Source organism: Rhinichthys klamathensis, unplaced genomic scaffold, assembly GCF_029890125.1.
Source record: "Rhinichthys klamathensis goyatoka isolate OS25496 unplaced genomic scaffold, OSU_Roscu_1.1 h1tg000254l_1, whole genome shotgun sequence".
Lineage (NCBI taxonomy): Eukaryota > Metazoa > Chordata > Actinopteri > Cypriniformes > Leuciscidae > Rhinichthys > Rhinichthys klamathensis.
Genome location: NW_026606776.1, coordinates 877,157 through 949,245, shown reverse-complemented (window position 1 = coordinate 949,245; position 72,089 = coordinate 877,157). Strand labels below are relative to the sequence as shown.

Below are 72,089 nucleotides of genomic sequence, written 5' to 3'. Positions count from 1 at the left end.
AATTAGGACCACAAAGAAAGCATTAGTGTGTAGATGACTCACTAAAGGGCTGGCTCCTGCAGTGCCTCACCGCCCGGACTGTGTTTGCAATCAGCCGCTGAGGAGAGAAAAATGTATAAATATAAATATGTTCTAGCTGGTCAGATAGTGGTGCAGATATGTCACAGATCCAGTGTTGTTGTTGAAAAAGCTGAAATAAAATAAAATATAAATATTAGCTGGAAAAAAATAATAAATTAACATGAAACTTTTTGCATTGCTAACTAACTGAAATAAAACAAGGCAGGGTTAGGGTTGCTAAGTACTAAAATGACCAAGATAAATAGAACTATAAAAAAAAAAAGAAGAAAAACGTGTGCAAAATTTAAATGAAACCTGAATAATAAAAGATGAAACTCTAATTCAAAATACAATAGTATAATATTACAATAACACTGCATATATACCAGAAACATACTCACCATCTTCTCAAAGTTCACCAGTCCATCAATAAAAGTCTTATTCCCCTCATGAGTGAATGTCATGTCTGATAAGAGAAAAAAACATTTCATGCTGTAGACTAGAACTATGAGACAACCAGTAAATATTATTAAGAAAATTGGGGCTAGGCCCTCCCCACACCTTTAATGAGAAGGGGCATAAAGGGAATGATTGGAGGCTCCATCTTAGCCACAGTGAGGCGGTATGCGCGGTGATTCCTGGATGGATCCTGAGTGCAACAAATAAATCAAAGTTTAATGATCAATGACTGTCTGAATCATAGAATCATTTCTATAGGGACGGTGCAGGAATTCAAAAAGTTTGAAATCGACTCACAAGCAAACTTTCAAACTCTGCGTAGAACTTCTTGAACTTACTAGGTAGTTTCTATTAAAAAAAGGGAAAAAATATGCCCATTGACACATTAATATTCATATTTGCAAAGACCTTTATGTTTGTCATATTGTCATTATGGCATATATGTTTTCAAATAGACTCATTTGTGCAATATGGCACTAACCTCCCACGTCTGGCTGAGCCTGCTCACGGCTGGGTTGCACATGCCCATGATAATGGCGAAGAAAGAGTTCAGATTCTTAAACTCTCTACAGCTGAGGGAATAAATGCACAGCACACACATGTGTTTTGAATGCATCGAATCAGATCCAAAGTTTTTCAGTATATGTGCGCTGAAGAACTCACTGGGCGGCAATCTTGATGAACTTCTTGAGCAGCTGTACCCGTTTGCTGAGCGTCCCGCACAGACAGACCTCTGTGACCACCCACAGCTGCACCTGATTAAAGCGCCTCAGAAACAGCTCCAGATTTGCAGTGGAGCGTCTGTATGCCTGCCGTCCGAACGTATGATACACCAGCTCATACTGCACACAAACACACAATCAAACTGCACGTTTTGTAAATTAAAAACGTCATTTGTGTGTATCATACTGCACACAAACACACAATCAAACTGCACGTTTTGTAAATTAAAAACGTCATTTGTGTGTAAGTGTGTATCACTATATGTGCAACTTTACCTCATGTACACAGCTGAAAAGCTCCCAGTCATACTGGGTCATCTGGAAGGCCAGATCTTTAGAGCTCATCAGCTCAAAACTGGACATAGACCCTGTGGAGGGACCCTCCTGCTCTGGAAGCGGATTCTACACACATGTACACAGTCATTACTAAACACACACAAATACAAACACTTACTTAATTTGTACACTTACTTAAAGTGCCCCTATGCTATTTAAGAGGTTCCTAATTTAGTTTCGAAGGACTCCTACAATAGATTTACATGCATTCAAGGTAAAAAAAACCAGTGATTTTCACATAATATACATTGCAGTCTCTCTAGACCCCTCCTTTCCGAGAGACTACTCTGCTCTGATTGGTCAGATGGCCCAGTCTGTTGTGATTGGTCTACCGCTTACAAAGTGTGTCGGAAATCAAACGGCAATTACCATATCTGAATTTCAGCTCAGCACTTGTATATGAACAGTAAAAATGGCGTCAGTTTTACCGGATCAATTCGAGCCCAGGTCCTCATCCTTTGGAAGTGCATGCAAAGTGGATTTACTCTCGCAGGACAGAAAACAGTGTTTTCTCAACATGTCGACAACACGAACCAAACTCATCCAAGCCTCACCTACAACTAGTGTTCGAGGGCGGGTCAAAGTAGACGTTGTTCACAGGCAGCCAATGAAGACTATAGGCTGGCATTATCCAAATTTGTTACAAACCTAACCCTGTAGGTTCATGCAAGAAGTAAGGCTGGAATTACTGACGACTCGTTTCAGGCACTTCAGAATCGTCTCTTTCTTTTGGGAGTCAATAACTCCATTTATTGTGCAGTTTGATCTTTGAAACTTTGCAGACCTTTTACATTCACAAACAGATATATTACATGAACGGTATTTTGCAAATTAGCATAACAGGGGCACTTTAAAATAAACTATATGCTCAAATGTATGTTGACACCTATTTTTAGTACAGAACTGGTTTACCGAGTCTGGTGTGGAAGAACTTTTGGACCCCGGTCTAATGCAATGGCATTTGTAAGTGTGCTTTATGTGTCCAAATCTCACCAGTGAATCGAGCTGTTCTCTGGAGCAGACAAACAATCGTCCGTTCACTCCCAGCGACTGAAACACTGATACATCATTGGGCTTTAAAATCTGCTTTTCTGTAAAAAAATAAAGCTCAGAATTAGTCAGACCACAAATCACATTGTGAACACTTTTTCAGCTGTACAAGATCAACACCTAATAAATCTTGTGATAGATTTTATGAACTTTATTTACTATCTGTAATCTTTAGACTGCAACATAAACTTCAACCTTTAATAAGATTTACACTATCGCTGGGACTTTCTGAAAGGTTTAATTTAAAACTGATCTGGAAGGGGATTATATAATATAGAAAGAGTGTGTTTCAATACAGAATGTTGCCAGAGCAACAAAAGGGCTGAATATCTGAAAAGTTGTGTGTGTATTTGTTTGTCACATCTCCAAGGGCAACTAATATTTCATCATGAATCAGTGTGTGTGTGTGTGTGTGTGTGTGTGTGTGTGTGTGTGGACCACCTCCAGATGCGCTGAGGTTTATCAAAAGCAGCTCTTCAGTCGATCCCAGTTTATCCGCTACAGCTGCGGTCACCTCTCTCCCCGTGGCCAGCACAGAAACACGAATAGTAGTGTAAGTGTGATCACTGCAGTAAACCTTCAAGAGAACTACACACACATGGAAAGACAAAGATGAAGAGAGGTCATTTGATTGATTGATTTATTGATTGACCCATAAATCCATCCATCCGTCGTACTATCGTTCCATCCATCCATCCATCTGTAGTTCTATCATCCATCCATCCATCCATCTGTCATTATATCGTTCCATTCATCCATCCATCCAACCAACCATTCATCTATAGTTCTTTTTTACATCAATGTATCCATCTATTCGTTGTTCTATCAATCATCCATTCATTTTTCCATCCATTGTTCTATTGTTCCATCCACCCATCCGTCGTTCTATCAATCCATCCATCCAACCATAGTTCTATTGTTCTATCCATACGTCCATCCATCCATTCTGTCACAGTCTGTCTTGTCTCCGCCTCTTCACTACACTTCCCAGCATCCCTCTTGTCTACACACCTGCTTGTCTTCATCGTTGTCACCTGTGGATTGTAATTATCATCATTTGTGTCACCTGTTTCTGTTCATCAGTGTGTGTATTTAGTTCCTCCTGTTCAGTCTTCCTTTGTCGGTTCTCGTTAATGTTACCCGGTTTTGTGAGTGTGTTCCTTCTGCCTGTCGTCCTTGTATTTGTATCCTGATATATTCACTCAAGTAAAGAAGTTTATATTGGATCTTCTGCCTGCCTCGTCTTCCTCCTACACCACACCGTGACACATTCATAGTTCTATCATTTGATTTATTTATTGACCCATAAATCCATCCATCCGTCGTTCTATCGTTCCATCCATCCATCCATCCATTTGTCGTTCTATCATCCATCCACCCATCCATCCGTCATTCTATCGATCCATTCATCCATCCATCTATCCAACTATTCATGCATAGTTCTTTTTCTTATCAATCCATCCATCCATCTATCCGTTGTTCTATCAATCTATCCATCCATCGTTCTATTGTTCGATCCATCCATCCATCCGTCATTCTATCAGTCCATCCATCCATTCATAGTTCTATCATTTCATCCATCCATCCATCCATCCATCCATCCATCCATCCATCCAATATTTTCCCAAAATTAAAAAGATATATTCAATAAAGTCAAGGACTACTTGTGGACATGGTATTACTTAATTATTTTTTCTAATTTATCACATTTTCCCATAAAAAAAATCCATTAAGTTTAAATTATAAAAATAAAAGTTTAAAAGAAAAATTTACATGAATATCAGCATCCATTTTTAGTCATTTTTCTGTTTTTGACAGCAGTCCTCAAGCTGACATGAAGTGCAACGGTTATGCAATACCTGGTGATTATGTTATCATGATTATGAAATAGCGATTATGAAGAAGTACAGCATCTTATGTTTCATAATCATTGCATTTAACTCTCAGAACTTTTTTGAATGGTTTTGTTTATTTTAAGGTTTAAACAAGATACTGATACTCACTGTCATCAAAGCTCCTCATTGGCTGCTTTTTTGCAAGCCTTTCCTCTCCAGAGCTGAACTGTCGCAGGAGGACTTTAAGCTAAGAAATCACAGAGAAAAAAGTTCATAAATTTAAAGCAAAACTTTAAAACAAAATGCATATGAACAGCAAAGTATTAGTAACTTTTTACCAATTGACAATGCTTTAGATCACAGATTTACAGTAGATCTATAAATAACAAACATAAAATGTGAGAAAGTAGATCTACAGTACCTTTTTTTGGGAGGTTCGTGCATCATCTGGACTGAGACAGCGAAAGGAACAAACAAATATGTGGGCATCAGTAATATTAACCATTCACATTAAAGCACTAATAGCAGTTACACCACACACTAAAAACCTACTAATGTTTGATGATCCTCTCAAGCTCAGGCAGTAGCTCCTTCAGTGGACGCAAAACTCTTGCGTCATTAGATACGAAGCCATGCAGCTCCTGCATACACACAAAACACATTCACAGCATGCTTATGTTGATAGTCAGTTATGAATTCATGCATGGAATCTGATCTCCATGCAGACTGGTGGTAAGTGATTCTATGCCAGCGCATGTGTTTGTATGATTGTAACCTCCAGAAAGCTGAGCGTGGTGTCATCCTCCAGCAGATGGTGGCCCTGCAGGGCAGCCCAGCGCAGAGCCAAGCTGAACACCCGTCTCTTGCTGGCAACAGCGTAGTCTAGACGCTCCTGCTCTGAGCCCTGAGACGCCTGAGAGTGGTAGGTACACAAACGCTAAGGAACATATGCAATCTTACAAAAACAGTGTGCTGTACTGAAATATAGATAGATAGATAGATAGATAGACAGACAGACAGACAGGTGATAGACAGATGATAGATAGATAGATGATAGATAGATAGATAGATAGATAGATAGATAGATAGATAGATAGATAGATAGATAGATAGATAGATAGATAGATAGATAGATAGACGGACAGACACAGATAGATAGATAGATAGATAGATAGATAGATAGATAGATAGATAGATAGATAGATAGATAGATAGATAGATGGACAGACATATGATAGATAGATAGACAGACAGACAGACAGACAGACAGACAGACAGACGGACAGACAGACACAGATAGATATATAGATAGATAGATAGGTATATAGACAGACGGACAGACACAGATAGATAGATAGATAGATAGATTAGATAGATAGATAGATAGATGATAGATAGATAGATAGATAGATAGATAGATAGATAGATAGATAGATAGATAGATAGATAGATAGATAGATAGATAGATAGACGGACAGACACAGATAGATAGATAGATAGATAGATAGATAGATAGATAGATAGATAGATAGATAGACGGACAGACACAGATAGATAGATAGATAGATAGATAGATAGATAGATAGATAGATAGATAGATAGATAGATAGATAGATGGACAGACAGACAGATGATAGATAGATAGATGGACAGATGATAGATAGATAGATAGATAGACAGATGATAGATAGATGATAGATAGATAGATAGATAGATAGATAGATAGATAGACGGACAGACACAGATAGATAGATAGATAGATAGATAGATAGATAGATAGATAGATAGATAGATAGATAGATGGACAGACATATGATAGATAGATAGACAGACAGACAGACAGACAGACAGATAGACAGACATATGATAGATAGATAGACAGATAGATAGATAGATAGATAGATAGATAAAGATAGATAGATAGATGATAGATAGATAGATAGATAGATAGATAGATAGATGATAGATAGATAGATAGATAGATAGATAGATAGATAGATAGATAGATAGATAGATAGATAGATAGATAGATAGATAGATAGATAGATAGATAGATCAGTTTGATTGATTGAAGGATATTGAGCCACAAGGGCAGGGCACAGCTGGCTGTTGGGCATGAAGACACAGTGCATGAGCACAAAATCATCCAGAGTCGGATCTGTGGGGGAAATGATTAGCAGAATTATTCAAATGTATTAATATAAAGTGTTGGGTGATTAATCAAATCATAACTTTTAGTTCTTTAGAGATGAATGAGAAGGTCCAGTACCTGGGTCAGAGAAATGAATGTCCAGTCGCATTGTCTCAAGCAGATGCTCTAGAATCTTCTCTGGGCTGCCTGACATCACAGTGTATCTGTCCAGCAAACACATACACAGGAAAAGTAGGTGGATTAAATAAATGCATGGATAGATTAACTTATTGTTGATGGATAAAGACATTCTCAGCAGACGGATGGACGTGATCATATACTTGAAGTGGGCTGGGATGTTTCCATGGCTGGAGGGCCGGAGACTCTTCTGTAGTACCAGAACATCCAGGTCATGCTCTTTTAGACGCACTGTGTTTGCTTCAACATCCTACACACACAAACAAGCCAAAATACATGCATCAAGAAATATGTCATTCAATTTGTCCACCATAGGGTTCAATGATTCACCAACTAGTTCAGATGAACCATTCTCCTGGTGTTTATATCTTTATAGATGTTTGTATACCCTGAGTATACGGTTGAAGTCCTCTTTGTCCACTCTCAGGAAGTGGCAGTTGTCCTCTCTCAGAACGATGGACGCAGCGCGGGGGGCGTCGTTCACCAGGGCCAGTTTCCCAAAATCATCCCCTTCATGCAGCGTACACACCACACCCTAAACACACACACACACACACACACACACACACACACACACACACACACACACACACACACACATCATCTAATAGCATCTGCCACTAGTGCCACTCAACATAAATAAGTTAACAGAATTAATGTAAGCTGACATTACCTTGCCATAGATAACAACATTTACCGATCCCTTCTGGATAATATACCAAGAAGTGCCTTCCTCCCCTTGATTAAACACTGAAATATAGAAAGCAAACATACAGAGAACACGACTAAGCTAAATACAATATTAAAGAAATGAATACTTTAATCAGCAAAGATGCAATAGTTACAGTAAAGACATTGATAATGTTATAAAAGATTTATGTTATAAAATATTCTATTCATCAAACACTGAAAAAAGTTTTTCACGGTTTCCACAAAATATTAAGCAGCACACATTTTTTCAACATTGCTCATAATTTCTTGAGCAGCAAATCAGCATATTATAATGATTTCTGAAGGATCACGAGAGACACTGAACACTGAAGTAATGATGCTAAAAATTCAGCTTTGCATCACAGGAATAAATTACATTTTACAATATATTAAAATAGAAGTCAGTTATTTTATATTGTAATATTTCATTGTATATTTTACTGTATTTTTGATCAAAAAAATCTTAGCAACCTCAAACTTTGAAATGGTAGTGAACCTATGATAATACATATCTTTCAACAGTATTAGTTAATTATTAGAGTCTAAAAAGCAGTAAAGAGGCATTGAAACTCACAGACAGTGCCTGCTTTGGCATGCGACTCAAAGATGAGGACCCCAGCGAGCTCTCTCTTCACCTGCAGGGGGCAGCACGATCACAGCTCATGTTAGTGTGTTCACACCAGGCATTACTGTGTAAATGAGGCTCAGAGGTTGTATGGAGGTCTTACAGTGTTAGATAGATGAGAGAGTGCTTTGATATGCAGCAGCTCATCGTAAATAATCTCTAGGTCTTCAGCTGTTCTTTGACCTGGCCTATAAAGGGAGCAAGGGACAAAGAAAGAAGGGAGGAGTTCGGGAAGAGTAAAAATGGACAATATCAGAATATGAGAGCAAATAGAACTAGTAACATCCAATGGGACCAACATGCCAATTTCAAATGAATAAATACTGCAGGGGGCGCTGTTGGTCACTCACGGTTTCCTGAGGATCATTCGCATGTGTGCGTCAGGGCCGATCTGAGAGACGAAGAGGAGGGTCTCCTGCAGCTCTTCCTCAGCTTCACGTTTCTCGTCTTCGCTAGGCAACACCGCATCCTCTTCCTCGTCATCAAGGAAACGATAAAAAAGGTACTTATCTTGAAAGCTGAGCTCATGGTCAACTGTCGACAGAAAAAAAGCACAGATGAAATACAGCATGTGATCTATTGAAGCTATTCAGAGGCTCTAATTAGTATTTTAAGAAGTTCATGTGGGGTTATTTTTATTTTATCAAGCTATTAATTGTTTTAACAAGCTGGTCATTCTTGTTATGCATCATAGAACTCAATGTTCAGCTGCGACAGATGAATGTGAATGGTAATAGATTTGTTTTGAGGCCTTTGTTTAAAGGCCTCAAAAACAAGATGTAAAGTCATTTTGAAATCAATTTAAAAACCTAATTGATTACTTGGTAAAATCAGTGTTGTTATCTAAAAGTATTAAGAATCGTGTTTGGTTATTACAAAAATAGCTGAAATAAAATAAAACATAAATATTATATAAAAAACATTAAATGGCAACTAACTGAAATAAGTTGAAGTACAAAAATTATTAAAACTAAAATAAAAATAAATGAAAGCTAAATAGAAATATTAGAAAAAATAAAAATGACAAAAGCACATAATGACTAAAACAAACTAATATTAAAATGAAAGATAAAAATATACAAATGAATTCTAATGCAAAATATTAATAAATAATATGATAGTATATAAACGCTACTAAAACAACACTGGTTAAAATAATATTCCAGATACAACATTTGAAATTTATATTTCAATCAGAGAAAAGAAAATGAAGAAACATTCAACATAGCAAGAATGACCCAGCTAAAGGGTAGGGTAGGCAATGTTTTTCATAAACACTCTTCACATCCTGATAGCAATCAATAATAGAAGTGTTCTATATATATATATTTTTTTTTTTTTTTTTTTGGAAGTCAAAACATTTTCATCCAATCATAGCATTCGGTCCGAACATCACATGTCATCAGCGAGTTCCGTAAGGCTATGCGGAAGTGTAGACAGTCACCGGGCACCAAACATACAGCAGCCGCCCTTTACAGTTCCTCCTGAACCAAAACAACAAGCTTATGCTGCGTTCACGCAGTTTCATAACCGGAATTATCAGATGGCAACCCGTGACGTTCCAGATTTAAGTATTTCTAAGTCAACACCATCAACACAGAAATGAATCTGCAACAGTCAGGTGGTACAACTAGAGCTCCGCAAGTTGTTTACATGTATTTTTATTGTAATGTAATGTGCTTTGAAGACATGAGGTAATTTAACACCGTCTCTCGTAACGCTTTTGTTTGCTCCCTGCTGTGTGTGTTCATGTGTTTGGGAGGAGGCGTGGCTTTGGAGACGCTCTGAAGTGAGGGTGGGATCTCATGCTTTCAAAGCTATCTTGCTATCACTAGCCTCTCCGAAATTGCCTACCCTACCTTTAACCTGGCTGTCACAGCAGCAAATGGTACAGGTGTGCGTGTTTGTTGTGTACCGTGATTCAGGACCCCTTCCTCCAGGAACACCTGCCACATTCCCACAGCGTGAGCTCGACTGTGAACACATGAGCTCTGCTGAAGCAGCCAGTCGACCAGCTCCGTGCCGACACAACACTGCCTGCAAACACACACACACACACAAAGGTCACGCAGAGCACACAGAGCAGTGTATTCTATTTATACTAGATATATACTATGGCATAAATCAAGAAATATTGCAAATTATATGTCATATAACATTTGTCATAGGCAACACACAAACACACACACACACACACACACACACACACACACACACACACACACACACACACACACACACACACACACACACACACACACACACACACACACACACACACACACACACACACACACACACACACACACACACACACACACACACACACACACACACACACACACACACACGTGCACCTGTAGGTTTTCAGATGATATTTTCTATCTCTGATCATGTGGGGAGCTCTAGCCAGTATAGCATTACGTAAGACTTTTTCAGCCCTCAAAATCTTTTCTGATGGGACCTGAAACAAAATCCGGAACAGAGAGAGAGGAAGTTGAGAGTGAGGCACAGAAAACACTCATGCACAGCCTATTTACAGCACAAAACACATTCATTGAGATCTAATAGCCTGCACTCAATTTGCAAGTGTAGATGACAAAAGATCTTTTTCAAAAGATTTTTTAATTGAATTAAAACCCTCTGGTGCTCTAAGCGTGGCAGTCAAAAACTGACAGAAATGTTTTGTTTTATGTCAACGAATTGAATATACTATATTTTAGTTTGATAATGTTTTTTATTCAATATTTTGTATTTTTAGGGGATTTTATGGTACTAAATTATATTTATGCTGTAGTTATAATCCATTTATTCACTTTTTGAGCATGGACCTGAAAATTTAATTTCCAACTTAAACTGTCATAAATCTTGAATGCTTTAGAGTACACTCTGAAGTTTGATCTCTTTTTAAAGACGACAAAAGTGTACTTAAAAAAAGTTCAAAAATGTAACGTTTATTGTTATGAAAAATGCACAATAAACACAAATACTATTTTCAATTGTAATATGAAATATATATTTTCAAAAACACGTTTTACTCTAAAACTGAAAGAAAATCAAAGCCATAAATTTAAAGTTGTGTTCCAAATTTGAGCTTGATATTTCATGATATGAAATGAGCTTTCAGAAAGATTTTGTTTGGCCGCAGTACCAAAAGTTTTCACTAGATGAAATTCATCTTCCATTCATTTCCAATTTCCAAACAATTTTTTTTCAGAACCATTTTACCTTTTCGAATCATGTCCATGATTTTTTGTGTGTTCACATAGTAAGTGCCAAGTTTTGTACCATTCCGATGAAATAAAAAATTCAAATAAAACCAAAAGGTAAAATTTTTCGTGCAACAGAGGGTTAATTATACAAAATTAGCATAAAAATGAGGTGACGAGAGTCTGCGGTCTTGAGTTATGAGGATGGAAATGAGAATTACTGGCAAATGAATCATCAAAAATGTTCACTCTCAGGGAAGAGTGGCAGATCAATTAAATAAGTTTTTTTTTTATTGATTTTTATTGTCCAAAGTACAGTGGCAGTAATAACATAGACACATAGACACAGACACATCACAATACCAGCGAATGTGAATATTAATTTTAACAGCCAACAACTAAACAAAAAATTATATAAAAACAAAACTGATTCCACATAACCTGTTAAAATGTAAAGGTGATGAATGGGAACATGGACAATCCTACCTTATTCAGGTTTTTGGACATAAAATTGAGAGGGTCGCTGTTTAGATTCTCTTTGTCTGGCATTCCTGCATCAAACAAAGACATTTCTGAGAAATCATCATTGATGTCTTGTGTGAGTGTGTATGTTTGCGTGTGATACTCACTGTCATTTGTAGCCCCACTGTCCATCACTCCGTACGGCGGAGCGAGAAGCCCTGCCATGCACTGCCTGTATTTCTGCAACATAAAGAATAACACAATGAAAATTTATTACAACCCCCCCCCCCCCCCCCCCCATTACCTCAAACTGTACTGAGTCATTTTCATACAAGTGAAATGACTGGCTTTACATCATTAAAGTGAAAAGCTCTATAGTAAGAATGCTGAGCTCCACCAATCAGATTGAAGCCTTTTGTGGCTTGGCAGCAATCACTATGAATATTCAGATATTTTCATTATTTTTCTTTCCATATCGCCATGGTGATCGATGACAAGGTGCCACATGCAGCTGAGGCAATGAATGAGACACTGACACCGGCCCAAACTCACCTAGAGTTCACACACACACACACACACACACACACACACACACACACACACACACACACACACACACACACACACACACACACACACACACACACACACACACACACACACACACACACACACACACACACACACACACACACACACACACACACATTAAACTAAATCTAAATGAAATTCACTGCTTTATGATTAAAATGAGAAAAAAAACTTAACTAGATTCAAGATATACTCTTCATTATATGTCTTTTTCAGTCGTCACCCACATTATAAAGTACGAATTTATAAAGATGAGGACACTTTCACATACATTTTAAGGAGAAATATTAGAAATAAAGGTATTAGAAATAAATATTAGATACATATTAGAAAATAAAGGTTAGGAAAATCAACTCACACACACTACCGTTTAAACATTTGGGGTAATATTATTTTATTTGATTATTTTAAGTCTCTTATGTTCTCCAAGGCTGCATTTATTTGATAAAAAATCAGTAAAAACAGGAATAATGTGAAAGGTAATTACCCTTTAAAATAACTGTTTACTATTTGAATATATTGAATGTAAAATTTTATTTACACCTTTGATGTAAAGCTGAATTTTAAGCATCATTACTCCAGTCTTCAGTGTCACATGATCCTTCAGAAATCATTCTAATATGCTGCTCAAGAAACAATTCATATTATTATTAATGTTGAAAACAGTTGTGCTGCCTAATATATTTGTGGAAACTGAGATATTTTTTCATCATTTATTTAAAATAGAAATCTTTACATTATAAATATCTGTCCTGTCACTTTGATAAATGAAAAAAAATAAAATTCATAACCCCAAACTTTTACACAGTAGTGTAAATACTAGTGCAAATAGAATAGAATTATGACCCATAAATATTTAAAAGCATCCAAAAGTATGAAAAGTGTTGCGATTTTGCTCTTTTAAACATCATGTCAGGCAGGGACTCCACAGGATCCTTCACCACATACTGTGAGATTAAGGGTCTCTGAGTGGACTGATCTAAAACAGCCTTCATTAACTCTAAACGCAGAACTACGACCCATGGCACTCGGAGGCGTTGTGCTTCCATTGAGTAGAACGGACAGTGTCCAGAGGACATTCTTTCTATGATAAAGTGAGCTGAATGTCTAGTGTTAAAGAACCGCAGAGGCTTACAACCGCAGATTACAGCAGAAGGTTTCCTTTGGCCACTAATTTGAAGTCTTCAAACAGGCTTTGTTCCATTCACACAAATGCACTTTGTATATCCTGCTTCCTTCCTGTTTCCTGAAGCTTAAACAAAAGCTAACTTTTTCTTAACTTCTCCCATCCCCCAGACCAACACACACACACACAAAATAACACGTTGTTCTTTCCAGCTGGCTGTCTTCACATAGGTTAAGTAATTCAGCTAGGATTGTGCAGTTAACAGCATATAAGCACACAGAACAAGTGTGTACTCCCCCCCCCAGGGCCCGGTCAGGCGGTGTCCCCTACAGCCTGGCACAGGACTGACCCAGAGAGACAGAAGCCCCTCAACATTCAACGCACATCCTCAGCTTTCAGCAGCTGATATTCACCTCACATTGCCAGACAAGAACAGGGCCTCTTTATCAAGTCATTATCATCCTATCGGGGAAAAAAGTACATTCTGAAAACGCATTAAAAATCAGATGTAGGGTAGGTACGCAGGAAGAGAACGTGTGTCAAAAAGCAGAACCATGTATCAATTAGCACCAGTAAGAATCAATACCACTGGTGAAAAAGACCTCTGACATCATTAACCTCAAAAACCACAGTGATATTGATGCGGCTCTGAACCCAGAGCTAGTACTAATATATCGTTTTTAAGTGTGGTTTCTTGATCATACAGTATGAAAATAGCACCAAATACTTGTTCATGTGGCATTATTGAAGCCAATGGGACTCACCCTAAGAGTTTGTGTAGTGTAGTCCGACAAAGAATCCCACAGGGACGTGATGCTTGTCTCCTTTCTAAACCCTGCCAACTTCCCAGCATTATCCAGGAAAACCCAGAATGCCTCCTCTCTCCTTTTCAGTCAGATGCACAGACATCAAATCAAACACACATACCCTAGCGCTCCAGTTACACACGTGTGGATAATGTGATCCAGTGTCTGCTGCTCTTTGGATCTTTCTGGCCGAGAATCTGACTGGACTTCAGTCGCCGTTGCCAGGCAATAGCTGTAGCCAATCAGAGGGCTGCGTTCACTCAATTCACCCTGTACCACAGCATTACACATTAGGGAGAGAGAGGGAACTATGGGCTGCTAAAAGGCTCTCAAAAGCTCATGGCTTCATCAATTATTAAGGGTATTAAATTTTATTTACACTGAACAGACAGCTGTGTGTGTGTGTGTGTGTGCCCTACAGCTGTAGTGAAATCACCGTTATCACATTAGTCTGTCTTTGAGGATCAGTTAGTTCAGCCCTTTTCCAGGCAGGTAGACACTAATGTAATCATAGATCAAGTCCAGTCCATTTGTGAGTGTAGTGTTTTTTTAGTATTATTAATATACTTTTATAGTATTTAGTTTTTGTTTTTATTTCCAGTTTTCATCTTTAGTTTTAGTTTAATTTTTTAGTAATACAAATGTGGTTTCATTAGTTTTTAAAATATATTTATATTTAGCTTTAAATTATTTTTATTTCAGTTTCAGGGTGTGTTCACACTTGTTTTTCAGTTCGCTTAATTCGTTTGGTCTGTACCAAAAAAAAAAAAACATTTAGTCCTGGTCCGCTTAGCGTTCACATTGGCATTTTAACACCACACCTAAAGATACCGAACCTAAAGCCATGTTCACATTGATGCATTTATTCCGTATATTTTGACTGTATATTTGACCAGTGGTTTAGTCCAAATTTTCTGAAGAGACACGATTGCTTTATATGAGGAACAGATTGAATTTAGACTTTTATTGACATTTAAACATTGATCAGCGAACATAAACAGAAGCTCAACTGTACTTGCTTGAGAACAAACCTCATTTGTCAAACCTTCCGTTTACCACAACTGATGTGTAAGTTTATGAATGTTTATATGTGAATAAAAGCCTAAATTCAATCTGTTCAGCATAAAAAGTGATTGTTTCTCTTCAGAAAATTTGGACTAAACCGCTCAACTCACATGAATTAGTTTTACGATCTCTTTATGAACTTTTTGAAGCGTCAAAGTGGTAGTTGCGTAGCTGTCAACAGAGGGACAGAAAGCTCTCAGATTTCTTTAAAAATATCTTCATTTGTGTTCTGAAGATGAACGAAAGTCTTACGGGTTTGGAACGACATGAGGGGGAGTGAATGATGACAGAATTTTCATTTTTGGGTGAGCTAACCCTTTAATAGTTTAATACGGTGAACGTCGTTTCATCAAGTGCAACATCTTCCTGGAACAACATTCCAATCAACCAATCAGATTTGAGGTTTGTTTACAAGTTTACAGTTTATGTCAAGTTTAGGCTTACAACCAGGGTTAGGTGCTTCTACATCAGTGTTATCAGAGACAATTTATATAGAGACATGCCACTTCCTAAATCCTCAATACAACTATATAGGGAAAACCCGTAACGCCAAAGATGGCGGTTGTATGCACATGTCCCGCCCCTCCTGCTGGAAAGCCAATCGTCTGCTTTTAACAGTCAAGCCGGGAAACGTTTAAGCCTATCGTCTGGTTCCACTGACGCATGCGCACAGTTGATGTTTGCGACAGCGGAGACGAGAACCCTTGCGCATGCGTAGTAAAAGTATAACCTGTGGGGAAAAGGGCGTTTTAAACCTTATTTTGGGGCAAGTCATCAAACTTTTTCAGCGATTTTTATCATATTTTACTGCTGTTTCTATACATGCAGTTTTTATGTCCCAGAGACCACTGCTCTCTGCCCATTCATTTAGATAGGAGCCTGGTCTTGTTAGTCCGAAATAGCTGCCCGGAGGCGTTGCCAAGATGGCGGCCGAGTGGCAGGACTTGCCTAAAAGGACTTTGGTGTTATTCACCTATCATTTCCCTCTGATTTTAGGGATGAGTTATGGGTAGTAAAGTTGCACAGCGCCACCATGTGTGCCGGGGTATTTCTGTTTTTCAATAAGCGCCATCTACTTTCATAGCGTTCACTTGGCGCATCACCAGTGAAAATCACTTGGGTATGATATGAACACAAAGACACGTCGAAAAACGTCTGGCGATAAGCGTGCGCGATAATCGTCCTGGTGTGCACGAGGCTTTAGCTGTGCATAGGCCTATATGAAATTATAAAAACACTTTTATGCCATTTTTATAGTTGAGTACGCATCGTGATCGAGGGTAGTTTGAAAGGGTTTGAAATGGTGCACCACACACATATACACAAATATATGAACTCTATCACCTTTTCACACACACTACTCGTACACATAAACACTCTCATGAGCACTCGTCTAAATGAGAGGAGGTTTACAGAGAGAGAGAGAGGGGAGGAAAATTGTCGAGAGAGACAGAGAGATCTTCGCCCACATTGTTCTATTGATGAAGCAGAGACTGATACATAATTCATGTTGTATGTTTGATTATTTAGCTGCATGTGTAAGATATATGAAACAAAAATATGGCACATATGGTCACTATCAAGCTGTGAGACACGGGTGATACTATTTACACACACAGCATTAAAGACAGAAGCCTGACAGCCTCTGTGTGGCTTCTGACACACATTGAGTCACAATCACTTCATGTTTAATGCTGAAAGGATCAGAAATGATGAGCACATCAAAGTTATTACAATACAGAACACACAGATTCTTCATGACACTATATCAGATCCTGGCTGTGCACATGTTAAGAGGCTTTGGCTTTAGGGAGCTCAGGTTCAAGTCTTGGATCATCATGTCCTGATCCCATTCCCATCTCTTACCCCTATTCAGTATATACAGCATTTCAAGGTTTAGGGTTGGTAAAGTATTTTAATGTTTTGAAAGAAGTCTCTTCTGCTCACCAAGGCTGCATTAATTAGATCAAAAAATATATAGTAAAAACAGTAAAATTGTGGAATATTATTTCAATTTAAAATAACTGTTATCTATGTTAATATATTTTAAAATGTAGTTTTTCCTGTGATGGTAAAGCTGAATTCTCAGTCTCATTACTCCAGTCTTCAGTGTCACATGATCCTTCAGAAATCTGACTTGCTGCTCAAGAAACATTTGTTCTGCTTCATATTTTTGTGGAACCGTGATATATTTTTTATATAATTATTTTGATAAAAAGACATTTCGGTTGCACTTTATTTTATAGTACGTGCATTTTCAATGTACTTACAGTTTTTTTTACCTAATGTTAAGTCAACAACATAGATTAAGGTTAGGTTCAGGGGTAGGTTCAGGGGTAGTACCTAGTTATTACCCAGTTGTGTACGGTAATAGCATTTAATTGAAATAGAAATCTTTTGTAACATTATAAAGATCTTTATTGTCACTTCTGATCAATTTAATGCATCCTTGCTGAATAAAAGTATTCATTTCTTTCCAATAAATAAATACATTTTGTATAAACCCTAAACTTAAATTGAAACATATTTTCATTCATTTACGAATCACAGAAACTAAATGGTCCATCCTCTTGTTCCATTAAGATGTATACAAAATGTTTTATTAGGCTCTATTTTTTTTATTTGCTTAAAATTCTTAATTCATAAAATGAATAATATGTAGGGATTATTCAATTCAATTTGATTGAATTTTACTCTTAATTGAAATGTGTAAATCTTGAAAAAAAAAGGCTTACATTTTTACATTTACATTTTTTTAGTGTATTTGATATCATTTCAGAGTTCAGACTATGTTTCGCATAACGGAAAGATTCAACAATGAAGACACCACATATTAAGTGTCTGTGTAATGCGTTTCATATGGTCCCAAACACACTCAAAAGCTTCTGACTTACTGGGAATTAACAACTATGCCAAATCCATTTAAGGCAATAAATACGGATATCTTGCCTTTTTCACAACATCTCAATGCATTTATCCCCAATTCTCTGCTCAGTTAACGAGAAAAACTTCAAAGACCAACACATGACTCCTGAATCGATTATTGCTGAGACCACTGGTTTACATTTACAACACACACACACACACACACACGCACACACACACACACACACGCACGTACACACGCACACACTTAAACACTCTGAAAGCCTGTTAAAGCCTGGGATTTGGCAAATGGCTGTGCTGAACAGCCCAGAGGAACTGACTGTTACGAGCTGTTAACATATCAGAGAGCGCCACCCAGTGTTACTGATGCTCAGTGATTGGTCTTGAAAAAGTGCCTTATTATAGTCACAGTGGCATTGATCGGAGTGGAATATATATATATGCATACTGCTTACAGGGCTATATACTGTATACGGCCTACTATGAAGAATAGTATGCATTATGTAATGATAACCAATAGCATGTGACAGTTTTATTATTACTATGTTGCATGTTTAATTCAATTAGGTTAGTTTGCATTTTTGGTCCGAATAAATATTATTTAAATGTAAAAATATTAGGCAGCCTAAAAAAATTAGTAGTCAATAAATAAAACTCACAGTTGGTATGAAATAGAAGAAACCTATACAACTTACACCATAGTATACTGCTAATTTTGGCAACTGCTGTAGCATGTGGATATTTTATGCATAAGGGAAATGATTCCAAAAAGCCCACACACTCAAAACCTTTTTACTTTTTAAAACAATTTTTTTTTTGGTCCACGCACCTCATATGGACGGTGAGTTATATTGAACTATTATGAACTATATTTCATGCATAAAGCACATTTCTGCAAATATAGTATGATTATATTCGTATGACATTCGAAACGTTCAAAATCAAAGATGCCAGTGTTAATCATACATCGCAAAAAAAAGAGAAAAGATTTTCTTACTAAGTTTTTTTGCCTTGTACAAATATTTAGACATTGAGAAGCAAAATGACTAGATATTAATGTCTTTTATTCTGAAAAACGTATCAAAATTAAAGTGCCCCTATTAATTTTCAGATATTAGCCTTCATGCAGTGTGTAATATACAGCTGTTTGTGAATGTAAAAGGTCTGCAAAGTTTAAGAGATCAAACTGCACAAGAAATGGAGTTATTGTCTCAAAAAAAAGAAGAAGAAAGAACTGATTCTGAAACGAGTCGTCAGTAATTCCACCCTTATCCCTGCTCGAACCTACGCAGGTTAATAGTAACACTATTAATGCCAGCCTGTGGTCTTCATTGGCTGCCAACTTTGACGTTGATTCATGCGAAAGCAATTCCACTTTGCATGCACCAAAGGATGAGGGCTAGGGCTCAAAAACTGATGACATTGTTACTGTTCGTATCACTGTGTATCACGTGCTGAGGTAGCCTCCGGAGCTGAAATTCAGAAATGGTAATGGCATGTCATTTCTGACACATGCTGTAAGCGGTAGACCAATCACAACAGACTGGGCCATCTGACCAATCAGAGCAGAGTAGGCTGTCGGAGCGGAAGTGTCTACAGAAATTGGATCCTTTATTGAACCATTTCAGATAGTGTGAGAAAAGAGGTGATACTGCAATGTATTTTATAGGAAAATAGTGTTTTTTGACCTTGGATGCATGTAAATTTATAGGAGACCACCAAAATCAGAAACCTTTTAAATAGCATAATAGGGGCACTTTAATTTCTGCCACACTTAGCCACTGAATTACATCGCTTATAAACAACCTCTAAATACCCTGCCCTCCAAAGACAGGAAACCCGCTGTGAGAAGAAACCATGCGGGCCACGGCCAGATTCTTTTTTGCATTTTAGAGAGCCATTTCTGTTCTGCCTATCAACCAGTAGGGGTATTTAATCACTAATAGCAGCTGTAATGAAAACATTGAGCAACACTTGCACACACAAACCTCCCACAGGGTTTTGAACTCCCTCTGTTCGATGCGCAGAAGTTCACTGTTCTCTCGGCTGACGATCGTGGCATGTCGAGGAGTGTTATCCAGAATTGACTCCCCAAATGCTGTTCCCACTCCCAAAGTACAGATCGTTACAGCATCCTACAGAAAAAGGAGAAATAATAAGAAGAATAGAAGACATAAAGAGGGAGAGAGACAATGATAACATTTTTGCAAGCTTATTATAAAGATCTTAAAGGAAAAATTCACCCAAAATAAAAACTTTGCCATTATTTATTCACCATTGTGATGTTCCAAATCTGTATGGCTTCGGTGAATAGAAATGAAGTAAATAATAACTTAAATTCAAAGCTCCACTCAGCCCTTATTCATTGTAATTGCATTGAAAATCATTTTCATTTTTGGGTGAACTATTGCTTTAATGACTCTCCTTATGTAATTTATGTAAATGTATGCACACTGTACGGGAATGTGCTCAATGAGGTTTAAAGATATTGTTGCACATAACAAATGATCCGAGATCAGAAGACACAAGCGCACACACTCATTGAACATACAAGCATACATTTCTTTTTTGCACCCTGTCTTGCGGTTTACATTCATTTGATCAGAGCAGTGTGATAATAACATATTGCCCGACAGATCACTCCATAAAAATGGAGCAACACACTGTTAATATTGCATCAATGAAATGTGTTCTACTACCATGCACATACCACACACACACACGTACAGCTCTATACAGGACATTCATAGCTGCAGGGAAACATCCTTGTGAGAAAGTGTGGAAGAGAAGCATAACATGATGCTTTGTGTCAGTTCTACACACAATTGTGAATGTAAGCAGGCAAGTACTACCCAGAATGCATTACAAATGAATGCTATGATGCATACAGGCTCAGAGGGGAAAATAGTATTCAGAGGTTGCTCATTCATAGCTCAGGAGAATTAATGTTCTCATTTAATTGTTAGGAGTTCTCATTTTTGTTTTATGCTCAAAAAGTGGGACTGACAGTTAACAGGTTAAGTAACTTTGCCAAAATGCCTGAGGAGAAATGAAAATAGAAACAAATCTGATCGATACTGTCAGAAAGTATAACAATTAATATGGGTAGAATAGCTCAGACATTTTGGAAGAATCATTGAGAAATGTATTGAGTTCATATATAACGTTACCTGAGATTTCTTCTCAGATTTTAGCATACAGTGGGCTACTGAGATTTTAGCATACAATAGCTACTGTTCGAAAGTTTGGGGTCAGTCATTTATTTTTTATTATTTTAATAAATGACTACTTTTATTCAGCAAGGAGTCAGGACACATTAAAAGGGCTATATGAAAGCAATTTCGTGGAGGCTATTAATCGATTTTTTAATGCCAATGTCGTGAACTGCTTGTAACGAAACTTAAAAAGAGAGACATTCCCCGACTTGGTTGTCTAAGAAAGCCTCTCTAGACCTATGCTATTTGATCTTTATGTAAAGTAGGACCAAATGGACCCGAAGAATTTAAATAAAAAAATGTGTAAAATCATAGCTTCATCGGAATGGTCCGAAATTTGGTGACTTTGTTGGTACTTGGTATATGAACACCCAAAAAAATTGGGGACAGGATTTGAATAGTCTAAGTGGTTGTAAAAAAAATGGTCACACTCAGGGTGTGGACCCGCCATAGGAAATGAATGGGAAATTGACAAAAATGTGACAATACAGAGTTGTTTTGTGCGTACAATCAACAAATCAGCCACGATCCAGAAAAAAAGCACACAACAGTGAAGGGGTGAATCTATAAAACATCAAGAGTGCAAAACAGACACATCCACACACACACACACACACACACACACACACACACACACACACACACACACACACACACACACACACACACACACACACACACACACACACACACACACACACACACACACACACACACACACACACACACACACACACACACACACACACACACACACACACTTTTATACACAAACACACTAATAAATTCAGATTACATAAATATGTTTTGAATTTTTAAAAATCACAGCTTCATCGGAATGTTACGAAACTAGGTGACTTTTATGGTATTAGGTATGTGAACAAACAAAAAATATTGAGGTCATGATCCAAGCATGCTAAGTGGTCGTCACACTTCTGCTCTTTGGTCAAAAATGACCCCCATAGGAAATGAATGGGAAATTGTCAGAGTTTTTTTTTTTTGCATACAATCTACAAATCAGCCAGGATGCAGAAAAAAGGACTCAACAGTGAAGGGGTGAATCTCTAAAACATCAAGAGTGCAAAACAGACACACACACATACACACACACACACACACACACACACACACACACACACACACACACACACACACACACACACACACACACACACACACACACACACACACACACACACACACACACACACACACACACACTGTATTATATATTTATAATAATCTGTATTATAAAGTAAAACTGGCACTTCAAATTACCATTTAAACCAAACAAACAAACAAAAAACAAGACAAAAATAGTCTTTGAGAATCTGTTATTATATTTTAAAATCAACAACCTGAAAAAAATTGTCAAAGATGTGCAAAACTCACAAGAATTCTGAACCCTTTCTACAGAGAGCTGTAAATCCACTAGTGGTAAAAATGTGCTATTGCGTGATAAAAATGCTCAGTGTGTCCAGCAGATGGTATCCATCTCATTTCAAAAATTGTTTTCATGAGGCCTAGGCTTGACTCTAAAATGAAATACAGCTTTAAAAAAAAAAAAAAAAAAAAAAAACATATTTATAAAAAAATTATATTATATTAAATGGGAAAAAATGGGTCATAATTATTGCATAAATATTAATTATAAATCATAAAATTTTCTCAAAACACCAAAAAATAAAATAATTTTTTTTATAAAAAACAAGTAAAAAAAAATATATATGATTTTCTTTTAATAAATATGAATCAAACCCTTCCGGACCATTTGGTCCCGAAGACCCTGAGTGTGACCCTGAAATGAAGGACCCCAGAGGGTTAACATATTCCTGCAAAGGTATTTTCAACTTATTTTTACTTCTGAGCAAACATGAAAAAGCACTGCGCCATAACGCGTGTGCGTTACATGTCATGATGTGCACGAGACGAGACACGAGTACGAGCAATAAGTTGCTGGCTGAAATGAAATTCACTTAATGGCCATCGGTGTCTCTAATAACAAGGGTTTCTAAATTCTACATAGCCCCTTTTAATTGATCAAAAATTGACAGTAAATAAATTTATAATGTTACAAACGATTTTTTTTTTTTTTTTTTTTTTTTACTTTCTATTGATCAATAATCCAGAAAAATGCATCACAGTTTCCACAAAAACATTAAGCAGCACACAACTGGAATAAGACATTTCTCTTGAGCAGCAAATCAGCATATTGGAATGATTTCTGAAAGATCACGTGACCCTAAAGACTGGAGTAATTAATCAATGTAATTTAAATTACATTTTTAAATATACTCCAATATAACACAGTTCTTTTAAATTGTAATCATGTTAGTTTCACAATATTACTGTTTTTCCTGTGTTTTCCTGCAATTTGTTCCAGAAACATTTTTTTATTGTGCTGGTTGAAAATCTGTTCATATCCTGATAGCAATCACTAAGTTAAGCAGTCTAAATGTATTTATATGTAAACCGTCCATAAGGTGTAGGACCATAAAATGTTCATCCAATCATTACATTTGGTCCACCAATCACCTGCCACCTGCCTGTCAACGTATGTATTTCCATACCTCCACGCACCTGCTCGCACAGACATCACGCGTCATCAGCGTGTTTCATGCTATGCAGAGTTAGACAGACATCAGCCACTGAACACCGCAACCGGAATAGCATCCGCCTTTTACAGTTCCTCCTAAACCAAGACAACAAGCTTATGCTGAGTCCACACCATAACTACTGAAATTTGGAAGAGATGGAAACCCGTGAACTTAAACTCAGAGCGGTTTGTGACTCGAATTTATGCATTTCAATGTGAACACTATCAACGCCGAAATGAATCTGCAGCAGTCAGGTGGTAAAGGTCAATGCTCTTTAAGTTGTTATTTTCATTATTATTGTAATGTTATGTGCTTTGAGACATGAGGTAGTTTAATGCCGTCTCTCATGACGCTTTGCAGACTCTGCTCTGGCTGTGTGTGTTCATGAGGAGGCGTGGCTTTGGAGACACTCTGAAGTGACGGTGGGATCTTATGATTTCAAAGCTAACTTGCTATTGCTAGCGTCTCTGAAAATTGCTTACCCTACCTTTAAGAAATCTTACTGACCCCAATAATAAAAGCGACTTTCCCAGCTTAATATGCAGTCTAAAAGAATGTCTGATTACTCCAAAAACGGTCCAATATGCCTATTGCTTTATTTGAACCAGTGTTTGTGTGTTTGGTGCGGGATCTGTTTGACCGGCCAATGGCAAATGAGGAGAGTGTTCAGAAAACCTTTTTTAAAACAGTGATTTTTCTGCATTTCTATTCGGTGGAGATTAACGACAAAAAAAAAAAAAATCTACACAGATTCTTTAAGCTCTAAAATGCAAAACACAGACCCTTCTGGAATCTCTGGAAGTCTCTCTCTATTTGTGTGGAAGTGATAAATGCTTCAGGGTCAGTAAACACATCTGACAGTGTGACTCATTGGATTCCCAGTGGATTCACAGAAAGATGCTTCCATCCCCAGCAGCCCTGGCTCAACGTCCTCGTGTATTAGGCTATTAACAAGGCCAGTCGTGGACCGTCCGTCTGCCCACTCACAGCAGCTTCTGTAGCGGTTTCTGTATGCAAATGATGTCTGCCAGGGCAAACTACTACTAATCTCATTCTCAGCTGACTCCTATAGCAGATTGAGGCTTCAAATGAACCTGATTGTGGTCTCTCTTACCTGATGGTTGGCTGTCTCAGACACTTTCACATCCAGAGATCCAGACAGAACCGCGTACCAGCTGGTGCCGATGTCACCCTGCCTATACACTGCAGGAAAACAAAGTGAGTCTATGAATACTGATCTGCAAATTGCAGAGGAATTTTTCATTTCGATGTCTGGACAGTTACTTCTTTTCATTAATGTAACGTGGTTCTTATTGTCTCATTAGGTGGCAAATTCCACCTTTAGCACAGATTCAGGACTACATAGCAATAAAAGTTTCAGTAACACATTATTTCAATGGTCTACTTTAGACATTCTGAGTAACTACATGTCAACTAACTCTCATTAGCGTATTAATAGACCTTCTGCTAACACTTTATTTTGTTGCTCCCCCAATAGACATTCTACCGACTATAAGTAACTTCGCAACTACATATCAACTTACTGTACTGACCCGAACCCTAACCTTACAGTCTACCAATACTCTAATGAGAGTTAGTTGACATATAGTTGCAAAGTTACTTAAAGTTAATAGAATGTCTTAAGTGGATGATTGAAACTAAGTGTAACCAAAGTTTCAGTTAAAACAGAGTTTTACAGCCTGATGCCACAGGAGAACATTTTTAGGTTCTACAGAAACATTTTAGTTTCTAGTTATTAATAAAACCATCTAGAATCCACTATGCTGATCTGAAGAACCTATAATGTACAGTACCTTTCAAAACTTGGGTTTTTGAGATATCTCTTATGCTCACCAAGGATGCATTTATTTGACAAATATACAGTAAAAACTGTAATATTGTGAAATATCATTACCATTTAAAATAACTTTTCTATTTGAATATATTTTAAATCGTTATTCCTGTGATGTCCTGAATTTTCAGCATCATTACTCCAGTCTTCAGCTGCTTAATATTTGTGTAAACCGTGATAATTCTTTTTTTAGGGATTCTTTGATGAATAAAGTTCAAAATAACAGCATTTATTTGAAATATATATATTTGTAACATAAAGGTTTTTACTGTTGCTATTGATCATTTTAATGCATCCTAATGCATTTAATGCAAAAAGTATTTAAAAAAACTGTTTTAATCTCCAAATAATCATACAGGCGGAAACCCTACACACAAAAAGAATCTTTACTTTTCATGTGTCGATTCATTGATTCATTTCTTTCCTATATTTGAAAACACATTTCCTGACTGGCCTCAATGGAATAAAATCTGTTAGCGTCATGATGAAAATACAATAGTAAATGTGGTTCTTACAGGTGATGCCTTTCTCCAGGAACTCATAGAAGCCACACATGCAGATCTGCTGCAGTAGGTTTGGGTGAAACTTCTCAAAGGCCTTCACACCCTTCAGCCGAGCCAGGATTATATCCACATCTTCTCCCGAGCGTTCTGCTGGCCTAAAAAACACACAGACAAATAGACATTACGGTCTGGGACACTCTTTTACCAAGCTGACCTACAAGAATCCTGACATTGCAGTGATGCATGTGACAGTTAAGTGAATAGGTTGCTGAGGACACAAACAAACTTGTGTCTTTTTAGAATGCAACAATTGTGCTGTCCTGATAAGGAATGTGTAAATGTTTTTGTCATCAGTCCTGTCAAAATACAAGCTATGAATCACATAGTCTTTTCCAAAATAATGGGTCATTATGTGGAAATTTAGCAGCTTGATTTGAACTAATAATGTGAAGAGAAACTGATAAAAGTGTTTGCAGCTTTTGAGCTTAGTTTGTGGTAGTAACAAAGAAGTTCTGACCATTATCAGGACTTGATGTGTGAACCGGATCAAACAAAAGTACATAATCCTCAAATTATGACTTTTTTATTTTATGTTCAGTCAGGTAGCATCATTTTTCTCTGATGGTGTATGAGAGATTGAGACACTGTAGATCCAGCACATAAATATCCTCTTTCCATTTTGCATAAATATAGCTACACTCTCGCTTCTCAGCTCATTAAGTGACATGTATATGAGTGCGTATGCAAACTGCCTCTCAAACGATGTCAGTATGCTGTAATTTGAACTCATTTTATACAGTAAAGCCTTGTTGCTATGGAGATTACAGCATGGAGAAATTAAGACTTCAAAGGCATTTTTCAAACTAGAGGGCAGTGGGACAAATTTGATATGGAGAATAATCAAGCTACTGGAGGTCCACAAAAGACTCCAAATGGAAAACCAGACCTTGTCTGCTCTATTAGTACTGGCCTTCCAACTGCAACAAACTAAAGTGGGTCAGTCACTGTTTCTACACATCAAAACATTTTTTTTAAAGCTGATTCTTTTTGATGTCTACTTTTAATGCTCAGATAATTAAGATGATCAACAACACACACAAAACAATCTATTTGCTCTCTAACCTAACCTAACTAATTTTCATTTGTAATATAATATGTATACATTTTGGTACTGAGGATGTCAATGGACGACGTAATTCTGTCAGCCAAAACCCAGAAACTTGTTAGCATTTTAGCACTTCCGGTTCCATTGTCGCAAAATTAATTGGTTGTTTGAATGGATTTTTGGTTAAAGAAAACCCATAATGAAATCAAAATGGACAATTCTTTTTTTTCTTCTTTTTTTTTTATGGAATATTGCAGTATTTATTCTAAATGATTTATCTGTTCACATCATATTTTTTTGTGCCCTCATAATCTTTAATCAAAATAACTTCCCCTCCCGCCCTACATTTGTTCTTGTTTGTGAAGCCATTTTACAGAGATATACGTTACTATAGGGAATTTCATGCAACTGTAAATGCCTGAAATCAGGTCTGTTGTTAACACAACCTCAAGACATTTTCACGTTTTATTCTATGACATGAAATACACCAGTAAAACTCACTAGACCGCTTTCACAGCCTCGTTGTGTTTATATCCCCATTCGTGTAAACTATCATATTACTAACTCAAACTTTGAGGAAAACTATTTTTAAAATAAAGACTGAAAAAGTTGACGGAAGCGTTGGCGATGTTGAAGTCATGGGACCGTTAATAGCCTACATTTATCTTTTAATTCTAGTAATTCTAATTAGGCTTTAAAATTCATAAAAGGAATACAATTTTTGTTGGTCACTGAGCCAAAAGCCAATAGCAAATCCTATTGTGTTTTTGTCGTAAACTACTCATTTGCAAATGTTCATTATATGTATAAATTAGTGCTGTCAAACAATTAATCACGATTAATCGCATCCAAAATAAAAGTTTGTGTTTACATAATATGTGTGTGTACTGTGTATAATTATTTTTAATACATAAATACCCACACATGCATGTGTATTTAAGAAATATTTGCATGTATATAGACTGAATGTAGCCTATATATAATGTGTATTTTATATAAATATAAACATTTTATATATAAATAACATATTTTTCTGAAATATATACGTGTGTGCATTTATATACAAAATAATTATACACAGTGCACACACATATATTATGTAAACACAAACTTCTATTTTGGATGCGATTAATCACGATTAATCTTTTGACACAATATATTTTAAGTGTATTGCAAAATAACCATAGCCTATATTTACAAACATTTCAGTAATTTGAGAGCAAAGGGAAATCAACTCGATTACGTCATTCGCAAGGCTTCATGGGAGTGGGTGGAGCTAATGTTAAATTTTCTGTACAGCATCATGGGTAATGTAGTTTCCCTTACAGAAAAAAACACATAAATTTCACATGTGCAAAAACTCGTGTGATACCATGTGGAAAACATGTGATAACATGTGAAATTCATGTGGTTTTTCTGTTAGGGTTTTCACCAGGAATTTAACTGTTAAACACGATTCTTTTTTAAAATAAGCATTGTCTCATAAGTTGGTAAATTGGATTAACAACCTCGTAGCTCACAGTTGGTCGGTCTTTATAGTAAGTTATCGTTTAAAATCAATTTCCTAATGGATAAAATGAATGGAGTTTTTACTTTCAGGCCCCAACTGTGGCACTCTATTGGGTTTTTGTCGAGGGAACCAAGGAGTTGCTAACATCGAGGTTGGCCTACAAAAATACATAATCACTGCAGTGCTGTATACATTTCAGACTGAATAGCTACTGTCAGAATAACCGTCAAGTGTTACCGCAAATTGAAATTCCAGATTTAACAGAAATGCAGTTCCCTGACTGTGATCTCTACTGTCCAGCAGGACAGAAACACTTACAATTCCAGAGCTTGAACTCTCTAAAACCACAGAAAGAGGGAAAAACCACATCAATGACTGCAATGGAGACCTTTTTCAGCTATGTAACTCTATGCATTAGTGCTTCCAGTTGACCTGATGTGATGAGCATAATGTACATTAACTAGTTCTATTTCTTTGCCCGCAGGTTACGCTGAGCCGCACCAGGCCGATCTCATGTGATCCGACCGGACCAGTTTGCCTGTGCTCTTGTGGATGTGAGAGGGCGAGAGTGCCGCTGTCTTTTATGTGCTGAGATTCACTGGAGTGGAAAAAATATTACCAGCATATATCTGCTGGGCACAGAACGGACCCTGCATTACAATGGCCGCCAGTGTAAGCCATGCCTCTCTCTCTCTGGCTTGCTCACTCTTTTCATCCACATTTCTTTCTTTTTGAAAAAAAAAAACCCACTTCCCCCTTTGTGTCTCTCTGTCTATGTATTTTTTTGAGTTCCAAATTTTTTAGGTTTTGCAGTAGGCCTTAAAGGACAAGTTTGGTATTTTACACTTAAAGCCCTGTTTTAAGATCGTTTCTGATGAAATAGAACGGTTAAGATTGAAATTTGGACACATGCTGCTGGCCCGAGAATTTTCGGTTTCTGTGGTAGGTAGCACAGGTGGTGGCAGGTGCACTGGAACAATCCTTCCTAAAACGCATTAAACTTTAGTTTACAAAGACGTGAAACTCACCGAGTGGTCAGGGGTGTTCACTGATATGCTCACACAAAAATCGCTGCATTCTTCTAACCCTAACTGACAGTGTCAGGGTTGGGTGTGATGGAAGGAGCGAGGACTAAAGAGCAGGAAACAAGGGCTTCTTTATTAATAAAATAAAACAAAACAGACAACAAAAACTACCCCATAGGGGAAAAAAACAGACTGGCAGCTTAACTGACAGGACAGGACAGGACAGGACAGGACAGGACAGGACAGGACAGGACAGGACAGGACAGGACAGGACAGGACAGGACAGGACAGGACAGGACAGGACAGGAATACACAAGGCACACGAGTAGAGTAATACGATGACGAACCAACCCAGGACTGCAAACACAAGGAGAATAAATAGGGAACAAACAAGGCAGGTAACGAGGGAGAACAGGTGGGGCAAATGAACCAATAATCAGGTAACAAGATGGGCGGGGTTAGACAATCAACAGGAGGGCACATGGCACAAGGAAACACACATAACAAGCCATGTGCTCACAACAAACCAGACTAGAAAACAAGCACATGGCCAGTAAAACGAATCACCAGCCATGTGCTCACACAAAACGAGACATGAGCACGCAGCTAATGAGAACACTCATAAGCCACGTGTTCACACAAAACATGACAACATGAAAACTTGTAAACCACAAGCTGTGTGCTGCACACACAAGACAAAACATGACATGAAAGCACACGGCCGATTTAAACACGAACCGTGTGCTACACAAAACACAACACACATGGACACAAGAATGTACGCCCCGAGCGAACTCGAAACCGCACTCTCACACGACAAGACAGACACACAACAGAGGACAAACACATGGAGCATGAATGTCCGAATCCCGACACAGAACCGAAACCAAACTAGACAGATGTGCCGGGATCCAAACACCACGCCTTGCACATGTAACAAGGCATACAGACAAGAGAGCGCACGCGCGCCCACACAAAGACATGACAAAACAGGAGTGTCAGAGCTCTGTCACAAAACCAAGAAATAAACTAGACAGAAGTGACAGAACCCTGACACAACCCCCCCTCTAAAGGGACGACACCTGGAACAAGACAGGAACATGACAATACAAGACTGAAAAAACAACAGACAAGACAGGCAGATCAAAAAACAGAGACAAAGAGGGGAGAGGGGAGGGGGGAGGGGAGAGGGGAGGGGGGAGAGGGGAGAGGGGAGGGGAGGGGGGGAGGGAGGGAGGGAGGGGAGCCAAGACAGAGCCAGCATGACAGTCCAGGAAGTCTTTATTAGGGACCAGGGAGGGACGGGAGGGACGGGAGGGATGGGCGGGTTGAGCAAGGGAGGCTTTGGCAATTCTGGAGTGCAGGCAGAAGAAAAGGGCGGAGCCGAGGGACGGACCAGTGAGGCTCCGACGTGTCTGGAATCCCGGCTGAGTGCCAGGGTGGTGCCGGAGGGACAGACCAAGGAGTCTCCAGCGGTGCAGGGTGTTTTGGTGGAGAGGGCTTGGGCAAAGCCAGCAGCGCAGGCAGCACGGGTGGAGCAAGACACTTGGGCTGCTCTGGGACTTCAGCGGGCTGCTCTGGGATGGCCTCTAGGAGCTTGGGTGGAACCGGCATGACTGGCAGCATGGACGGAGCCGGCAGGGCAATGCGCTTGGGCGGCGCCGGAAGGACAAGGAGTTTGGGCAGAGCCAGCTTGACTGGCAGCAAGGGTGGCGCCGGCAGGGCAAGGAGCCTGGGGACGGCCTCTGGGCCAACAGCAGGCTTTGGGACGGCTTCCGGGCCTTGTGGGACGCAGCAAGCCCTCCTTCTCCGTCTCAGAAAGTGAAGCGGTGCTCCAGCCTCTTCAGCCACCACTGGGGGCGCGACGGGGAGAGTGGACGGCTCTAGGACCACCGAAGTTGGGTCCTCCTGGACCACCGGACTAGGAACCACTGAAGTTGGGTCCTCCTGGACCACCGGACTTGGGACCACCGAACCAGGTGAAACAGAGGAAGCCTTCTTCCACCTCCTCCGCTTGTGAGGGCGAGGCTCTGGGCGCGCTGCAGCCTATTCGGCAACCACTGGGGGCACTGCAGCATTCTCTGCCTGGCAAGCCAGAAATTCCACAAAACCCCCAAAAGTCAGGTGATCCAGGCCTCTCATTCTCCACCAGTTGAGGGGCTCAACAAGGGCATAATTAAATAGGTCCTTGAATGCCGCGTCGTTGAGCCCCAGACCCTCTGCAGTACCGCTGAACTCCAAGGCAAACTTTCTTAGGTCATTCCCCTGTTGACGGAGGGAACTCAAGACCTTGAATTACAGCAGGTGTTGGTAGAGAGGGCTGGAGACAGTGGAGACTGGTGGATGTTGCAAGCCCTTCTTCCGCTGAGTCCTCATTATGGCTGGTTCGTTCTGTCAGGGTTGGGTGTGATGGAAGGAGCGAGGACTCAAGTGCAGGAAACAAGGGCTTCTTTATTAATAAAATAAAACATAACAGACAAAAACAGACTGGCGACAGGGACAGGGACAGGGACAGGGACAGGGACAGGGACAGGGACAGGGACAGGGACAGGGAAGACACACGACTAGAGTAATACGATGACGAACCAGCACAGGATTGCAAACACAAGGAGAATAAATAGGGAGAAAACAAGGCAGGTAACGAGGGAGAACAGGTGGGGCAAATGAACCAATAATCAGGTAACAAGATGGGCGGGGTTAGACAATCGACAGGAGAGCACATGGCACAAGGAAACACACGTCAAGCCATGTGCTCACAACAAACCGGACTAGAACACAAGCACATGGCCAGTAAAACAAATCACCAGCCATGTGCTCACACAACACGAGACATGAGCACGCAGCTAATGAGAACACTCATAAGCCAAGTGTTCACACACAACATAACAACATGAAAGCACACAGCTAGTGTAAAACACAAGCTGTGTGCTGCACAGCACAAGACAAAACATGACATGAAAGCATGTGGCCGATGTAAACACGAACCGCATGCTACACAAAACACAACACACGTGGACGAGCGAACTCGAAACCACACGCTCACAAGACAGAGCGCATGAGAACGAGTGTAAGCTCATCCTGGACAAACACACGGAGCATGAATGTCCGAATCCCGACACAGAACCGAAACCAAACTCGACAGATGTGCCGGGATCCAAACACCACGCATAAGGTATACAGACAAGAGAGAGAACGTTCGGAGCCGCGCGCCCACACACAGACATGACAAAACAGGAGTGTCAGAGCTCTGTCACAAAACCAAGAAATAAACTAGACAGAAGTGACAGAACCCTTACAGACGGAGTGTCAAATTGTGAAAGAATGTTTGTGAGGAAGCATAAAAAATAATTTTCAGACATGAATTGGCTCCTCTGAGTCCAGACCCTAAATTCAATGAAAGTCTTTGGATGTGCTGGAGGAGACTTTACCAAACATTAATGCACCTCTTGATGGGAATAACATCACAACATTTATTTTCATCAAGAGTGGAATTTATTTTTGGTCAAGATCTTGTATTGACAATGCAAGAGTCCAGCACTCTGTAAAGTCTCCTCCAGAACATCCCAAAGACTTTCAATGAGTTTAAGGTCTGGATCAGAGGTGCCAATTCATGTGAGAAAATGATTCTTCATGCTCTCTCCTAAACATTCTTTCACAATTTGAACCTGATGAATCTTGACATTGTCATCCTGGAATATGGCCATGATGTGTCTTCCTACATGGTTGAATAAGAAATGGTTGTTAAGAAATGGTTGTTTACCTCAACTAAAATGAAACCGAATATGCAGGATAAAGTAAAAGCTAATACAATATGAGTATATAAATATCACTAAACTGGTTATCACACTTCTTTGTTTCTCACAGTGTTTAGAATCAGTGCAGAGGGGGATCATTATTCTGACAGGTGGCTTCATCCTTTCACATAATATGAATATCAATGGAGGCGAAGATAATGGCTACAGAGACAGTTTAACTCTGTCTTCCCAGCAATATTTATCCCTTTCATCATCAAGCATATTTACTAAATAGACCACAGCACATCAAATTAGACATATCAGGATTAACAAGCCAAAAATGATCATTTCCAGACTATGGTGCGACTGATCTGTAGAAACTGCTAAGACAGCAGCACAATGCAGAGAGTCTCATCCAACAGCACAGCCTGTTTTTTTCTTTGTGTGTGTGCACATTTATTGATCCCCACAATGCATCCTGGTGTCGGGTGTAAATGAGACCATGGACATCCTTAAGAACCATTACATTGATCAGAGTATAAAGACGACTTGCTCGGCTACGTTTAAAGAGTCCATTAAAAAACATCAGCCTCTGAAACCCCATCACACCCAGTAAGGTGATCTCACTTTTCCCTCCCATCCCCATGGTAACCTGCAGGGATGTGTCTGGGCTAGGAGGGGCTGTGAGAAGGTAACAGATATTTTTAATAGTCAATATGTTTGTTTGTCTTGGAGACCTAACGACCAAAAGTTGACTCTGCGAGTGCCTAATTATAAGTAGCCAAACTCATCTGGTTTAAATAACCCGCAGCACATAAAGAGTCTGATTCATACTGCATTAGAGAATGATTCAAATATTCCAAAAGGATGCACACATCAAATTCAGATGATATGAGACCAGCAAACGAATTATATAGAGAAGCATATAGTCCCTGGTTGAAGAAAGAGAGCAGCTTTTGTTATTTTCTTTGCTTATAGAAATAAATGTCCCTTCAGGAAAAAAAAGGTAAATCTATAAATGATGAGAATTGCTGTGAAGGTGATGCACCAGAGACGCAGGACGGAGCCTCGCGCATTCTGCTGTTACTGTCTGTCACCTTGTTGGAGCCCCTCCGGACATCGAAATGCACGGACGCACGTAAATAAAAAATCGCTTTCGGACATGGTCGGGTGTCTCTCACCTCTTGTCCAGGCAGATGATCCACTCGGAGGAGGCCACGGAGTGCGCAGAGGTGTGCACCGCTACCATCTTCGGCTCGACCGGTGTGAATCGCAGATCTCTTCGACTCGCGCGCATCAGGGCTCGTCCCCCTCCCCGCCTCTGTCGTCAACTGGATCACCGTGGCGTGGGTTCATCGTCACCACGTCCACGCGCACAACGATCGTTTACGACCGTGACTGCTCACTGACACGATAAACAAGTCACGTTCTGTACAGCAAAGCATTATCGGTTGGAGATCTGTGTTGACGATGGTTAAGATAACATTACGTGGCTGCCATGGTTTAAACATAACGTCAGTGGGAGGGCTTGGGAATATCACGGAAAAGGCGATGAGAATCGATTAAAATACTGATATGATGCATTAAGGTTTTGTAGGTGACAGCGGTGATGCTGATGCTGCACTGTCACCATGGTGATGACGGGCACGCGGTCAGCGAGAAGCTACATCTATAGACGCGAGACGAGGAAAGGGGAGCGCGCGCTGTCAGGCGTCGTGTTCTCCCCGGGGGTGACACACACACACACACACACACACTGTCGGAAAATAAACAAGGAGTCGCAACTGTCGCATGCATGGCTACACTGTAAATAGGGAAAACAGTTGCAGTTGTTAGCTATTTGTACCTGATCTTACCTTTACATTTTTGTGTGTGTGTGTGTAACCTAATGTCGATTCATTCATATTAAATAAGAATTTTAGGTTACATTTTAAGGTGACGTAGTTACATTGTAATCACTCAAATAAGTACTGAGTAATACAATTCACTACATACTTACTAGAGGTTTGGTCGGGTTAGTTACTTGTAACTATGCATAATTTACTGTTATTACTACAGTAAGTACACGTAGTAACGTGTACCTATGTCACCTTAAAATAAAGTGTCGCCAAATTTTATATCAATTACTATTTAATTAATTAAATATTCATATAATCAATCAATTAATTAAAAAATAAATACACACATAATATAATTATAATACAAATACTAATAACCTTTTCTTGGTGTAACCTAATGCATTTTTATTCATATTAAATAATACTGAAGAATCTTTCTGCAATATTAATATAATTAATTATTAAATAAAGTAAAATAAATTAATTTAATGTATTATTTAAAATAATATTAAATCATATTTTGACATACCCAGGGAGTTGGCTACACTGTAAAAGGGAACAGTTGCAATTGTTAGACTTTTTTAAAACCTAATCTTATTTTTAATAAAATAGCCTTTTATAGTGTAACATAATGTAATCTGGTTTATTAATACATATTACATATTTAATAAAAATTTTGCAACATTAATATAATGAATTAGTAATACATATAATTATTTTAAATAATAATATATACATTTAAATTAAATAATATTTTGTCTAATAATAATAATAACCACATGAAGTACATTTTAGGTAACTCATTTTAAACAGTATGAGATAATAAAAAGAATAGACGCTTTATTCCTGCCACCAAAAAGAGTAAAATATTCACAAGTTCAGTGTTTAAATTATATCTTTGACAGGGATCTGGTAAAAAAAAAAAAAAAAACATTCTCAGCACTAAGTGTATCATACATGTTGTAGCACAATAATATATTACATGTTTACAGTATAGCACATTTAGACATTGGCTGAAGTATAAGGAGCAATGTGTTCCTATTTCATAACAACAAAGTGAGAAAAAAAAGCTTCTTCAGTCAATTTATCAGTTTGAAATGTCACTGATGCATCTCTTGTGCTAAAGAAAAAGCAAGCATGATCATGCATTATCTCTGTTGAAGTTCACATCTGAAAGCTTCTTCCCTTAAAAATGGTTCACTGTGTTGATTGAGTCTCGTGACAGCAGAGGTGACAATTCTTCTGCCGAAGCAAAAGCTCTGGACACTCATGTGACCTGAATGCAAAAATAGCTTAAAGATTATGTACAGAACTCTATGAGCGAATCCCTGACACCTTTTTATACATATAACAACGACATGGACACATTATGCATTATTTCATTTCAGTCTTGGCATTTTTGGGGACAGACTCTACATTCATACTGAATCAAAAGAAATCTCACAGGTTCGATACCACATTACTGACAATGCCCATTATATCTTATGTCCAGAAGATCTATTAAACATTTAAAACATAACTTTATGTGAAGTATCAATATTTTACATATTTGAATATGCATATATTTGGCACTTTCCATGAATGTGGCACACTATGGTGTCCCACTCCCCTTTTTTTTGCATACTGCATGCAAGCCTGTTACAGCATAATTTTCCCACATTACAAAAAATGCAACATTCTCTAAAATTGTAATATCCAATAAATAAGATAATTCGGACCCTTTAGTGGGAAAGACAAGTATATTATCTCATTTCATATTCTCAATTTTTACACAAATTATTTTGACTGCAATTGTCAAGCTAATCTTTTCAACCCTGTTACCAAGGTTATTATAAGATTAAAAACAACCAAACTAATGTTGTCTTCAATTTTTGTGAATTATAAGTTATATCCATAAATATAAACCAACACTTGGTCCCAATCTAGCTAGCCCTTACTTGCAATCCTGTTACCCAAATTCGTTTTTTAACTAAAACTAAATGTACCATATTTACGGAAAGCGTCAATTACATCATTCTTTATTGACAGTCTTTCATCTTGCAATCTTTATACACAAAGTCCCACCCTGAATAAATATTTTCCTGCTATTGCGTGTTCAGGCATCGTCCTGCTCTGAAGAAACAGCCGTGGGACAGTTTATGTTGGCTATCGTCCTGTAGACAAAGTAAAAGTGTTGAGGGTTCGGTCGACTGTGTAACTCTGCCTTTATCCACTGAGGTTGTGTGTCTGCGGCCAATTGTTGGCTGCTGTCGTCTGTGAGAAGAAAGAGGCCGTAGTTTTCCGGATCGGACACGCAGAATTTAAGTGCACAAAGGCGGCACACCTCTTCTGTTGTGGCGTGGGGCCGGACCTGAAGGGTTTTAGCCGTGCAGCCGCTACCTGCCTTCTGCAGAGCCACACGCATGTAATTCTTCACAAACAAAACAAAGATATTATAGCGAGTTTATAACCACTCCGCAAACTTTATGGAATAAAAATATTCCATGTCCATTAAATGTCCCGAGGTCAGGGTTTTACCTGGAAGTCGTCCACTGAGGGCAGGTTTCTCTGCAGTGTGCGACGCTGGTGCCACTGGTGGAGTGTGTCGCGCGCTGTAGAGCTGAGGATCCGTGCAGCCTGTTCCTCCTGGAAGTTCTTAATCAGTGACATCGCTCCGTATGCACTGGTGAGGTAATAACCTCCTGTACAGGATCAAGACAAAAGGAGAATCTTACTGTTTTAATACTGTGAACCTAAATAAAAACTCTGTTTGTCCAATACTATAAAGTACTGCTCAGAAGTTTGGGGTTGGTAAGATTTTTAATGTTTTTGAAATAAGCTCACGAGGCTACATTTGTTCGATTAAAAATACAGTAAAAACAGTAACATTGTGAATTACTGTATATTAAGAAATATTGTATTTAAAACTGTATTTTACTGTATTATTCTATTGTTATTTTTTTTTTTATGTAAATAACTCCTGCTGAATTCTCAGCATCATTACTCCAGTCTTCAGTGTCACATGATCCTTCAGAAATCATTCTAATATGCTGATTTGGTTCTCAAGAAACTTTTCTGATTATTATCAATTTTGAAAACAGTTGTGTCGCTTAATATTATTGTAGAAACCGTGATACATTTTTAGTATTCTTTAATGAATAAAAGTTCAAAAGAACAGCAATTATTTGAAATAGAAATCACATTATAAATGGCTTTACTGTCAGTTTTGATCAAATGAATGCATCCTGGCTCAATAGAAGCATTAAAGGGATAGTTCACCCAAAAATAAAAATAAAAAAGAACCCCATTATTAACTCACCCTCAAGTCATCCTAGGTTTATATGACTTTCTTCTTTCAGACGAATACAATCGGAGTTATATTAAAAAAAATCCTGGCTCTTCCAAGCTTTATAATGGCAGTGAATTGAGGACGAGATTTTGAAGCCTAAAAAAGTTCATCAATCCATCGAACTGCACACGGCTCTGGGGGTTGATAAAGGCCTTCTGAAGCGAAGCGATGCGTTTGTGTAAGAAAAATATACATATTTAAAACTTTTAAAAAATAAAATAACTAGCTTCCGGCAGACGGCCTACACAAGTTGCCTTACGCCAAAAGATGTAGGAGTAACGTAAGCTTTGATGCCTCTCGCGGTTCAAACAAATAGGCCTGAGCAACAAACTCAAGCTCCTCTCCTCTTATATTACAAAGCCCATTACAAAGCTTGGAAGAGCCAGGATTTTTTTTTATATATCTCCGATATATAAAATTCACCTGAAAGAAGAAAGTCATATAGAATGGCTTGAGGGTGAGTAAATCATGGGGTAATTTTCATTTTTGGGTGAACGATCCCATTAGGTCATCAGGTTTGTGACCTGACTGTGTACAACTGTACATACAATATAATAAATCTTTTCCACGAATGGCTGCCGCACTGAGCTCAGTGAGAACAGGAGACACACACCCTTGGAGGAAATTACTCAGTTGAGAATAGAACTTAGGATGTTCGTCACACACGGAAAATGCTTCTGTTCGGAAACTCCTCCTACTCCACAATTATTAAAGGATTAGTTCACACAAAAATGAAAAATCTTTCATCAATTACTCACCCACATGTCGTTTCAAATCAACAAGACTTTAGTTCATCTTTGAAACACAAATAAAGATATTTCTATTGAAGAGACGTAATCGCTTTATATGATGAACAGATTTAATTTAAGCTTTTATTCACATATAAACATTGATCCGCGAACATGTTAACAGCATTCAAATTTGGTCACGGAAACCCAAGCACGCTTGCAAAAGCAAGTCTTATGGGTTTGGAACGACAGGAGGGTGAGTAAATGGCTCATTTTTGGATCAACCAACCCTTTAAATTCATTAATATTACAAAGGGTTCTGATTCAGGCATTACAAACCAAGAAAGAGAATTCACATTAAATATTGGACAGGAGAAACAATGTAAAATTACATTAATTTAAATAAATTATTACACAAATATAAGGACATGCTGACGCACCTTCTCCATGCAGTAATGGAGGATCTATCAGCTCCATCATATACAGGATCTCAGTGTCCAACTGTGGCATGTCACACTGGACCAGTACATATGTCAACATGGGCAGGAAATCATCCGCGCCAAACATCCTCACTGGAGCAGACAGAGGAAACGTTTATCAGTGACCTTTACACGAGCCATTCCACTTGATTAAGGTGTAAATACTTTCACCTTTCAAATACTAATCTCATATACTGCATTACAATTCATATATACTATTCATCCTAAATAGCATTCAGAATTAGGATTTGGTGTCTGAAACAGTAGCATGTTGAAATGAGTATCCCAAAAGTACCCGGATGTTCTTTCACACTCTAACAGCTAATACTGCCCTAATATTAGATAAGAACTACAAAATGAAGTGTAAAAAAAAACATGGCGGATGTGTGAGACCAAAGGTTAAGTAGAGAGGTTTAGATAAAGGGGTTTGATAGTCGGTATCTAATCTGCTGAAAAACAATGTTATCTACATTATATTGCATCTTCAACAACATTGTAAACTTTTATAAAGATACATTTGGTCATTATCTTTTAAATACATCATTCAAACACACAAGGAGAGTTTTCCGCATAAAAAGGCCCACGAATAGCAGATCAACGTGCTACTACATTTTACATTTATTCCTTTTTTTAGCAGAATTTCTCTCCAATACGGTAGGAAATTAAATTGAATGTGGAGGATGTTAACTGTGACAGGGCAGATTAAACGGTGACGGGATGCACATAACTAAGCGACAGAGCTGTCCTTTAAAGAAGCAATTATGATGAAGTAGTATCTTGCCTACTCTTCTGCTACACATTCAAAGTATGTACTTTTTCTTCACAAAAAGAGTACATCATTTGAAGGCATAATATAAGTAGGTGAATCTGGACGCAGCAGTACACACCTAAAACATAAACACACATAAAGCCTTTAAATAAACCCTTGAGGCATAACTCCACCTGTACACACCTTCATGATCTTGCATGATACTGTAGATGAGTTTGCAGACTTTCAGCAGCACCGATATCTTCCTCTCAGGTGAGTGCATGCTGCACATGGCTCGGAGTTTTCTGCGGATGCGGTGGATGGCGTAGGCGTCTGGTGGCCGGGCTCCGATCGCTCCCAGCTCGTGAGGTTGTTTGGTCTTGGCCAGGGTCAGATTCTCCTGCAGCCTCTGACACACTCCTCCGGCCACCTGGAACTCGTACAGCGCTGACTGCAAGCAGCCATACAGAGGTTTCAGCACACACTTATGCATGGCCTTCTCCAACACCGGATCTGAGAAAGAGATGGACTTTCAGTTAACGCTTCAGAGAAACTTAACATCTTCATAGTGATAAAAAAAATGAATTGACATGAATTATTAACTACTGAACTTTTAGACAGTTTTAAAGGAATAGTTCACCACCCCCTAATGAAACTTCATAATTTGTCGTTCTAAACGTGTAGAACACCAAAAAAAGATGTTCTGAAACAGGGTTACTATTGTTAACTAAAACTAAAATTAAAACTAAATCTAAAACCATAAAAAAACTTCTTTTTTTTTAACTTAAATAAAATAAATGTGAACTGAAATAAAAAACAATATAATTTGTAACATATTTCAGCTTGTTGGCAAGACAACCTTTCTTAATTTTATTTTGTTTTATCTTGAAGTGCTAAAATAACTAAAAACTGAAATATAAAAATGAATAAGAACAATCTACATTACTTAAAAAGCTAATAAAAAAACAACAATGAAATGACCACCACTTTAGAAATTAAAACAGAAAATATAATACTAAAAAAAGTTCTGAAAAATATTCTGAAGAACAAACATTTCAGACTATTCCTCAAAGCCATCATATGACTTGGAATATAGCACATATAAAGTCAAATGGACTATTTTGGTGATAGTTTTTTAATGGTGCAGTTGTTTTTTATTCACTTATATTGTATTCATCACATTACATCACATGAAAGCTGAATAAATAAGCTTTCCATTGGTGTATGGTTTGTTAGGATAGGACAATATTTGGCAAAGATACAACTATTTGAAAATCTGGAATCTGAGCGTGCAAAAAAAATCTAAACATTGAGAAAATCGCCTTTAAAATGGTCCATTTATGTTCGCGATTGTGCTGCATTCACTCACAAAAATAAATGTTTTATATATTTACGGTAGGAAATTTACAAAATATCTTCATTGAACATGATCTTTCCTTAATATACTAATGATTTTTGGGATAAAAGAAAAATCAATAATTTTGACCCATCCAATGTATTGTTGGCTATTGCCACACATATACCCGTGCTACTTGTGACTGGTTTTGTGATCCAGGGTCACAATTGTGAAACAATTGTGTGTCAGAAACTCAATGATAGAACAGTTACCTTTTGATTATGAGAGATTTTAGCCACGAGTAGATCGAACCATTATGAAATTCTGACTGAAACGCCTTTTAATTCAAACTGACAATTTTTTTCTTCAATGGTACAATCTATCTATAAATTACAGGAACGTCTGTCTGTGTGTGTGTGTGTGTGTGTGTGTGTCTGTCTGTCTGTTATTCGCATATCTCTCGAACCGTTAGTCCTATTAATTTCAAACTTGCCAGGTGTCTTGCTACGGGCACGAGTAAGTGCAGTGCCAAGTTTGGCGTTGTTTGGATAAGAAATGCAAAAGATATTGTTAAATATACCTGTAAAAGAAGCACTCAGAAGGTTGTGGTTTAAAAATAAACATTCTGACATTATGTTTTGTGGTTTAAAAATAAACAATAAACAAACACTCTCTGGATGTTAACTAAATCTGTAAGTCACGCTGTTTACTTCTTAATATGTTTATTTAAAGCCTTAATTCTGGTGCTTAATATGTTTATTTAAAGCTACGCTGTTTACTTCTTAATATATTATTTAACTCTGGTGCTTAATATGTTTATTTAAAGCTATGCTGTTTACTTAATATAGCCTATTATTTAATTCCGGTGCTTGATATGTTTATTTAAAGCTACGCTGTTTACTTCTTAATGTATTATTTAATTCTGGTGCTCGGCTGGCAAGCGACGCTGCTCACGATGCTAACATGAGAGATAAGGAAACACCTGAGATACGAGCAAATCGCCAGATGCATGACTGTCAACGACACAACCTTCTGAGAGAGGAGGAGACCCCTCAGCAGCAAGAGGAGCGACGAGCAAGGGATACCACGTGCCATCACAAGATGCATCTCACCCGTCTGGAAAAGGCACGAAAAGACAATCGCAACCTTGCTCGGTGTGACGATACAGACTTCTTCCAAGAGGAACTTCATGGTGATTATAGGCACATGCTAAGCAAGACCTCACTGTTTGAATGTCCTACATGCTCACATTGTGGTGCCTATGTATGGAAAGAGGAGAGAAAAAGATTCAGCTGCAACTACGGTAAGATTAACCTTACATATAACGCCACAAATCCCAAGCCTGACTCAATCCCACCACAGCCTCCAGATGCTATTAAGGACCTTTTCCTTGATCAAAGTTTTGTGAAGCAAGCAAAACAATACAACAATGCGCTGGCAATGGCAAGTATTGGTATTAAAGAGGTAGCTATGCCTGGCTTCAACCCAGGTGTGAGTATACAAGGCAAAGTTTATCATTACATTGCCGGCCCCTTCCTGAACAAGGTCGCACACCACTCTTTGCTCAGATCTATTTCCACGATCCTGCTCATGAGCTGGAAAACCGTCGAGCCCATGCCTCAAACAGTGATCTGAATGAAGATTTTTTACTGAGGATGCAAGAGGCCATTCACATGTGCAATCCATACGTGCAACAGTTTAAGTCAGCCATTGAGTATGTGACCCAAAATGACAATGCCAATGAACTGAAAATTGTCCTAACAGCTCACACATGATGTCATGACCTTCATCGTGGCACTGTGAATCTTCCATCACTGAATAGTGACGTGGCTGTCATAGCTCCAGGAGTAACAACTTCACAGCAGTTTGGGAAACTGGCTGTCACTCTTCACCTCAGAGGAGGAAGGCTTCAAACAATCGACGCCATGCATCCAGCATATGACCCATTGTCATATGTGCTTCTTCTGCCTCAGGGTTCCCAAGGATACCACACTGAGCTTGCAGGTATCACACCAACATGCTTCTACTGTTACCATCTTCAAGTGCGTGACATTGCTCAACACTTCAATTTGCTGCTTCGTGATGGGAGACTGACACAGCAATACGTATGGGACATGATGGCAAAAATTAAGTCACACCGCCTCAACTGGATCCGCCACAACCAGAAGTCTATCAAGGCTGAAAAGTATAAAATCTTTGTTGATGCCCTGAATTGTCACACCGAGATCATTCCTGGACGCCTAACCATCCTGCCACCCACAATTTACGGATCACCCCGATGGTATGCCAAGGAGTACCAAGATGCCATGGCCTTGGTACGAATCAAAGGAAAACCTGACTTCTTCCTCACCTTCACTTGCAACCCAAAACTGGCCTGAAATCACAGGATCACTTTTTGAGGGTCAACAGACCAATCAGAGACCAGACATCATTGCTCGAGTATTTCACATGAAGGTGGAAGCACTCCTCACAGACCTCCTAAAGCGTGACATCTTGGGACACATTGATGCATATGTGATGGTGAAGGAAACACAAAAGAGGCATCTTCCACATATACACATGCTCATGACCATGGTAGCCCGCGACAAACCCAGGACCGCCAGCGATATTGACCGTGTGGTGTCTGCAGAGATTCCTGACAAAAACACAAATATGGAACTAGGCTACATCGCATTGTAACATCACACTAGCCTGGGAAAACCCAGACAACTTCTGGCAAATTTAGATTTGTTCTGCAAGTAGGTCTGGCAAAGAGCCCATTGAAACCCATTTCCAATCCGTCGAAATCACGGCACCAATCAGAAACGTTGGGGCGGGCTTTACACGATGATGACAGAGCAGTGACCGTGAAGCAGATTTTGTACATTACAAAGATGGATGCCGCCGTGGAACATCACTCGTTCGAATCAGCTATCGCGTCTGTGTCAATCGATTTAAAATTATCATTTTCGTTAAAACCCGAGCAAAGAACAGCACTTGAAGCCTTCATATCTAAAAAAGATGTGTTTGCTGTCTTAACTTTTTTAAATCCTGCGGTGTTTTTGACGGAGTAGACTCACGTTTTCTTTTTTCAACGGCATCTGTCGATCCCGTCGCTTCCCCGTCTTGCTCGTCCTTTAACCATGACCTATACACTGGCAAATCATGTTCTAATCGCAATATAAATGCTTTACAACGGGGGCAAATGCGATCAGATCTTGATGTTTTCTGTTCGACCGTCAATCCGAGATGTTTCAATCGGTCTGAGATGCTATTCGTTTTTCCAAATGTTGTAAAAATGTTGCTGGAGTGGCGGTGGACACCAGCTATTATCATATTTCTTTTACAAAACCGGCAAAAGTCTTCAGAAGCCATTGCTACATAATTTTCCTCGAAATCACAAACAGAATTACTGTCCGAGTCTCAGATGTTTCTCCGTCGCTCTGCATATGTCATGTCCTTTATCGCTCTGATTGGTTTTAGGTCTATCCAATTGCGCCAAGAGGCATTTGAGTTGGTCCGTTGGTGACGCCCCTCTGGAAATGATTTGTCTATGGAGCTTTGCCAGACCCTAACTCAGTTACAACTGAGAATGGTCTGGTTTTAACCAGGCTAACATCACACATGATTCACGGTCCATGTGGGCAATGGAACAGTGCTAGCCCCTGCATGGTAGACAAAAAGTGCACCAAAGACAATCCCAAACAATTGAGACAGAACACAAGCTTTTCAGACAACTCCTACCCACTGTACCGAAGACGAACAGAAGGAGCACCTGGTTCTCCCATCATCAAGACCACCAGAGGTGGCGTCAATGTACCTGTCAATAATACATGGGTTGTGCCATACAATCCGTACATCCTGCTCCGATACAATGCGCATATTAACGTTGAAATTGTGTGTGCTGTCTCCAGTGTCAAATATCTGTATAAATATTTGGAGAAGGGACCTGATCAGTGCATGGTGAGACTGGATGTACCTGATGATGAGACCCGTGAGATACTACGACGTGATGAGGTGACACGTTATGAGTTAGGGCGTTACATCACTGCATCTGAGGGATACTGGCGCATATACGACTTCCCCATTCAGCAGAAACAGCCACCAGTAAAGATGCTTGCAATTCATCTAGAGGATGAACAGGTCATCATGTTCAATGATGAAGGCGCTGCCCAGAACCTGTTGGACTCAGGGCCACCTGCCACCACACTGACCGCCTTTTTTGAAGCAATGTCTCTTCATCCACACATGCGACACATTGTGTACCCAGATGTGTTTCACATACACACGGAAGAAATTTCAATTGTGTAAAAAAAGACTGAGTTCTCACGATGACCGCATGGCTAACACCGTTGGACGAATTCCAATGATTGCCTTCAACCCTCACACTGCTGAACTATTCTATCTCTGCATCCTTTTGTACCGCGTGCCAGGGCCAACATGCTTCAAAGACCTCTGACGAGTTGGAGATGTGGTCATGGACACCTATCTGGCAGCTTGCATTGCGCATGGCATTGTTGACAATGACCAAGAAGTAGATTCTGTTATGGAGGAGGCTGCAAATGTGACATTTGGCTCAGCACTGCGTGAAGTATTCGCCAACATGCTAATGTTTGTTCTTAGAGGGGAACACTTGGAGTTCTGGGAAAGGCACAAGCATGTGCTGTGTGAAGATTTCATGCACAGGGCCAATGTGAATGAGCCAGATGAATTTATTGTGACTCAAGTGCTACTTGACCTTAAGGACCATGTTGAAAGACATGGTTTTACTTTAAATGGGAACTTTGGCCTCCCTGAGCCTGATCCACTTCACGTCCGGAGTCAAATTCCCCGCATCATCCAGCATGAGACTGAGCACAACATAGAGGAACTTCAAACTATCATTACTGACACAGAAAACAGCCTCAATGACGAACAGCAAAAACTTGGAAAAATGATATCCCTTGATGCAAGTGGTGGAACTGGGAAAACATTCATATTGTGCCACATCCTTAACAAAGTGCGTGCACAGGGCAAAGTAGCTCTTGCAACCGCTACAAGTGGGATTGCAGCTACCCTACTGCCGAAAGGCACAACCTTTCACAGCAGGACAAAATGTCCTCTCATTCTCACCGACGAGTCCACTTGCAGTATGAGTGAACATGACAGCACTGCAACACTCATTAGAATGACGCATCTCATGGTTGTGGATGAAGTGTCAATGATGGATCGCCGTGCATTAGAAGCAGCAGATCGTACATTCCAGTGGCTCAGAGGTTCAGGCAAGCCATTTGGTGGCATCACAATGGTTTTCAGCGGTGACTGGAGGCAAATCCTTACTGTTGTCCCACATGGTAGCCAAACCCAGATCATAGGGAGGTGTTTCAAGAGCTCACACCTATGGAAAAATGTTGAGATTCTTCGTCTAACAGAAAACATGAGGATCACTCAAGCTGCTAGAGATCAACAAACAGAAGCAGATTTTGCCAAATTCCTTTTGAACCTTGGTGAGGGAAAAATTCCTGTGGTTCCAGAAGAGGGTGAATTTGCAATTGAGCTATCAATCACTATCAATTTCTGGCGAGAAACTTGAGGACATTGTCAATTGGGTATATGATGACATGACAGTCAACATTTCCAATCCAAAGTGGCTATGTGAACGTGTCATACTGTGCCCAACCAACTCTGAAGTTGACAAAGTGAATGAATATATGACAAAGAATTTTCCTGGAGAAGAGCATGTTTGTAACAGTATGGACACTGCAGAATCTGAGGGTCACCATATGTACCCGACTGAGTTTCTAAATACCCTCTGCCCATCTGGTATGCCTCCCCATCACATCACTATACTGCCCTACAAAGGCAAAGTGCAGTAACTACATATTTGGTCACAATTGAGTTTAGACTGAAAATGGGCTTCATAACACCTCCTTTGTCTTGTGACAAAAGCTCTTGGTCCAACTGGGTCCCGTTTTAGAGAAATCACTATGTCAAATTTGCAGTAACTACGAAATCCAACCTAATACCGAGGCTAACCGCAGTAAGTGTAGATACTACGTTCTGCCTGTGTTTACCTGGCTTTGACGCAGATACTGCGACAGTTAGTCGACTGGAGCAAAGTCACTGTTAGTTTAGCATTCTAGTGCTAGCCGATCTCCTGAGGAGAGCCGTGTAGCACCTGCAGCCGCAAGGACGGTCTTGAATTAAATGTCACTTTATCTTGGTTGTTTACTTCTCATTACACACGCTACATCACATGGTTTAGGTAAAATATCGCGTTGTTTAATTGATAGCCAATGAAGTTCAAGCTGAAAGTCATGGGTTGCGAAATAACCATCGAGATCAGTCGACTTTTTCCGTTCATATCTTCTACTCTCAATGATTACATTGGCAGTCACTTATTTTGACGTTAATAATTAACGGTTAGATCTAGGTTTGACTTATTTAAATTGTTTATATTTTTAAGTGCTGTTTTGGTATTTCATGAATTAATTTGCTATTAAAAATGAAAATCGACAAACCAAAATACCATTGATTGTGAGCAAAATGTTAAGGATGTTTGACCCTGAGAGCACTGAGCCTGCCTCAGTTTCTCTCTAAATGCTTGTTGTTCTGTTTATTGTTCTGTTTTGGTATTTAATGAATGAATTTTCTATTAAAATGAAAATCCACAAACCAAAATACCATTGATTGTGTGTAAAATGTTAAGGATGTTTGGAAAAATGACAATGTTGATGACAAAAAAATGTTTAGGACTGCAATGTGACAGGGACATTAGGACAAAAAATTATTATTGAAGGTTACAAGCAATTTCAATACTCTCAACCTATTATAAACATCTATAAACAAACCACAAAACAGATTAAAAGACATAAGGAATACAAAAATGTGGAAGTCTGAACACATCTAAATTGTAGATACTGCACTTTGCTTTTGTAATAGTGCTCTAGTTGATCAAGGTAATTCAAAGGCACAGTGCAGTATCTACATTTTTGGGGTCAAAGGTCATATCATTGGTCTTTTTTTATATATATATAATTTTCCTTCCTAAAAAGGTATTAATTGAAAGTATCAACACTATTGGACCTGCTACATGTTGGACTGGCCAGTATGAAAACTTTAGAGGCATTTTTCTCTGTTTCAATGGTGGCGTAGTTACTGCACTTAGCCTTTGTAGGGCAGTATAAAGGTGGGAATGGTGATCATGCTACTCCGAAATTTCGACCAACAAAATGGACACTGCAATGGATCGAGATACATCATTGAACAAATCCTGCCTCATCTTTTGGTTGCTACTTCTGTGATCGGCGTCAATGCTGGACGCACATTACTCATTCCACCCATCATCCTCATCCCATCTGACAACATATTTCCATTCACCCTGCGACGTAGGCAGTTTCCGGTGAGACCCTGCTTTGCCATGACAGTGTATAAGTCACAAGGCCAGTCTTTGCAACGTGTTGGTGTCTTCTGCACAAGAGACTTCTTCAGTCATGGTCAATTCTACGTTGCAGCCAGCAGAGTTGGCAGATCAAGCAGACTTCGTATTCTTGCTCAAGATAATGAAACAAACAAAAAGCGCCACTTTCTGAGCAATGTTGTCTATAAAGAGGTGCTGACACTAGAACAACATGTAATCTTCAAGAACAGCCAGTCTGCACTAACAAAACATAAATATCCACTCTAAATATATCCTCCAATGCATCATTATGTCAGTATCAGTATGCTTTCTACCATGCACAAACAAAAATGTCACTGAACTTTTGCTGTGTAATTGTAACAATGTCAATGAGCACTCAAACACACCAAACCAACAATTGCTAAAAACACACACAAAAAAATTATTTTGCACGGGCATTTTGCACTAGTTATCCAAATGGTATTCTGTTTCCCACAAGTAAAAAACTGACACAACACCACACACACACACATGCTTACAGAGCGTACAGTGTCAGCTCAGTTCATGGAAAAGCTGACAAAAACGTTACAAGATATATTAGGCCTAAGCTCTCAGGAATTCATTTAGGTCTTGCTGAAGGCTCTGAGACACAAAGGGCCAGTCAAATAAGGACAAAAGCAGGCCTCACATCAGTTGTCTCTACACTATAGAGTTATAAAACAAGCAATTACACACTATGACAACACTGTTACTGTAATAAAACTCTATAAATAATATAATAAAACACTGTACACAAGAGGTCTAAATATTAGAAGCACCCGTAGCTTACAGATTCACTATCATAATAAATGGCTGTATATGATGTTTAAGTTCACGTAGTGTTACAGCGCAGCGCTTCTGTGTTGTACGTCACACGCATCACACACATGACCAGCGTCAATAGTGAATAGCCAATAGTGAGCCTACGTGTGACGTACAACACAGAAGCGCTGCGCTGTTACAGTACGTGAACTAACTCGAGGCACACAGAGAAGGAAATGAATAGTTGAATAAAGTGGTTATTTTTGTTTGTTTTTTACGCACAAAAAGTATTCTCGTCGCTTGAAAAACTTAAGATTGATCCCTTAGAAGCCTATGGAGGAGTGATCCAACTCTCAGATTTAATCAAAAATATCTTAATTTGTGTTCTGAAGATGAACGAAAGTCTTACGGGGTTGGAACAACATGAGGGTGAGTAATTACTGACAGAATTTTCATCTTTGGCTGAACTATCCCTTTAAGGTCGATTTTTTTTGGTCTTTACAGGCAATTTTCTACCATGGTATCATCACCACATTGTTTTAAAGATATTTATTTAACAAAGTAAAATCTGACATTTAGAAAGAATTAATCCTTAATAAGTAAACGATACATTAGCTTATCTTTAATCTATAAACAACCAGACAACCTTTTACACTAATGTAACGTCTCCACCCATGAAGAAGTGAAGAATTTATCCTTTGAATACATTTTTTACTTGCCTTTAGGTTTGATATGCAAGCAATACTTTTGGTATGATGAAGAAAAAAAAAATGCCTTCAAGCTCTGTTTATTGGTCCTAAACCACAAACCACAGGGTGTATTTTTAACTGAAGACCTATACAAATGTCTTTCAACATTCTTAATACATTATGTGCTGTGAGACAGGATTTTAGCATATTTGTCTTAGAATGAACTTAATTTAATCTTATTTCAAAATGCTCTCTATGAACTGTGCTCCTTTTTTTCAGCTCAGTATTTCCACAGCAGTCTGGTCTGAACTGTCATTCTTTATACAAACCAGACTAGTCACAATCCCTTTGGCCTTGCACTTACTTCAAACATTCTCAGAGTACTTTCATACATTTTACAATACAACTGCAGGAAAAAGAGATGACTTGAAAGGTATATTACATATTAGATATCAGAATGCAGGTATGGTGCTTGTATTTCACTGCTGAATTGTTCTTATATTGAAATGATTAAATGTACCCATATTAAAAATACTGAATCATAACATTTGACAATAAAACATCTCCCCATCCAAGCCGAGGTCCAGTAGGGTAGTGCTCATGGCAGATTAAAAAAGAGCTACACAAGTCTTACTGATTGAATCCACACACACAAAAATATATATAGTTATTTTTTTTACTACCTTTTAAGGACACTGCCTGTCCAAATTACTAAATGGAAAATACCCGAAGAATCAGAACCATCATATAAACTATATCCTCCACTCACTGACAGACTAAGATAAAAAGTTTTAAATTTTTTCTATTACCCTCACACTATCAAACACATTTTAACCTGCATTTTCCACTGAAGCTGAAGGAAGCATTACAAAAGCAGCTCTGTACTGATAAGGGCAGACTGACATTCAAAACAAAACATGTTTCTGATGTCAGGTATAAAGCATAATCGTTATCTAAAACACATCAAGTCTTTTTGGACAATATACATATTTTTGACATGCATTGCTTTAACAAGTCAAATAAATCAGACCTTGAATTAAACTAATAGTTTGCAAACTGCACAGACTAGGAAACAAAAAAGGCAAGCTGAGGATACATATCTAAAAGACAAGGCCAACACTTCAAAATGCCAAAACAAACATACTAGTAAAATATATTAGATTAAACTCGAGGATAAAACTACAAGTGAGCCAGGGGTGTCCAATCCTGATCCAGGAGGACCATCTTTCAGCAGAGTTGAACTCTAAACCCTCATTAAACACTCCCAAACCAACAAAGGATTACTAGAAACTTCCAGGCAGGTGTGGTCCCTTACGAAACAAAAATATATTGCAATATACTAGAATTTATATTGCAATAGATTAGAAAATATATTTCAATATATCAGAAACTGCCTCATATATTTGAAAATATATAACAATATATGGATGGACATCCTATTGCTATATATTGATTCATATATTAAAATACATTGATATACAAACAAAACTGTATTACATTATTGCATGTATGTTTATTGAAACAAAGTATTTTTTTTATGAGTTAAGTAAGCTCATGCATAGGTTTACAGAAAGGTTGATTAACAATAGTCCAAATCAAATTTTTGCATGACATTCATTATATTTTACATTATATAGCCATATGGATGGACCATATATGGCTATGTATTGATTCATATATTGTAAAATGTAGATGAGAGTATAAATTAAATTATCATTAACAGCAACAATTACAACATTTTTTAGTCCACTTTTTATTCCCCCACATGGTAAATTATTGTATACAATATATAATATGATAATTATATATAATATATTATGTAATATAAATCAATATATTTTTCAACATATTTAAGACATGTTTGCATATATATCTGATTATATTATCTGGTACATTGAGGTATATTAGCTCATATAATTTTACATATATATTTTCACATATATACAATGCCTCTTCCAATATATAATTTCATATAATATGGGACATATTTCAATATACCTAACAATATATTAAATAGTATAATAATATGTATTTATTCAATATATGAAAACGGCAATAATTGCAGTATTGTCCCATATATTGCAATATATTATTGCATATATATAATATATTATTATATAATATATCATATGATATATAACAATGTAAATTTCACAATATATGGAGACACATGAAATATATTGTCACATTATATATTGAGACATATATTTTTGTTGCGTAAGGGGTGGAGCTAAACTCTGAAGGAAAGTGGTGCTTCAGAAGCAGGACTGGACACCTCTGAAGTAAAGCCATTTGTTGAAAGGTGCTTTTAAAACTGTTCTCTTTGTTTGATTGGTTTAACATGGCCCTACAAGACTTAAACTGAAATCTTCTTACCAATCTGGTCCTCAGGTATGTAGGACTCTATGGGTGGGTTAATCTCTGAGCTCTGTATGAGGTAAGCCTTCATCTGGGTCATGAACTGCCGGAGCGTCTGCAGAAGATCCTGGCTGGATGAGTGGCAGTTTTTGTTCTCTTGCACAAAGCTCAAATAATCCTGCACCAGGCAACCAAAGTAGGAACCTTTGTCTTGGGACAACTCAATGATCCGGAGCAAGATGCGTTTTTCAGGTGTAGCCAGAACATTGAGGACACCGCGGACCTTTCGGAATTGTCCCCTTAGTGCTCGTGAGATAATGAGCGATCTCGGACGAACGCCCACTAGTTCAACCGCCAGGAGTCTTTTTGTCTGGCGGGCAGAACGAAGGCGAAGATGCAGGTCCCTTTCAAGTCCCACACCATAGTCTTCCTCCTCTTCGTCATACTCATCACTGCTGTCATCTGTGGAGAGGCCTTGGCCCACACTCTGGGATAGGTCCAAAGGAAGAGGATGCGGAGGACAATCCAGAGAGTCAGACGAGGAAGTGGACAAACCACTTGAGCTTCGCCCTTTCTCTTCTGGACCGGTCCATTGCTGCAGAATGGTGCTGTTGGTTGGGTTGAGAGGTGTATGCGTCCGGCTGGCTTGAGACAGGGCCCTAGAAATGGTATCATCATCTAACGCAATGGTGCAGCGGTAGCTGTCTATGTCTGGCGGTTGAGGAGGTCGTGGTGGAGGTTGAGGCGCAGGTTTCTTAGAACTGGGGCGTTTGGCGATCAATTTGGGTCCCTGACTCATTCTTGTAATGCCAGCACTCAAAAGCATAGTCCTCCGACCTGGGGGTAAAGCAGGGGTATGAACCAAAATGCGAGGTGGAGGTGGCCTTGGTGGAGGAGGGGGACGAGATTTTCTGTTTTCTGCTGTTGTGTCTTTTGCGATCACTGTTACTACATTTCCAGTTAGATCTTGCTGTGTCTTGAGGAAGACAGGGTTGATAAAAGACAAAGCACTGTTGGAGCAACTTCTTTCGCCTTCAGGGGCATTCGGGCAGGTGTCAGTCAGAGGTAGTGGGACATTTAGATTGCCAGTTGGGGTACAGGTTTGATCCTCTATCAGTAAGATGTCAGAGAAGTTCCTATGCAGAGAGATTGGCCGTCTGTCCAGAACCAGGGAACTCTTTGGGACTTGTCTGCTGACAGAAGATTCCCAGAAAGCTGGAATAAAAAAAGAGAGAATCTGATTAATGTTTAACAACACACGTACGCACAATCTTTGAACAAACACAACCACAAAAGCAGCTAACACACCCTCTCCAGCGTCCTACCATAGACCACGACACGTTGTCAGCAAACATGTGAGTTTGAGTGCGTGTGGCTATATCCAGTTACAGCCCGGTTGAAGCGTCTGTTCACTTCTCTCGTTCTCAGGCCCACTGAAGTTCTTGGAGAAATTTAGCGAGCTCAGTTGTGCAAGCTGATTCACAAATGCCTTACAAACACACCCAACACAAAGCCGGCCAAAAACTCAGTGAGTCATTTTTAACCAAACAGACAGGGGAGGTAGACTTAACAGAACACACCAAACCACTCCTCTTTCTCCTCCCCATGCTTTCTCTCTCGCTCCCCACCCATTTCAGTCTGGTTTCTCATGTTGGTTTGCCGGGCCAGTTTTTATTAGGACAGGATAGTTTTATTAGTCAGCATCTTTCAAATGAGACTTGTCTCTCACTTATATTACTAAATCAAACTATTACTAGATCAAACAATTGTTCTGCGGCAACTTTGGTGTGATTTTCACACCAACTTTGTTGTTAGTTTGCTGGGTGTTGTGGATGGGTGCCAAGACATTTTTATGTAATTACTAAGGTATTCCAAGTGTTTTTAGCTCATTTCTAACTTTTCAACCATGCATTTTATCTAGGGCAGAACAGATCTATTGCTGATAAGCAACAAAGTCAGTCACACACACACACATACACTCCCCCAATAACCTCTATGCTCTGATTAGCTCACATAGTCTCAACCACTATCTGGAATGCCAGCTGACTAATAATAACATGGAACTGAATAGTAGGCCAGCATGTTCGCAGCTGTGGTGGAATGAGAAATACACACACACACAGATACACATGAGACAATCATGCTGTCTTCTCTACGAACATTGCAATGTTTCTTTATTATCTCTATTTGACACTGGTCTAAACCTTTTCAGAATATACTAAAATATTACATTTCTAATTATTACTTGGACATGCAACATTGTTGAGTGTATTAAAAAACACACTCTGCTTTCCAGGTGTGTCATGCCACGGAGCCGTTGTTTTGAACGGAGCACCAGTGGCAGTCCTGACTCACTTAGTGCCCTAGGGAGAGACACAAGTAGAAAAAAAAGTAAGCGGAGTTAGTATAGTGCTACTGTCTTTATTTAGTGTGCAAGGGTCACCGGGGTGTAATTTAAAACTAAATGAAGCAAAATTGCAGCTGAACTTGACAGCCTGTTATAATCATCTGTTTAATGGTAGTAAAAGGGTAGCTTTGAATCCAAAGGTGCATGACCCCTGAATTTGACTGAATGGACTTTGGACATTTTCCCCTCACCTATTTTGAGAAACTTCACAATTATGTATACATATATATATACAGTATATGATATTGATTGTAATTTTAAGAGGGTCAGACTAGGTAGGTCAGTACCTGCCCCTTGCTGGGCCACCTCGTGCAGTTCTGACAGGGTCTCAGCTGAGTGTATTTCCTCAGGAAGCTTCAGGGTAGATGGCAGAATGTCTCTAATATGAAAGAAAGCCAGACAGACAAATAGTGCGTGAAATAGTGTAAAAAATGAAGAGTGGGAGAAAATACACACAACATAATTCACTCTTTTCCTACATTAAATGTGACAAGTCAAATTATTAATCTAAATTACATTCAGCTAATTTAATAATTCTACTCTTAATGGGCGGTAAAAATTGCTATTGATCAGAGAGAAGGCAGACTTTCAGTTTCTATGAGCGGCTTGAGAAAACAAACATAACGTGGAGAACAGTTGCAATCTTCTGATTTATGGATGATTTGAAATAAATCATTTGTACTTAGAGACCTATTTTACTATATCCTGTTGTTAATAAGGTGATGGATATCATTGGGTTTTATGAGCAGTGGGTTTATTACTGCACAATCATTCATTGTTTCTTTACTCATACTCATCTGTTTTGCTCTTATCATGCTTTAGCATTGCAATCATGGCAAAGACGATAAGACAGCAATGAACATTTCATCCATTACATTGTTCATAGTGAATTGTTTTTATATGCTACGAAGAAAATGTGAGTGGTCGAGTTACATGGCAAAGTATAATGCTTAGGGTTAGGGATTTGTTCAAATGTATGTATTAGCATTTAGTATGTATTACTGTAGCATTTGCAATTGTGATGCCTGCCTTTGCAATCTAATACTTGTCCATTTGAACAATTGTCAGTCATTGAAAAAGTCTTACCTGCTAATACAATAAAAGGCCACAAGATGAAAGAGGTCAGCAAAACTAATTCCTGAGCCCTCCAGAGAAAATGCTAGGAAAAAAGAACAATATACAACAATTATATGAACAATTATATCTAATCTTCAAGCATTTCCACCATTTCATCCATCAAAACAGCACTGTAGTGTCCCTCTGGATTCTTCATTTGTTGGGAATTTACAAAAAGAATTGATGGAAATTTCTGAACTGACTCTGACTCTGGCAGGTAAATTGTTCATAAGCCTCCAGCGCCTTTCTGACCACATTATTTCCCAAGGCACAGAGGATATTCAAAGCAAGATTGCCAAAAACACTAGGGTGTGTCTGATATCTCACATGCAGAATGTCTTGGAACCGCACTGCTGTAAATGCCTGAAATACTGCCAGGCTACTATTGTGACGTTTAGCATCAAATATGGTGCCTCCGTTTCAAAGCAAGCCAGTTGCAAACAGCCGCTCAGGTTATTACAACTGATTAACTACCAGTAAAACAAGAGGGAAATATGTCCTATTCTTTCACAAAAAAGAGATTTATTAAAGGTAGGGTATGGGATTTGCAAAACGGCCGGCAGATTTTGAAAATACACAACTCAAAAGGTCCTACCTTCTTTCCTCCAACGCTGGCCCTGACTCCACCAATTCGAAGAACATGGACGTGCAATCTCTCTCTCTCTCTGTATCGGGGCGACTTGCACTTACTGTGATTGGGTTACGAGCTTTGAGTATGCGCAAGAAGGGGACACGCGCGGGAGGGGGGTATGGTACGACCGTTTGATTGACGCACTTACTGTCAATGATTCTAGGTGGTCTAAGAAATTATTGGTTGGAGTTTTTCGAGCCCTGCCCATTCCAAAGATGATTAAAATGCTTAATTTTCATTTCAGTGCTTCTGGCTGTAAGTGGGTTAGGAATAGGATTTCAAGTGATTTTGAAAAAATGGTCAAAAAAGAAAATCACATACCCCACCTTTAAGTGATGTATAAAATGTGTGTGCAGTCAATAGCGAGCAATCTTTGACCTCTCGTCTGTGTGCACGTGAAAGCAACAGGCCCCACAATATCAACAAACCATAAAAAAGATAGATACCCAATAAAGACCATAAAATGAAAGAAGAAATCTCTACAAATCTTTCACAGCCAAACATACTGAACAGAAGGTGACACAGTACTCAGAAGTAAACATAAACAGATGTGAGCAGGGTGTCAACAAAAGTTAAGGCTTAGTATGATATAAGAGACCTGACATACTGTACTGGCTCTCCTTTACAGGGATGTGAATCACAGAGGAGTCTAAGGTACCATCCGTATGGAATGACAAGACCTTCTTTTGCAGGACAGATGACCTCCAGACCAAAAACACCTGGAGAGGAAGAAAGAACACATTTTTTTTTGAAGGAGGAGGATTTGCTTAAAGGCTTCTAATGCTGTGGTTGTGAATATTTTTTAAATAATATTGAGTTATAAAACGGGAGTATTGATATATTATATATTGATTGATATATTGATATATTAAATTATTTAAACATGATTCATTTTTGAATTCCAAAAGTTTTATGAACTGTATGTTCTTCAACCATAGTTATTGACGGGGGAAATAGGATTTCAGTTTGCATCTTGAATTTATGTGCTTTATGTGCTAATTTAAATTAGATTTAAACCAACACCAAGGAACTTTTCCTCAGCGGTCGCCCTACAGGTTGGAAGCGGAATTGTCCATTACCGCTGTCGTAAATAATTTAGCCTACCGCAGCCTACTGTCGCACGCGCACGTTCGCTGTTTATCCAGCACCGGTGTTGTGCCGAATTTCGACCCCCTGCCAAATTATTACCCCCCTCGTTGAAGTCAGTACCTGATTGCCTAATCCCAACCCCGCCCCTAATCCTAACCCCTCCCCCACAACTAATCCTAAACCTACCAATGCTAGGGGGGTAATAATTTGGCGGGGGTCAAAATTCGGCACAACACCGGCAGATTTGAACTAATTTGCGGGCATCAGGGAGACGCTATAGACTTGGGATGTCTGCAATGGCCATAGACAATTTGAGGAAGTGGTGGGGGAAGTGACGTATGCCGTAAAGCAGTCGAGTTTTGTAGTTCTTTTTGTGCTCGGGTTACTACCCGAAACATGAAGTTACATAGTGCGAGTAAAAGCGATACAGACAGACCACGTCAGGCTATGGCAGACGTGTCATTTAACCTATTGTAAGTCGATGTACCATCACAAGGGTCTTGGAAATATATTATGAAGGTTGAAAAGTTCCATAGTGTTGCTTTAATATAAGCGCTGTCAAATCGATTAATCGCGATTAATCACATCTACGTTTTTGTTTACATAACATATACGTGTATATATTATTATATTTATAAATATTATATATATATATATATACACAGTAGGTCTGTGGGTGTGTGTGTATACAGTACTTATACTGTATATACAAACACATTTATACATACATATATATATATATATATATATATATATATATATACACACACACACACACATATATAACATAATAATATATACACACACATATAATATGTAAACAAAAACTTTAATGTTAGAGATTTGACAGCACTAATTATTATTAATAATGTGTTAATTTAAATACCTTTAAGTCATCATGAGGTCCCCTATTGGGCCCCGGTCCCACTTTAATGTCAACAATATCCTTGAGTCATTTGCTCTTTTATTAGTCTCTAATGAGTCTTGAAATGTATTCATCAAAAGTTTCTAGTTGATATTTTAACAGTAATTAAATAATGGAAAATCTGTAATCCTTTATTCATCCTCATGTAATAGAGTTTGAATGAGATGAGAACTATTGTGGAGGGCAAAATGTTTAGTACATAATAATCTTTCCAAAACACAAAGCTATTATTATGGCTTCAGATTGAGAAAAGATGCATGAAACGTTTTACAATACTTTTGTCATTTCTGGAGCTGTATAAATCATCTACTTAAAAGAAAGAAAGACGGAAAACAGCACAATCACAATCTTTCACAATAGTCAAATGTGTCTGAAACAGCCACGTGGCAATTAAATGATGACAGAATTTGAAATTCTGTGAACTATTTCTTTAAAAGAAAATCTGTCTGCGTTTACCCTCTCTAACATGTTTTACCCCAGCTTGTTGCTGCCGCAGGATGCCAGTGGCCTCTTGCTGGTCGATGGAAAGCAGAAGCCAGATGGGGTGTGTGTGTATCAGTTTGTCCAACACACTCACACTTGTGCTTGTACCATGATCCCCATCAAACACAGGATACTGTAGACACACAGCACTCATCTCTCCCTCTATCCTACAGAGAACAAAACAGGGGATGTGTGTTTGATAGAGATATCTTTTTATGTCCTTTAATGGAAGAAAAGACTGACTATAGACTGGCGCCCTCTAATGGACACTGTAAAACATATAGAGGTTCTTTAGAAATGTAATGACATTTTACAGTCCATAAAATGAATAGATTTTGAAAATTTAAAAAGATTTTAAAAGCAATGCATCTATTAAGAGTACAGGTAATACAGGCACTGTTGCATTTAAATGCACTCCTAGTTAGCTTATAACACAATTATGTTATTAATGCATTGTCATCATGTGTACGGCATGTGTACTCACTCTATGAACATAGAAGTGTCTGGATCTCTGACTGGATCTTGGTCTTTTTCCTGCGAAGCATGAACCATTTGCTGCTCCAACGTACTCAGTGACAATGCAAACGCATCGACAAGCTGCACATGGATAGAAAAATAAAAGCAAAATCTTAGTTGTCCAAGCACCTAAACATTTAGGTGAATCTGCAGTGCCTTTTTAAAAACCACATTGCCAATATTGCTAGGCAAGAATCTATGAAACCGAGAATCTGACAGGAAACCTGAAGAGAACAGTAAAAAAAAAAAAAAAAAAAAAAACCAGAAACCTGGAAAATACTGTAAAAATAATCAAGCTGAAAGAGGCTTATTTGTGACCAAAACAAGAGAAACAGCTTCAGACTCCTCGGACATCCATCTACGAGCAGGAAGAAAGTTAGTCAGTTTCCTGTGTTCTTAATCTACTCTCCCGAACAGGAAATGGGATTTACCATGGCAACACAACCCAACCATCACAACGCAGTGTTGTAATGAACCATTAAGAAGTCCTGCATTTTCATTTACTCTGTGCAAGTGCTTACATGTGATCATGTAGATATGTAAATAAACTACAAACTAAACTAAAAACATGATTAGCCAAAAGTTTTTTTGACTTTCTTTCTTTTCTATGAGGTCTATGACAACCAAACGACAAGACAAATGGTAAATTATTGGTGGGTTTACTGGTTTCTGAGGTATTCTGGGTGGTTTATATTATGTTACTTTGTGGTATCTTTGCTGCTAGGTTGCTGGTTGTTAAACTGGTCTCTGGGCCCTCCTGCAATGTAAGTCCATGGGATTTTTGGATGCATTTGATTGTCCAGTAAATAGACCTTTTTGAAGTATAATAGCACATCTCTCCTCAACAAGGAGCATGATTTGAGGTAACATGCATGTTCATTGAACAAATGGAGCAGGACTAGTTTTATACGGTTCGCAAACTCTTTATATATTATATAAATTTGAATTTTCTGCATAGTAAAAACAACTGTGTACTGTAGTTTATGGATAAACAACATAAAAAGCCATGCCTGGCAGGCTGTTAGTGGCATTCAAACAAAAACTACTTTCAAAGTAAAGTAATGTTTCCAATATGCCACTATCGTGACTAAATGTAAATATTTGGAATCACTGAGCCAACTTCCTGGGCTTTTATTGTTGACCTGCAATTTTGGAATATTTGTTATTAAATTGCGTGTCATTAAATGCAGATAAAAATAGTCAAAAGACAACAATTCTTTCAGATTTATGTTGTAATTCCTAGTACTGATTAATTCACGGAGTGAACGTCATTTAATAAAATATATACTAGGTAAGATAAGCTTGAGGTGAGTGAGATGGAAGATGAGGAAGGAACAGAGAGAGCAAGTGTTTAGACTGAATGATAAGATAAAAAAAAAAAAGCTCTGTGAGAAGAAGCGATGAAGGACTTATTAAGGAGAGAGAGAGAGAAAGAGAGATGTACAGACACATCTATGGGACGCTTGAATGGTTCTGTCTGGGCAGGAAGCCCTGCTGCAGCCCCACACACACACACACAAACAGACACACACACACACACACACACAGGCGCAGACGCAGACACACACACACACACACACACACACACACACACACACACACACACACACACACACACACACACACACACACACACACACACACACACACACACACACACACACACACACACACACACACACACACACAGGCGCAGACACACACACACACGCACACACACACACACACACACACACACACACACACACACACACACACACACACACACACACACACACACACACACACACACACACACACACACACACACACACACACACACACACACACACACAGGCGCAGACACACACACACACACACACACACACACACACACACACACACACACACACACACACACACACACACACACTGTTCCATTGATTTTTACAAGAAACATCATACAGCCAGTGAATGTACGCAGTGGAACAGAAAATGTTCTTAAGGAGAATGGGGATATTTATACTAATCCAAAAACAGTTCCTGCATGAGCGCATTGGATAATGAGAGTTTGTAGCACCATCTGCGTGTCCTGCTCTTATTAAATTGTTACGGAAATGTTTAAAGCCACAAAGGAAAAACTGTTGTAAGCACATAGATTTATAAATTCAGAAACATGAATTTGGAGATAAAAAATATTTTAGTGCATCAATGGAAAACATTTACTGTACATCTAAAGGATCTTACATCTTCATTTACTGATGCCTTCTATTTGAGAGTGTGTAGTAATGAAGTAATAAGGCCAGGACCACTGTTACTATTACATCTGTAAATCGTCCCGCAATGTTTTTGCTATGAGTATAAACCTAAAGTTTCTGCCTCAAATCATGCAGTTTGTTAAGGAGAAGTGTGTGTGACTAATTTTCTATGATTAGATTTTACAATTTTTACCAGTCAGACAGTAAAGCGGGATAAAAAAAAAATCAAAAAAAATCCCAGAGACTTCAATTGAGAAAGGAAATCAATCAAATGATATTTATGGTCCAGAATATCATAAGAGACCTGTGAGTGAGTACTTTTTATTTGGGCCAGTAAAAAAACAACAACACCTAGGCTACATCCGAAAACTTAAAAATGCTGCATTCGGAGGAAGCTTTCCAAAGTGGGAAGGGATCAAAGCACGTCCGAATCCAATGTTAGCTTCAATTCCTGTCTCCTGAGATACCTTCATCTGATCAATTGTTGAAGGCAACATAGATGTAGAAACACTCGACTCAAACAACATTTTCTTTTCAACATTGTCTCAAATGTTGTCCTTTATTAGTCGGGCTCCTGTTAAGTGCAGGTCTACATATGAACGCAGTATAAAACACAGAATGGTCATTACCTGAAGAAAGCTGCCACTTCTGTCTATCCGACTGAGTTGTAAAGATGAGTCCATCGCCATGTTGCTCTTGTTGATTTAAAGTCCTGGAAGTAAAAGAAGGCGTTAGGATCACTAAATAATGTGATATCTCCGATTTATCCGACCCTGATATTCAGAATGACAGATGCATACGTTCGTACTATATTTGTCACCCTCTTGTCTCCCTTTTCATTCAGTCATACTCTGTAGGGGTTTTATTATTATAATGGATGGAAGATTTCGTCTGTGAGCCTGTATTTAGAGTCTAGAAGCTGTAATCATTTCCTCAAAGAGTCAGTTACACACTGATGGCCCTGTCTGCCTGACATTTCTCGAATCTATTGAACACATGTTTTTCTTAAGCAATACTTGTTGTTGGCCCTGGATCTAAAATGACAGTATAATGAAATGAATGAGATTATACTCACTCCAGTTCACCTGCAGATTTACTGAACAGCTAATCGTAGATCAGGGAAGTTATCGTGATTATGAAAGCATACCTCTCGCTTTCTGAACTGCAGCATCAATGGAGCATTGTTGTGTTCTCCACACTGTTGATTCTGTCTTTAGGGACGTCCATAGTCTGGAAATAGTCTGAAGTGAAACTAGTGTGTATGTGTGAGTGCGTAACACAGCTGCAAACAGACAAAGACACATGTAAAGACATTGAGAGCGAAAGAGCAATAGAGGTTTTTAAAGAGTGCATCAAATTGTGGTTTGTCACATACACAAGTCGACAGTCTCTCGACCAACTTTATGAAACCTAAAAATCACTGAAAGAGTTCCCTTGCGTGCTGGACACCACACATTTCGTGAAAAAGACACATATTCCATTTCACACACCAACGACAATAAGAGGAATCTAAATCAATCTAGTTCCTATATCTATTGTAAGAACATAATTCTTAGTAACCCGAAACCACAGAAAAACACACGCATACATCACAGAAACATTTCTCAATAGGCAACGAGGTCTAAGGCTAAAAGTCTGTTTCTCCACAGGAGGGTGAATGCTCCACAGCTCTCTACCCTCATTCACCCTCTTTTTTGTGCACACACACACATACATACATCTTCCAGTTTGTTCCTGTCACTACAGTATATGGAAGCAATTTGATGTGATATATGCATAAAACATCCTGACAGATGGACCACATCATTACACCATTACTCAATGCATGCTGGTGCCATCAGGGGCTGGAGATACCACAAACAAACTGGAACCATGATTACACTTAGTTTAACTTTTTTGTAGACTAGTAGATATGAAAAAAATGCTCCTTTACACACACACAAACACACACACACACACACACACACACACACACACACACACACACACACACACACACACACACACACACACACACACACGCACGCACACACACACACACACACACACACACACACACACACACACACACACAAAATACTTTTAAGAAGCGGACAAAGTACATTAATGTTTTTAGATTTGTGGAGTAAAAATTATTGTTTCTATTTTTTAAGTGAAAATATAAAACAAGCCACTCGGGCTCAATATTTCAATGAGTTAAATGTACAAACGTTAAATGTATTAACTAAATTAGCAAATTTATTTATCCATTTCCCTATTTAGAACACATTGGCTGTTCACAACAGTTTAGAAAAAGAAAGAAATGAAAGGGTTGAAATAGAGAACTCGTGAGTGAATAAAACAGTTAAGTTACACAGCATAGCGTTTTAAACAGGGAAAACAAACAAGCCCAAGCCAAACCGAAATAATGCTGTTAACGCATTTAACAACTAATTACGCAATACTATGAAATAGGAAAAATTATATTACATAGACCTACTATGAGTGCTCCTCTGCAGCAGAAGACATTGGCTGTATGCTTCTATGACAGTCCAGTGATTCTGCTATCCGACAGTTTGACACATCCATTTCACATCCAATACTACATCACATGATCACATGACTGACGCTGCAAAAAACCGAATGAAACAAACAATGAAAAACAACTTTTATAGGCCTAATCATAAGAAAACATGTACACTTAAAATTTAAACGAAAATCACATTAAAGTATTCTCCTTAGCCTGTTTTTATAATTATAAAATAAAATGTATTCATTATAAATAATCAAAGCTGCACATATACACATCTGTTTTTCACGTTCAGGAATAATCCTACTTAAAGTCCCAACATGCAATAAAGCAGATTACCTCACAAAAGCGCTTTTGTGCTTTGTTAGTTGGTCACACTCTTTATTAGATTCTAAACTCAAGTGCAACTTAAATTAACTGTCCAGTTTCCTTTGACTGCCACCAGCTCTGTACGTCACCAGCAAAGCATTTTTAAGTAATGGAAAATATAGCCATGAATAATGATTTAACTCTGTAGATCTAAACGAGATCTTTAAATAAGATGAAAATATAATTTATAAAAAGAACAACGCTACTTTTCCAGTTATGCAATCAGCAAAAAACAACACGCACTTTTCTTTTCCATTTTTATTAAAACATATCACAGATATACATTCAAATAAATTAGATGGTCTAGTAAATATTCAGGTATGTTCAAAGCTGTACTAAAATACTACTGATATGAGCCTGAGTCTTTTTTCTACTAGTAACTGTAGAGCTGCCACTTGTTCTTGAAGTTATATACAATCCAAGTTTTAGAAGAAAATGCAACTGGGCACAATTTGAGAGGACAGTAATGAGACAGAGTCAGCGGCATGAGAGATGTCCCTGAAGACAGCAGCATTGCCCTGGAAAATCTGCATCTGCAAGTGGCAAAATTCATAAAAAACAAAGAAATACAGTGAACAGACTGCGCTATTTGGTGTCAATCTCCAAAGTGCAGCCTCTAGAGCTTGATTCATTTCAACAAAAATAGAAAGAATTAACCCATTGACAACTCATTTACTGAATTATATTAAATAAGAGGTAGATAGATAGATAGATTAGATATTGTTTAATAAATAAGAGACTAGAAGCGTGACTGTGGCAGTTTACGGTGAGGTACTCTACGGCTCCCGCTCAGAGGACACGTCTCCGTCGGCTCCGCTGCTGGCGCTGGGATCAGCTTTAGAGCGGGGCGCTGCCTTCTCTCTGCTGGACTCAGAAGGGCCTTTTGAGCGGCTTTTTTCTTTTCGCTGCTGTTGCTTCTCTTGTTTGTACAGCTGAGGTATGAAAAAAAGGAAGAGAAGCAAACTGTTTTATGGGTTCATGCAGTCCCAAAATAAAGTCATGCAGTACTAAGCACTGATAAAGAATTTACAGTTTATCAAGAAGATATTATTAAGGCATCCTTTGCAGCACAAGATACCTGTTTAGGGTCTGTTGGGCCAGTAGGAGACTCCAGCTGAATGGTCACAGGTCCATCATTCTGAATAAGTACCTGCATTTTAGCACCAAACTGCCCATCTACAAGACAAAGCTGCTTAGTTTCCAACCTTTTTACTAACAGAAACTGGGAGTTTTGATGTATTAATTAACAGCAATTCATTTTGGGATTCATTCAGAAAATTCAAAAACTGCATATAAAAAAACAAACAAAAAAAACAGTTACTGACAATACAGTTATTATAATAATAGGAGGGTAAGTGGTGTATTGAACATTTGGAATGTTTTTACTTTTTAGCATTTCAATTAAGTCAGATTGTTTTAATAGATTGAAATGTATTAGGGTTATTATTATTAACTAACACTAACATTTCTCTTAACTGACAAAGTTGAATAATAATAATAATAATAAAAAAACTAAATAGCAATATAAAAAAAAGACAAAAAGTAGATAAAAATGACAAAAATAGCAAAAACACAACAAAATGACTACAAATTAAACTTATATTATATATAATTTAGCACTTTTAATGATTAATACAATTATTAAATCAATTATTTATTTAATTATCTATTAAAGGGATAGTTCACTTTGAAATTAATTTTTGGTATGTTTTAGCTTACCTCAAGGGCATCCAAGATGTAGGTGTCTTTGTTTCCGCAGAAGTTTCAATTTTGATATTTTTAGGTCAAACCGTTCTTGTCTGTCAGTCATATAATGCAGGTCTATGGTCACCACCTCAAAGAGCATGCACAGAGAAGTCCAAATTAAACATGATTTAATGACTCGTAAATGTAAGTACACATTGATGGCCTACGACACGAAACGAGCGGTTTGTGTGAGAAAACGAACAGTATTTATATCGTTTTTACCTCTTGTAAACACAGCCACGTCCAAGTGATCTGATGGCGCGGGCGCTTCGGTATGTGCGTTACAAGAGGTAAAAACGATATAAATACTGTTCGTTTTCTCACACAAACCGCTCGTTTCGTGTCTTAGGCCATCAATGTGTACTTACATTTACGAGTCATTAAATCATGTTTAATTTGGACTTCTCTGTGCATGCTCTTTGAGGTGGTGACCATAGACCTGCATTATATGACTGACAGACAAGGACGGTTTGACCTAAAATTATTAAAATTGAAACTACTGCGGAAACAAAGACACCTACATCTTGGATGCCCTTGAGGTAAGCTAAAACATATCAAAAATTAATTTCAAAGTGAACTATCCCTTTAATGTATTATTATAGTAATTCAAGTAATAAATAACCACTACTCTAGGCTGTCCTTTTACTAAACAGTAAGTTTGAGTTAGTTTGATTAATTATTTAGTGACTAATAGTATTAAAGGAATAGTTCATTTTTCATAATTTACTCACCCCAAAACAGTTGAAATATTCTTCAAAATATCTTCAGTAGAAAAAGGTCAAACAGGATTGGAATGACATGAGAGTAAAAATGTCATTTTTGTGTGAACTATCCCTTTAATGCAGCAAAAACCTTAAGCAAGCTAATCTTAATCAGAAGAATGAAATCTTCAGGGTTTAGCTGGTCTAGCCTCACCTTTGATGAGTTGTGGTTGATACGCTTCCCTCATCTGCTCCAGCATGCGGTTGTAGAAGGGCTGAGCCAGTTCAGCTGGCATGGCGGAGTGGAAGTCAGGCTTATTTGCCTTGAGGAGACACTGCAGAGTGAACTGACTCACACATAACACCTCCAGCCCTCCGTCCATCACGCTGCGGCTCCAGGCACGGCCGTTCTCGTCCTCAAACAGACGCAAGTTAAGAATCTTACGTACCCTGATGAACAACATCATACTGATCAGACGTACATATTTGACATTCCCTGGTCACTGTAGGCTAAAATGTCAAAGAGCAGCATGAACATTCCTTGAAACATCTTTAAGGAAATACATTTGAAAAACAGGGTGAAATAATGACTACAGAAAATTAATTTTTGACTCAACTGGTCCTTTAAGGCCACAATGGCACTACATTTACACATTTCTACGTTTGTCCCTCAGGAGGAGAGTAAAGAAGTGCATTTACTTGAGCATTATTTTGGGGTTTGTACTTTACTACTCTACTACTAGTACAGGCACAAATTGTACTGAACTAATCAGCAACAAATCAGCATATTAGAATGATTTCTGAAGGATCATGTGACACTGAAGATTGGGGTAATGGATTAGTTTTACAATCTCTTTTTGAAGAGTCAAAGTTGTAGTTGCGTAGCTGTCAATGGAGGGACAGAAAACTCTCAGATTTCATCAAAAAGATCTTCATTTGTAGCCTCGTGAGACCATCCTGATCTCGCGAGCTTTCAAGGTTTCACTCGCAGATCAGTCTGGATACTTTCCGTTAAAGAAAATTTGGGAGCAGTTCACCAAACGAACGTCCAATCAGCGTTGGCTTTGAGGCGGGTTGAGGTGTGACGCAACGAGAAGCGCGTCAGTTCAGTCTAAAGAACATGTCGGCTTCAGCGGATGAAACTAGCATCAGCGTGGCTATCGAGCAAGTTTTATCGGAATTACAGAGTATTTCTTCACTGAAAGAAGAGCAAAACACTGCTCTGGAGGCTTTTCTCAGAGGAAAAGATACGCTGTTAGTACGTCATATGCTTCGTTGATCTGATTGGTTGATTTGGCCCGTCTATCACCAACATAGGCCAATCAGCTAACCAGTATTTTCGCCCCTTACCAAAACTACTTCAACGGAAGGTTTCCAGATGGATATGCGGAGCAAATCCATCTGGCGGAGTCAGGTTACTTCATTTGTGTTCCGGAGATGAAAGACAGTCTTACGGGTTTGGAACGACATGAGGGGGAGTAAATGATGACAGAGTTTTCATTTTAGGGTGAACTATCCCTTAAATCTTTCCTCTTTTTCTCAATTCTACTGAGCTAACATGTCTTGTCAATCAAATTACACTCCCTGCTGAACTTTTGGTTTATGGTCATGCGTCCTTGTGACGTTGTATTAGCAATAACAACAGTCTTTGCTCTGAAGCTTTTACAATGTATTGATGGATGATGTGCTGAACTCAACACAAGTGTCAATCAAAAACAACAATAGTCGAAAATCTATTGTGAAATAATTTCAGGTAACACATATCAGGACAAAAGTGTCTGTGTAACATCTTTGGGATACAGCACAAAAATCAAATGACACTTTTCCAAGATACACCACTTACTAAATCAATCCTACAGCCCTTATGAATGAAATCTGATCTCAAACAAGCAAAGAAATGAATGCAATTTCTTAATTTATTATATTAGATATGAACTCATTTTGACCAGACATCAGTACTTACATGTAGTCAACATCTTTCTGCGTGTCCTCCACTGAGATGCCAAGTAAGACACACAGTCCTCTGCCTATGGAACTGATCTGCTCCTCCCCAACTGTTTCATAAAGTGCATGGATGACATCACCGTACAGTAAAGTGCAAGCAACACGAGCTGTCCTTAAAATTATATTTAGTGCTAATCTGAAAAGTTGTATCTAATGCGTAGATTTCAATGCATGTGTATAGTTGTTATTAAGTTATTAATGTTAAGTGGAGCACATTACTGACAGCATTGTGTTGCACATACTACGCTGCATTCAGTTTCATTTCAATAAATTAACCGAAATTATAGGAAGGAATCAAAAGAGCGCCCAGCTGACAACAGCATTCGCTACGAAATTAGGAACTTTGTGCCGTACCTGTTACGCTTGCCTTCGTTACTCTTTGAATGGTCGCTTTCATTGTTTTGGTTTCCAAATTCCAATCATGTGCAACCGTGTGTGTGCAACACTCGAACACATTGATCTTCCGGTTTCTACGAAGCCCCGCCCATGTGTGCGGCCGCGCGCATTGACGCTTCTGCCCCCTTGTGGACTAAAAGCGCAATGCCTTAAATTATTTCAGATATTCAGGCGTTTGACTAGCATTTGTCAATAATTCCGTTTAAAAATCCCCACTTCATTGGATACTCATATAAAAACATTAAGGCCTAGTTTCACATACAGGGCTTAGTAGCCAGGAGTGGGCCTTATTTAATTTAGGTGGCTTTTATAAATTTGCCTTACAAAAAAATGACTGGTGTGCATCTTGAGACAAAACAATGGCATATGTTAAGATACACTGTATTGCCAAAAGTTTTGGGACGTCTGCCTTTTGATGCACATGAACTGTGGCCATGGAAGTGATTGGAACACCTGAATTCAATGATTTGGAGGGGTGTCCCAATACTTAGTGTAAAATAGTGTATGTCAGTGTAAATTGCTTTCAGTTAAGACTGCTCAAACATGCATTTTAGAAGATATTTTGAAGAATGTTGGTAATCAAACGGTTGACTGTAGACATTGACTTAAATAATAGGGGGAAAAAATACTATGGAAGTCAATGGGGTCCATCAACTGTTTGATTACCAACCTTCTTTAAAATATCTTCTTTTGTGTTCAACAGAAGATAGAAACTCATAAAGGTTTGGAACAACTTAAGATTGAGTAAATGTTGACTACAATTTCATTTTTGGGTGAACGATCCCTTTAATTCTCGTCTGGGAAACTGGGCATCAAGGTTAAAGCCAAAACACAACCCACCCATAAGCCTGTTTTGGCTCTCTGTTAGTAAGTGCAAATGACCATCATGCAAAAACAAAACCCCCAATAATATGAAGTGAACATTGAAAAATACATTTCCATAAACACACCAACAAATGTTTAGAAATAAGTTTATCATTCATAATATAGTTTCTGGAAAGTTTTTTTTCTTTTTAAAATAAAAGCTTGGGATTTCAGGTGCAAGTTAACTTAACAGATACCATGAACACAGTATTCATTCCTGTAGAGGTGTTGATTGATCCAAAAGAGGATCTTTAAGATGCAAGGCGTATATTCTGGTTGCACGGGAGCTTGATTCTCTTCATTTAAACTGCAGGTGAGTTGAATTGTCCCAAATGCATTCATATCTCTTTTTAATATTATTTTAAAACATGACAGTTAATCTTTTAGCTGGGAAAAAAGACTGTCAGTTTATTTCTCTTCTTCATGTTTTTCACTTTCTTTTGTAGATCTGAAGCGGTTTAAAAACCTTGTGGAGAATGGCACAAAATTCTCCCTGTGGACAATGGTGGTTTTCAAGTGTGTCGTTTCATATTTCTTCACATTAGGTCTGTTGTCTTCCTCTTGGATGGGCATTTTAACTAAAAAACAAAACAAAACAACAACAGTATATTTTGAATATGT

At 38.5% G+C, this 72,089-nt stretch overlaps 3 protein-coding genes across 4 annotated transcripts in view; all 3 read right to left on the bottom strand.

The window, feature by feature from the left end:
- The window catches only part of LOC130101256 (rap guanine nucleotide exchange factor 4-like), a 37,022-nt gene extending 1,783 nt beyond the window's left edge, over positions 1-35,239 (bottom strand). The window contains exons 1-29 of one of the 2 annotated variants that reach the window (XM_056266907.1): positions 34,995-35,239; positions 26,452-26,594; positions 25,199-25,287; positions 20,261-20,407; positions 11,966-12,038; positions 11,823-11,887; positions 10,485-10,591; positions 10,043-10,164; positions 8,478-8,661; positions 8,231-8,315; positions 8,077-8,137; positions 7,465-7,541; positions 7,180-7,326; positions 6,935-7,041; positions 6,732-6,817; positions 6,542-6,620; positions 5,238-5,388; positions 5,015-5,103; positions 4,884-4,914; positions 4,631-4,709; positions 3,069-3,215; positions 2,571-2,668; positions 1,518-1,643; positions 1,183-1,361; positions 1,001-1,091; positions 817-867; positions 622-709; positions 462-526; positions 43-97 (exon numbers count right to left, since the gene is read on the bottom strand). In XM_056266907.1, the coding sequence (XP_056122882.1) occupies positions 43-97; positions 462-526; positions 622-709; positions 817-867; positions 1,001-1,091; positions 1,183-1,361; positions 1,518-1,643; positions 2,571-2,668; positions 3,069-3,215; positions 4,631-4,709; positions 4,884-4,914; positions 5,015-5,103; positions 5,238-5,388; positions 6,542-6,620; positions 6,732-6,817; positions 6,935-7,041; positions 7,180-7,326; positions 7,465-7,541; positions 8,077-8,137; positions 8,231-8,315; positions 8,478-8,661; positions 10,043-10,164; positions 10,485-10,591; positions 11,823-11,887; positions 11,966-12,038; positions 20,261-20,407; positions 25,199-25,287; positions 26,452-26,594; positions 34,995-35,110 (2,938 nt within the window). In that variant the 5' untranslated portion in view covers positions 35,111-35,239. Of the gene's footprint in view, positions 1-42; positions 98-461; positions 527-621; positions 710-816; positions 868-1,000; positions 1,092-1,182; positions 1,362-1,517; positions 1,644-2,570; positions 2,669-3,068; positions 3,216-4,630; positions 4,710-4,883; positions 4,915-5,014; positions 5,104-5,237; positions 5,389-6,541; positions 6,621-6,731; positions 6,818-6,934; positions 7,042-7,179; positions 7,327-7,464; positions 7,542-8,076; positions 8,138-8,230; positions 8,316-8,477; positions 8,662-10,042; positions 10,165-10,484; positions 10,592-11,822; positions 11,888-11,965; positions 12,039-14,279; positions 14,519-20,260; positions 20,408-25,198; positions 25,288-26,451; positions 26,595-34,994 lie in introns of those variants that run through there. The other variant, XM_056266908.1, reaches the window with a different exon arrangement.
- A 2,431-nt stretch (positions 35,240-37,670) lies between these two features.
- On the bottom strand, positions 37,671-65,417 carry rin2b (Ras and Rab interactor 2b). Its single transcript, XM_056266909.1, has 13 exons — positions 65,355-65,417; positions 64,027-64,161; positions 63,509-63,591; positions 60,611-60,723; positions 60,119-60,293; positions 58,237-58,348; positions 56,969-57,041; positions 56,170-56,261; positions 53,494-54,690; positions 41,139-41,447; positions 40,148-40,279; positions 38,169-38,332; positions 37,671-38,061 (listed from the first exon to the last, which is right to left on the bottom strand). Exons 3-13 carry the CDS (start codon positions 63,566-63,568, stop codon positions 37,747-37,749), a joined length of 2,742 nt encoding a protein of 913 aa, XP_056122884.1. The 5' UTR covers positions 63,569-63,591; positions 64,027-64,161; positions 65,355-65,417; the 3' UTR covers positions 37,671-37,746.
- Positions 65,418-66,000: 583 nt separating this feature from the next.
- Positions 66,001-70,633, bottom strand: dtd1 (D-aminoacyl-tRNA deacylase 1). Its single transcript, XM_056267030.1, has 6 exons — positions 70,563-70,633; positions 70,168-70,258; positions 68,419-68,654; positions 66,836-66,933; positions 66,523-66,689; positions 66,001-66,290 (listed from the first exon to the last, which is right to left on the bottom strand). Exons 1-5 carry the CDS (start codon positions 70,603-70,605, stop codon positions 66,534-66,536), a joined length of 624 nt encoding a protein of 207 aa, XP_056123005.1. The 5' UTR covers positions 70,606-70,633; the 3' UTR covers positions 66,001-66,290; positions 66,523-66,533.
- Between the last annotated feature and the right edge of the window lie 1,456 nt (positions 70,634-72,089).

Bases quoted from the DNA above. Each gene is read 5' to 3' on its own strand.
- rin2b (XM_056266909.1), bottom strand. From the start codon at position 63,568: ATGGCGATGGACTCATCTTTACAACTCAGTCGGATAGACAGAAGTGGC. The intron at 60,724-63,508 runs GTAATGACCATT...ATCCATGTGCAG, and splicing joins GAAGTGGCAGCTTTCTTCAG to CTTGTCGATGCGTTTGCATT. The intron at 38,062-38,168 runs GTAAAACCCTGA...TTGTTTGTGAAG, and splicing joins CCTCAGTGGACGACTTCCAG to AATTACATGCGTGTGGCTCT.
- dtd1 (XM_056267030.1), bottom strand. From the start codon at position 70,605: ATGAAAGCGACCATTCAAAGAGTAACGAAGGCAAGCGTAACAG. The intron at 66,934-68,418 runs GTGAGGCTAGAC...TTTGTCTTGTAG, and splicing joins TCAACCACAACTCATCAAAG to ATGGGCAGTTTGGTGCTAAA. The intron at 66,690-66,835 runs GTATCTTGTGCT...TTCATACCTCAG, and splicing joins GCCCAACAGACCCTAAACAG to CTGTACAAACAAGAGAAGCA.